At 36.6% G+C, this 72,089-nt stretch overlaps 1 protein-coding gene across 1 annotated transcript; it reads left to right on the top strand.

Annotated features, from left to right (window-relative positions):
* Positions 1 to 11,762: 11,762 nt before the first annotated feature.
* Positions 11,763 to 71,452, top strand: LOC129359604 (VPS10 domain-containing receptor SorCS1-like). The gene is made up of 27 exons (XM_055029347.1): positions 11,763 to 12,503; positions 31,205 to 31,272; positions 32,085 to 32,184; positions 32,396 to 32,554; positions 34,866 to 34,939; positions 37,849 to 37,913; positions 38,691 to 38,809; positions 39,136 to 39,225; positions 39,812 to 39,991; positions 41,289 to 41,435; positions 43,843 to 43,945; positions 44,249 to 44,325; positions 45,221 to 45,312; positions 45,451 to 45,558; positions 45,704 to 45,821; positions 47,526 to 47,659; positions 49,608 to 49,721; positions 51,777 to 51,948; positions 55,405 to 55,591; positions 56,033 to 56,166; positions 56,240 to 56,363; positions 58,680 to 58,792; positions 59,480 to 59,614; positions 63,450 to 63,549; positions 65,772 to 65,880; positions 66,910 to 67,064; positions 69,474 to 71,452. The coding sequence occupies exons 1-27, from the start codon at positions 11,880 to 11,882 to the stop codon at positions 69,530 to 69,532; spliced, it is 3,660 nt and encodes a 1,219-aa protein (XP_054885322.1). The 5' UTR covers positions 11,763 to 11,879; the 3' UTR covers positions 69,533 to 71,452.
* Positions 71,453 to 72,089: the final 637 nt, after the last annotated feature.

Genomic DNA, 72,089 nt, shown 5'->3' with positions numbered 1-72,089 from the left:
ATGCCCTCATTAGTGGTTAGTACTGATGTGTATCCTTTAGTTTCTATCTGTATATTAAACAACAAAAATGACCTTCTCTTTTTCTCATATGTGTCGCCCCTTGACTAATTAAATAAGGAAATGAGCACTGGACGACACCTGCTTTGGAGGGGGGAAAACATGAGAACACCACGTTCCTTCCAAGGCTAAGTCGCAAAAAGCAGAATGTCAACCCAATTTAGAAGAACACTTCAGTCTTTTTGAGAAATGGGAGAATTGAAAACTGAATGTTACACCAAACAGTTAGGTGCCAAAGTTGTGCTGGTCAGTTAAACATGATGGTGCAGCCAAAACTGTACACAATTACAATCACTCAGACATTAGGGATGAAAGTCGCAAAGGGCACTGGAGGATCTCAGGAAAAATAGCGTTCAAAAGATATAGCGAGGAATAAAACTGTACCTAACTTTGTGGAAACCTTTTACATATGTGTCTTGGGGACGGCAATGGGACATTTTGGAAAAAAAAACTGACTGTGATTAGTGTCGGGATGACATCTCAATGTCAGTGTGGCACCTGCCAATCAAATAGACGGATCTTTACTGCTGAGTGAAACAGTGAAAGTTTGAACCCTGGCTGAAGCGAATTTTTAAAACTTAAATTTTTATTTGACAAATTTGATGAAAAAAAAAAAAGAAGTTTCAGTGGTAGCAAAGCCAGCAAAAAAACAAAAAACAAAAACATTAAATAAAACTGCAGTGAAAGGTTGCTAGTTTGATTCCTTTTAGAAGGGGAAGAGGGGTTGAAGAATTAAAATGCTTTTCACCGACGTCCTGCTTAATTTCAAAATCTAAATAGGCTGATACACTGCATCATAGAAACCAGGTATGGCCATGTATTCTATAAAAACAGAAAAAACGTTTTTCTCCTCGTTACTGATTTGTTTTTTACTAGAATCAGTGATTCAGTGTCAATTTATGTGGCTTGCATTCAGTGAAAGTAATGTTTGTGCAGGTGTAATGAGGCAATCGTCAAAAGAGAAAATGGAACCCCAAAATGTTGACTCTGGCGCTTGTGGGACTGTAGCACTACCTACGCTTCAGTTAACAGCCTGTTATAGCATCTTAGCACTAAAGACTAAATACAGAGCTGAATAACAGGCTAAGATCTTTTTTTGGCCTTTTAGGTCTGTAAGAATATAAAACAAACAAACAAAAAAAAACATTTTATTTCCAGGCCAAAAACATGGCTGTTTTGTCAGTAAAGTCCCTCTGAATTCTTATTGTTGTCCTGCATAACTTCTCTTTGCTTTTCTTTGTGCAGAGACGTCTAAAACCTGGACTGGATTATTGCACACTGATGACGAAACTTTCAGGAAACAGTTTCTGGGGGGAAAATAATAACTTATTTGAGAAGTTAAAGTGAGTATATTGATTCTTAGTTTTCATGTATTTATTTATTTATTTAATCAAATCTAAAATGATATCTACAAATCAAACTGCGCCTCTAACATTTTGTCTTGGCGACATCAGACAACATTATTATAAGAGGTTATGTGATGAAGCACAAAACAATTTGTTTTTATTATTATTATTTGCTCAATTTATCACAGTGAGTTTGATTTCAGGACCCCCACCATTGGAGACAGCAAGAATAGATACATTTATTATTAATAACTACAAGTGTGTGTCTCATGGTTATGGTTCTACTGCTGGAGGCCAATCAAGATATGAGCTGCTATTTCTACTGTGAACAAAATTGCTTGATTTTTTTTTCTTTTTTAGTCTAAGACTGAGGGTTTGTTATGCCCTTCAAGAAATGTGTCCTAATGATCTTCCAGCTCACCTCTAATATTGAAATAACCATGTGGGGGTGTGTTTTAAGAGTCTGCTTTTAATGATCTTTTGAGTGAAAAGGAGAAGAAACGAGACAACAAAACATTTTCAAGGGGGGGGTTTATTCAGCAGGGTGCCCCAACTTCAATCATTATTGCATCGAGCTTAAGTGGACATGAGAGACTTCTTTGGGTTTTAATTAACGTGAAAGAAAATCTGGAAATCTTTGGACCTGCTGCCGCAACATTTTTGAAATTCTCTCAGATCTCGGGTGCTGCTGAGCCGTGGTGTCCTCACCCACAGGTTCAGACTTCTTTCACTTTTCCCACTTTCACTGCTTCATTCGGCCACCAGGACGCTTCCTTCTTAAATCGGATTTGTTCATCTAATTTAGAAACAAACAATTCAGTCATCATTCCCAATAATTAATAATGAATATAGTCATATTATTTGGAGTCTTGTGCAAATTTCCCATCCCAAAATGACTTCACCTCAAGTCAAGAAACATCTACTCAGAAGTGACTTCTTCCAGGCTTTTATCTGGGGCACCACATTAAAATTACATTTTGTTTAAGCTTGTGCGGTGAAATCTTAAGCCTGGCACTTCTCTCTGAAATACTGTACATCTCCATGACTTCAGAAAACTTTGGATTCAAAGTATTGATTTCTGAAAAACTAATCTCAATAATTTTAAAATTTGGCTAGACACCAGATGGTGAAGTGAAACATAATCAAAAAAGCTTTTGCTCAAACCAAAAATCTCTGGGATGACCTCTGCCAAATCAATACACATGGGCACGAATTACAGCTTTCATGAATTTCTGCATCACCTTATTACTTCCAGGTTTTCTTTCTCCTCTATTGCATCCTTGGAACCATATTCACAGTCAGTTCAGACAGCCCAAAAATACAATGGGGTCTGTGTGCGCTGTATTGCTTGGTCCAAAATAGCTCTAAGCTGAGCTGGAAAGTCAGTTGGTGTAGCTGGCAAACGTGAACGTCAACATACTTTCAATATCCAAGATACAGTGAATAATAAACACATTCAATATGAGACAGTCACCGTTATATTAGATCTTGGGTTCTACATTATTTTGTATTCTCATCACATTATGTCCTGTGTAACCTCTAATACTTCTTGAAAATATAAAGAAAGACTTAAAGGTGCCTTGCAAAAGTTTTTACACCCCACAAAGTTTTTATATATACATACATATTGGCATGTTACACCTATAAATTTCAATGTATTTATTAAGTAGAACATACTTTAAAAAGTTAAGAATGTATGATTTAATTTTCTTTCATTTATTTCTTCTAAACAAATAGACATCTGAAATGTGTAGCTTTTTTTGTATTCATCTCCCTTTACTTAGATTCTTCTAGAAGAAATCAAACAACTTTCAAATTTCACTTAGATAATAAATTAACATAAAAACAATTGTTCTCAGAAGGTTTGTTAGATAACATTACTGAGCAAACAACATCTTGACGGTCCAGAAACACAAGCACACAAATGAGGAGTAAAATTCAAAGCAGTGTGAGATTTTAAAATAATGACTGATCTTCAAACATATCGTGGAGCATTGGTTTATCTATCACTGGACACTAAGAATGCAACATCAAACCTACCAGCTTTTCTTGCAAGCCAGGAATGTAGAGCAATAGTCAGACAACTTGCCTCTAGGCCCATGGTTACTCTGGAGGAACTGCAGACATCCACAGCTCAGGTGGAAGAACCTGTTGACAGGACAACTGACATTATCCACTCCACAAATACAAAATTAATAGGAGTGTAGTAACAAGAAGTTTGCTTTTTAAAGACAGTTATGCAATCTATTGTTTGTGGTTTATCTTAAGCCATGTCAGAGAAAGAGCAAACATGTGGATGTGGGTTTTGTGGTCAGATAAGATATAAAGTGAACTTTCTGGCCTACATTTAAAACAATATGTGAAAACCAGCTCTCCTCTGAGCACATTGTGAACTCTAATAAAATATGGTTCTGGCAGAACTGTGTTCAGGGATTGCTTTTTTTTTTTTTTTTTCTTCAGCGGGGACAGGGAAACTGGTGAAACCTGATGCAAGTATAAAGTAAGTAAAGTTTATTTACAGACACACAGCTTTATACAACCTAGATTACATCTCAGTTGCACATAGCATGAGAACAAGTAGAAAGAGGCACAATCCACACGAAGCTGGACAGAGCTCAGCAGACGATAAACATAAAGCCCAATGATCAAGTTCAAAGGATTCTCCTTTGTAAGGATTGCTTCATCAAAGTCTAGATACATTTTGGAGTTTCATGTTCCTCATGTTCAAGCAATGAAGTATATTATATTCTACTCTATTCAACCTAAGTAAGGAAAAATATGCTGGCACAGATCATTCTGAGAAATCCTCCAGAGTAAATGGCATAAACTTTTCAATTCCACACTTCATCCCTGTCTTGGGATTGCTCATTATAATGAGCTGACTCCTTCCCCTCAGCCTCTAATCTCAAGCAATCTTGATCATTTTATGCCACAAAGCAGCTCTAATAACTGAGTTCAAATGAAGACGAAAATTAAAACAAACAACAATGAATAATCTCAGTCATGTTAGCCTTGCAAAACAATATGAAACTTGAAAAGTGTTCTCTCTACTTAAACCTGCAAGCTGCATAGAGCAATAAGAAAAAAAAATGTGTGACATCTCCCAGAATCTGAAGGTCATACCAATGCTCCAATATGCAGCCTTGATTTTTGAACTTTTGCATTCATGTTGTACTGCTGCTGCTATTTGGCTTGAAGTGGAAAATTTATATTCACTAAATTCTTAGCCAAATAATAAAATTAGATATCTTGAAAACGAATCACAACTGACACCTCAAATTAAACTACAATAGGTTTCACATAAGTTGCCTAAATTATTGTTAGTGCACAATTGACCAAAGCATACTTTAGTTTGATATGATCACATGCTGTGTTTCTGTGCATTTCAATAGATTTGTTCTGCATTTTCCTTGACTGACAATACAAGCAAACTTATCACACCTATAGTGTGAGCATCTGATGGGTTAAAGTATGCAGCTTTTATATACAGTCACAGCAGCCAACCTGCTTCTTGTATTGCAGTTCACTATATATCTCTGTAATTTAATTGAAATCATTATTTGAAAGGGCAGATTTCTTGCTGAAGCCTCAGAGGTGTGTTCAGCTTTAATTAATATAGCTGTCTCAGGTGTCTGTTATCAACTCAAGCTACATGCTGTTGCAGCTGCAACACCCTCTTACATCTGAGGAGCTGTATATACTACATTGGCACAGATGCTCTGCGTATTTCTTCATCTCATTTAGAAAAAAAAAATGAGTAGATGTTAGGAGTCACTTTAAGGAGAAAAGGGAGGTGACTTTCATGCCAGCTGCAGATATTTTTGTTTTCATTCACTCTATGTTAGCCAGCTTTGACGACAGATTTTAGGAACAAAACGGTTTGACAATGCACTGTGCATCACTAATGACCCTAACGTCTGCTCTTTCTCTCTCTTTTTTTGTCTTATCTGTTATAAAGATCAGAATAATTAAGGGTGCTATGAAAGCGAACCAGACATCAGACTTGAAGAGACTAATTTCAGAGATGGCCTTTACAGTGCTCTTTTCTACTTCTGCTGGATTCTATTTAATTAAAACACAGAGAAGTCTAACAACGTAGATAGCTGTCACCTTGCTCCTTTGTGTGCGTTTTCACACTGCATGCTCACAAGTTCCTATGATAGGAGAAGGAGCTCGGGGAGCATACACAGTTTGTATTCAGTCAGTGTGACAGGCGGCGAAGCAGCAGACTTGTCTGTCGAAAGACAATGATTCCACTCCGCCACCATGTTGCGCACACAAATGTGCTGTACATGACATCAATCCTGGAATATGTCAACATTTACAACAATCTTTGATGACTCTGAGCAAGACACAGACATCTTCTGTGATATTTATTTTAGGAGCTCCATGTTACAACATACTGCATAGGATTACTCACATTCCCTTTGTTTTTTTTTCTTTTTGGCTACATTTTTTTTACATGGACTGTGCTTTATAGTACTATATCTCTTAATAATTTTTACATTTTGTTTTCTTACAAAATGTAAAAACAAACTTTGGTGTTTATTGTTGTGGTGTGCAAATATATTCAGCCCTCTTATTGTGGAAGTCATATTGTCTGGAATTACACCTGCTTGCTTTTCGAGTATGTATCCATCATCTTTGGACATCTAGAGATTGAAGGCTTTATCCCTTCTTCTTTACAAAACGCACTGCAGAAATAAAAAAATCTCTAATTTAAGGTAAAATACAGGCACCTGTTATTTTTTTGTTTTTTTTACAGACTTGGTCAGATTGTAGGTATCAAATCTATAAACCACAATTCTCTAGTCTTGCAGAATCACCTCAATTGAATCTATGTCTGGACTTTGACTGAACCATTCCCAGGGTTGTTGTCCCTCTGAAAGACAGGGAATCTTTGTCTCGCCTTTTAGTTGCTTCTCTGATTAATATTCTCTTTGCTTGTTCTGTCAGTTTAGTTTGGACATATCTTGGTAGATATGTAGCTGTACCAACATGTTAAGATTAAATAGTTGTTTCAATTATCAATATTGTTTGATAATCTAACCTCGCTTTGAACTTTCATTAACCTGCCACGTCTGCTCCTTAGTTTTCATTAATATTCTCTAACAAACCTCTGAGGGCATCACTGAACAGCTGCATGCATACTGAGATCAAATTACATACAGGTGAACTTTGTTAACCACTAATATCGGGATTACTTCTGAAGGCAGTTGGCTGCACATAACTTTCTTTAGGAGTATCAAAATAAAAGGGGCTCACACCAGGCAGCGTGTGGCTGTAACAAGAGAAAATGGGACTCAAGGGATATTGCTAACACTCAACAGATAATGCTATCATCAAAAAGTGACTTTTCAATCCATTATGGCATTTATCTGTACTGCTATTTTTATATACCTGCACATTAACCACTGACATAAGTTACAGAGTCGACACCTTGGAGTAAATATTTTATAATTCATGAATACAAGATTCACTTCAGTTTGATGGAAAATGAACCAGTTTTAGACTTGATTTGGAGTGCAGGTAAGGAGGGAGTCTCACTGCAATCATTACGCTGTTTCCATCATCCTGGCTATTCTGAGGGTCTCTCACTTTGCTTCACAATAGCAGCTGCCAAAGTTCAATTCATGAAAGAAGAAGGCTTGCACTTCATTCCAGTTTGAAATGGAGCCAAGAACAAGATGAGCATCTGAAGAGGCTTAATTATTAAAACTTTCTACCGGATATTGCTAAGTCATCAAAGACGGTTTTTGTGAAGAGTTTGCCCAAAACATGTCCCAAGATGTAACTGTAGTTGGGTCCCAAGATGTAAACTAAATAGAAGAAGAATATTTTGGAAATATTTCATTGTTATCTTTCTGTCCTAAATGATAAACAGACTGAATAGCTGAAGAACAATCTCTCAAACATCAGTCTCTCCTTCTTCTAACGTTCTATCAGATCTGTGGAAGTGGACCAAACGCTAAAATCTCCCTTAAAAGCAGTGCTTCACGCGATTGGGTTTCTGGAACATCTTACTCTGAAATATACAACCTTCCCACAGAGCTCGTATTTTCCTTTCCAGCTGTCAAATGATGCAACCGTGCATGCTGCTCCTAACAGACTCTTTCCTGTGCAACATTTTTCTTTTTAAAGAAATACCAATTTTTCTTCCATGTTCAAAACCTGGATTTGGAAAAAAAAAAAAAAAACAAATGTAGATGGCTTCTACAGTCATGGAAAAAAATAAAAATAAAAAATAAAAAAAACATTTTTATTGGTGATAAATAAAGTCATGGGAAAAACTAAGTAAGTCCTTGTTTACATTGGATTAAAGCGGGCAAAGTAGAAGCCAGTTGCTGGTATTCCTCTGCAATCAAATAATTGATAATTAAGTGAGACCATGCCTATAAAAAAAAGATGTGAAAGTTTATTGATATGGGTTGTAAACAAAAACAGAATATTTAATAGGACGTCCTCATTTTTTTTATATTTGATAGGATGCTTTAGTGTCCTTAGTTTCTTTAAGACTTTTCAAACCTCATGTCTTACTAAGGATTTCAATTTTTTTGTCTTTAAAGTTTCCCCTTTACTGTAACCATCTTATTAGAATGGCCTGAAAGCTTCTTTACTAGTCGAAGCACAGCACATCCGACATATTTTCACATCAAGGACATTTTCATGAAACATTTATTATGTCTCTCCAAACATATTTTGCCTTTCAGAGCACATGGAGGAAAGTCTCAAACACTAAAGCTATTTTAGTATCTTTCTAATTTTCCATAAAAATATGGTTTACATTCAAAACATAGATTCCTGCTTGTAAAAAAGAAAGAAACTTAGGTTTTGGAGTTGAAGATGCCACACTGCTCAGTTTTTAAGCTTGACATTAACTTTACGTCTATTTTTTTTTTTCTTTTTTGCCATTTTCTTTGTGAGCGTTATTGTTCCATTCACCTGAATATATTGTTTGTCCTTTTTTCTCTGTGGCAACGTAGTGAGGTTTATCAGGAGTGATGCTGACACAGCCACAAGGGAACTGCCTCATTATGCTTGAGTGGCAGGGGAAGTTCAAGGGTTTTGCACTGCTTGCTGTATCCTCCCCAAAAACTTGCACTTATTTGTTTCAACTCTCATGTGACAGTACCAATCAACGATTATACCAGGCAGAAGCAGACTGTTTCTGCAACCCATAAATTTGTGGAACTGGATCTGTCAATACATAAAGACTTCACAACAGCTCCTCTCAGAGAGGTTAAATCGTGGTGAACCAAAACATGTCTCATCTGACCTTTCACCTTCAAGAACTACTGTCAATATTACACCTTCAGTCTTGTAACAGGCAACTCATCTTGTAGCAGGTGAGTTGTCAGTTTGAAACCCCACTCTGTGAAATCTCCCACTCTTCTCAGTCTTGTGTCCTTGGGCAAGACATCCACCCTCCTTGTGGGTGGCAGCCTGGTTTCTATCAGACTGCCCCAGGGCAGCTGTGACTACAATGTAGCTCACCACCATCAGCGTATGAATGACTGACTGTAGTGTGAAGCAATTTGTTGTCCTCTGGACTCGACAAAGCGCTATGCAAGTACACACTATTTAGATCTTGTCAAAATGCCTGAAGTTTGAATATTTTTGTGAAGTGTTGAGTTAAAAAAAATGCCAGAATGCTTGTCAATATGTCAAAGCTTATCTCATATAAGTTACATTTTTCCTTACTCAGACAATAAGAAAGGAGTTAACTTTATGTGATGATGGTGCAAAATATAAACCTGACTTTTTCTTGATTAGAATGATTGGCTGTTATTAGCTTCAAATGAAAAAACAGCTCAGGTCATAATGTAGATATAATGACTGTTATTACAGTTTCCTGATGGTTTGAACTTTTATTAAAAATGTGCTTTTTTAAAAAAGTACCAAATTCCTTTATTTTTTATTTTTTTGTTGCCAGTATGAAGTGACTTTCTCCTCAGTTTGCCTCTGATTGATTGAACAGCCAGGTCTCCACCGGAACCTGGCAAGGAGTTCAGAAAGTCTTGGATTAAACCAGAAGCCACCAAGAAGCATTGCCCTGATCAATTTGCTTGGTTTGGCTGTGATGAATGTTCTTGTTTTCACTGATATCAAATTAACTGGCCCACAGCCAGCAGCCTTCTGAGGGACCTTCCTGCCAGAACAACATTCAGGGTTCTAGCACATTCTTCAGTCTTCAAATGAGGAACTTCTAAAAATAGAATCTGAAGAAATAAAGGAAGAGTGGAGAGAGAGAGAAGGAAGGAATCAAGGAAAGTTGCAGAGGTAGGACACAAGGAAGGAAAAAAGTCACAAAAGAAGGGATTTTTGTAGAGCAGAATTTTGTTTGAATCTTTGTACTTTAGATTGAAATGTATAAATATGTGTAAAATATTTAATAAAGCTGTTTCTTTTGCCTCATTAAATTATTATTTGTTGTTACTAATAACATATTTATATCTCAACTTGAAATACTTTATTGTTCCCGGGGGAGAATTCATTTGCAACAGAGTCTACAAAATCCACACATAACAAAAACACTCACACACCAGAGAGAATGGAAAAAACTCCTTTTTTTCCATCATCATAATTATAGAGTGAATCCAAATCCATGTTAGTCCAGAAATATACTTAGACACCTCTTTGCCTGTTTTATTAGAGAAAGAGACTTGAGGCTTCTGATTGATTATGTGACTGGTTAAGAGACAGATTTATTCATGTACATTAATCATGTTTAACAGCATGCTCACACTGAAAACTGCACTAACCACTGCATCCTTTTTTTAACTGTTACTTAATCATTTCAAAAACTAACAACTAGATTAAACATAATAACAGAGACTCGAAGTCGCATATATCAATCAAGTTGTCATAAAGCATAACCATAAAAAATAAGCAACCTGTCCACATGCATCCATGTGGATCTAAGCGAACAAATCAAGAGTAAGAATCTATGATGTGCGGTGGGAATCAGTCCCTGCCAAACCTCAGCAAGTGAAAAACACATTACAGAAGTTGTATGGATGTCTCACACCTGCATGGTCATTACTTTTGCCGAGGCGCTGATGTGCATTGTGATGGCCAGTTTTGCTTTTAGGTTTGCGTCACGGTCAAGAATTCAGCTTTTTTAGCCGTGATTGAAATTCTCAGGCAGCCATCAATCTGCATTATAGACTGATTTCCTCTTGTCTGGTGGGGGCTAACTAAAACAGATTGAGACAGCTCTAGCTCACTGCATCACTAATGGCTGGCAATGAAAGACGTCTCTGTGCGGTTGACCCGTATGTGGAACAGGATCACGTCGCAGCTCAGAGCGATGAAGAGAGCACAGCTCAATACAGGGGAGTCTCCTCGGCATCAGTCACCAGTCAACAGCATCCTCATCTTATTGACTAAATGTTGCCCAGAAATAGAATCTAATCACAGAGTTTGGACAGGCTCTAGTTCTCCTAATGGTTTACCATTAGCCATCTGGAACAAAGCCCAAAGTGTAAAATGAAATATAACAATACATTCCGAGGGTCTGTATTGCATGGCAAAAATGGGCTCTCAATTATTGCCACTGCACTGGCATATTTGCAGAGATCAGAAGAGCTTTGCAGCAAAAAAAAAAAAAGAAAAAGAAAAAAAAAAGAAAGCAAAGATTACTTGCTCACCCCTGCTTTGAATCCTCCTCATTATTTTCTGTCATACCAGTCTCTATTAACCTGTAAAGGCCACGGAAAGCAGAAGCTAAAATCTTGGTGGGGAAAGGCACTTTCTCCATTCAGCTGTTGTTGAATGGATGATACAAGGGAACAGTCTGTAAGTGAAACAATTACCCATGCATTTTTTTGTGTGTTGTTTTTGCAAGCAGGGCCAAAACAGAGTCATTACTTGCATGGCATAATTGACAGTGAACTCATGCAATCTTATTAATTGATTACCCAGACCTTTTGGTAATGGGAAATGCAAAGTCTCATTGTATCAGCAGTCTCTCTGCCCCCTGCCTCTTACTTTCCAGCACAAGAGGGAGCAGATGGAGACCCAGTAATGATTCTAGACTTCGCTCACCCCCCAGTCCTCCAAACATCATCGAAGAACCTCTCAAGGAATTTTAATTTTATGCCATCAAATAACCTATATAGTGTAGTAACATGCAGCACAGTGCATTTCAAAAACAGCTCAGGCCCAGGGGGGGTATATAGCTTAATTAAGATAACAAGTTTATTTCTTAAAGCAGGCAAAGATGAGGATGCGGGAGTGTGCCCCCACGCCTCTCATGCAGGATTCAGCCTCCAGCTCCTCCTCTGATGCATCGTTTGCATCAGTACTTGGGAACCCTTGTCCGCGCGTTGCTGCACCTCCCCACAGTGCGTTCGCAGACTCCTCTTTACCAGGTGATGACAGGAGGGGGAGAGAAAGAGAGAGAGAGAAAAAAAGAATCGCTCCTGATTAAAACAGAATTATTCTCAAAAACTCTAAAGTCGGGATCAATGCACGATGGAGACGCGTCTCGGTTGCTGCTTTTTTATCTTTTTTCTCTCTGAGTGGATTTGTCTGTTGTCATTAACTTCAGTGCTGGGCGGAACAAAGGCGGAGGTAAGGTGCATTCGCCAGTGCCAGCAGCCGCTTGTGGTGGCGGTACCCCGGGAAAGAGGGCCCCCGGACCGGGCGGATTCCGACGCAGCTCCCGGTGAAGAATTCGTCGGATTTGTTGAGGAGTCGTTCAGCGCCAGCGGAGAGGAAAAAGACGGCGCTGCGGAATCAGTCGCGAGTGAAGAAAGTTCATTCAAACTACAGCCGCGGCCGGGGGAGAATGAGACAAGTGGTCCGCAGGGAGACGGGGACCATCAGAAACTTTCCCACCCTCCTCCGAGCGCCTCTGGCCCCTTTCCTAATAACGCGAGTGAAGAGAGAGATAACAGCTTCAACTCGACCGGGGACACGGTCGCTTGGAGAGTGCGAAGGAGCGCAGAGACCCGGTCAGGTTTCCGGGACGAGGGTGTGGAGGATGCTTCGTTTTCGGACCAGGAGGAGTTCGAGCTCTCAAGTTCAACATTTGCCCTGGCCGGGGACACAGCTCACAACCAGGCGATGGTGCGCTGGTCCGGACAAAACAGCAGCGTAAGTATAGCCTACTTTGTGGCGCTCCACATTTTACGCACGGCTGTCTTTTGACGCAGTGTGGTCAGCGCTCACTCACGCATCTGTGGCATGCTTGGCGAAATTTGAGGCTTTTGTCCTGCGCTGTAGTCACGGGAAAGAGGTGAAAAACGAAGAATGCTGACAGATCGCAGAGTTTGGTGGCTGATTTTCATGTGTGCCTGTGCCCGCCTTCCAGCTCCCCTGTCTCGCACGCAGATCACTCACGAACACAACTTATCACGGCTGTTGCTGCATAGTTGTTGGAATATGTAGAGAAATGTATCATCTAAGATTTCCAAAATGATCTTGTTTATAAGTTAAAAAAATATACTATTTCCAAAAGAAGAGGGATGCGTCTTTTGATAGTGATTCCATCTGGTCCTCTCGATAAAGCTTATTCTGTTTCCCTTTGTTTTTTATTCCATGAGTGTTTATCAAAACAAATACTTAATACATTAATGTGTGAAAGTAATTATAAATGTATCTCTGTTTTTAGCCTAAATTGAAACTTTCATCTACCTTGCACAAAAGAATCAAATAAATAAATAAATACATAAAAAAACAAATACAAAAAAAAAAAAAAAAAAAAAAATTATAGGCCTGCACAAACTTGAATCTAAATTAGGTGTGTGCATAAAAGACCATGAGCATTCACAGTTGGGCATCGTTAGCATGTAGAGTTGGAATGCACAGCACCTAAGATAACGGCATATGCAATGATGCCTCCAAGCAATAAAGCAAGCAAACAAGTAACTGGGACATTAGATATATTATAGTTTCAATCACTAATGTGACCAGATATTTTGTGCAGCTCTAACAAAAAATGTCATAATAATAATGACAATAACAAAGATGTGATCTTTCAATGCAGACTTTCAGTACTTCACAGTTTGAATAGAAATGGGGAATGGTGGCTTTTTCTTGAATGATCTCCTGCTCCCCACACAGCTCTCACCGCACCTCAGAGTCTTACACAAAACCACACAAACCTATTTCACCCCGACAAGTAAGACGCTTTTTATATTATGACCTATTTATTAAGACAAAAATAATTATGAGCCCTGGGCTCATAATAATAGAACAACGCCCCAAGATGCCAGGGGCGGTGACAGGAATCTTGGGCCCCCTGACAAAAAATTTAATTGCTCCCCCTCATCCACGCAGCTGCTGTTGCAATTTTTTGCTCCTATCTGACCTGTCAAAAGCGTCACAATTATAAAGGCAACGGGCTTGCTTTCTTTGGTCCAATACAAATAACTAGCAAAACATTTATTGCTCATACATTTTACATACTACAGTCCACATACAGTATGCAAGTAAGCTTATATTTTTTCTATTAGTTTCAGATTACTGAAATGTCTCTCCCCATGAGCAACAATAGTCATAGGTTATAATATACATAAAGCAATCCAGACTTCTCAGAAAATGGTATGTAGTTGGATTTTATTCAAGCTGCAGTATATAACTTAAATTAAAAAAAAAAAGGTTTTCTCCAGATTTGTTAAAGATGTCACCATGTCATGACAGATTATTATGAGATAGATAATTTGTGAAAACAATCAATCTCCTCCCCCTGCTCCCTGAGTTATAGGCTAAATCTCTCTGTTTTCTTTTTTGTTTTTTTTTTGAAAACCTGACTTTTTTTATTTTTCTCAGCAGCACAGAAACTGCCACAGTAATTCTTGTTTTCTACTGACTGCGGCTGAGCACCGTCACCGTTAAAGCCCAATCAGGAACAAACCATTTCATGCAGATCCAGGAGGCTTTAGGGGAAGTATGGATGTGTGTTTTTTGGTCTAGGAGGGATAACATTTGATTTTCACTGCTAAAAACAATTTTCGAAAATACAATATGAGTAATTTTGTAATTGACAGAGCCCCAATTTTTTAAATTTATTTTTATTTTTTTTTATTTATATGAACAAAAAAATAATAAATACATTGTGGAGGGCCTCCTGTTGGTCTGGGGTCCTTAAAATTGTCATCACTCCCCCCCATACAGCGCCCCTGCCTGGGCTAATAAGTTATTTAGTTTTTTTAGATAAGATCAAATGCACATTTAAGAATATATACTCTATCTGATGATGCATCACTGAAAGCCAAAATTCATATTCCTATTTTATTAGCCACTCTCCAAATATGGCCAAGTTTTTTTAACCTCCCAATCAATTTGTTTCTACCAAGAAGAAATGCAAAACATATTCAGCGGCACTACCAGATAATTTAGTTTTGTCCAAAGAAGTTGTCTCACTGGATTAGCCTGGTAATAGGTTATTGACTATGCTATTTGACAATTGTGCTATTCTTGCCTTGTCAAATAGGATAGTCAAAAATGGTCATATGGTTTAAACATTTGAAACTATAATTTGGACACAAATAAAAATATATGTATATAGCTCCAAATGCTTACAGAGTTTGCCTGCCTTTGGTATCTACACAGCTTGCAATTTCCACTTGATGACTTCTGTTGTCTTAAAGCTCAACAAACCCTGAGAGGAGAAGATGAGTCTATGGAAGCACTTAAAACAACAGGGAATATTCCTTGTAACAAGCTCTGTCTCCATTTAGACCCTCATGTCCAAGCAAGGAATGTCAACATCTATTTGGAGCTCAGTGGTTTAACTAAAACCACAGCTTGCTACATGGATGCTTTTTAGTCAAGAGGTATGATCTGAATTATTTGTAAACCCTCAACTGAATTGAGATTGCTATGAGACCAGTGGGTGTCTCGTCTGATTGACTAAGGATGAAAGAATGAGCTAAGTTGGTTTCATGTCTGAGATAAGTTGATAGTCATTTGGGTTGTTATTTAAGTTATGCTATGTAACGTTAAAATACAAAACTGCTGTCTGGAAACAAATATTAAAATTAGGTCAGAGGCAGAAGATATCTAAGACTTTTGGCTGTTGGAAGTTTTAAAGAGATAAAAGCATCTAAGGCAGTGAATTCAGGAGTAGCAAGACATGCACACATTTAAATCATTAGCATAACTGTTTATCTCAGATCCATGTCCTTATTTTTGATTTCTCAAAAAAAATATTAAGATTACATTGTATTGCCCTTTGTGCCATTAGAATGTAGAATGTTAATCAGAAAAAAAACTTTTTAATGAAGAGCCGAGAGGAAGGAAAGTGTGTGATTCAAAAGGGCACACAAATGAGGGACAGTCAGGTTTAAGTAGAATTTGTAGCAAAGTCAATTCAAGAGTTTAGTTGAGATGAACTGCAACTGCAATCAAAGGTTCAAGAGCCACTACACTCACAGACAAGTCCAGGAAATGTGCTAATTGTTTTAGACACTTTCCAAAGCTTCCTACCTGGACTAAGGAGAAAAAGGACAGTTTTAGATTGTCCTTACCCAGTGGCCCAGTGTCTTCAGAAGAAAGCGAATTTTGCATTTCATTTGGTAATCAAGGTCCCACAGTGTTGAAGAAGAGATTAGAGGCAAAGAATCAGAGCCTTTAGAGGTCCAGTGCAAAACCTCCATGAGTAGTGATTTATTTAAGTGCCATGTGTTCTGCTGATTTTTGTCCACTGTGTTTTGCCAAGCCCGGAAATCAGCAAGTCTACCAGAAAGTGTTAGGGCACTTCCCTTCACTAATTAGCTTATCACATTTTTTAAATTAAATTATTTAAAAAAATGATGACGTTCTAGTTTAATAAGATGTACCTATAGTCCCGATAGTGAGTTCTAAGTCTGCTCCAGACTCTAGTCCTAAAGGGATTTCCAGAGTAAATCTCTTTAGGGAAGCACCAAAGAGGCTTTCTAGATATCAAAACTATCTCAACTGAATCTTTGACGCAGAGGACTCCACTCTGAGTTTCCCCCCATTTTATCTCTAGGGTTCACTTTGGAGGGAGATCATTCAACCATTTATCCAGGATATTCCGTTTTTTCAGTCACAATCCATGTAAGGCAATCCTTAGGTGTAAGGGTCGAATCATATACAAACCAGAAAATCAATAGTTATGCTTTCCCTTTCCATCTATAACTTGTGAGAATGTTGTCAAGATACTTGAAGTTCTTTGCTTGAGGCAGTGACTGATCCCAGTCCTGGAGGGAACAGTCTGCTTTGTTCGGTTGAGCTCTGAATTGCAGAGCTGAAAGTTATCAGGTCAAACTGCCTGTTGGCACATAATTTGATTTCCGCCTTATGAAATCAGTCTTTATTGATTTGAAACAGCAAAAAAAAAAAAACCAAAAAACAAATATCATCCAATAGTTTAATGACACATTTTCTCAGTCACTACACAAATTAAGCCCTTTTAAAAACATTTAAAATCTTCCAACTCAAGAATACAGAAAGCACAGAAGCACATTGTTTTTACTGATAGATAAATGTTTTTTTTTTTTTTTTTTTTATCTATATATTTCTCATTTTTTTCTCAAGGAGGGTGAAAATAAAAATGGGACTGATGTGTTCAAGGTCTTAGAAGACTGATGCCTCCCATCCAGCTCACACTGGGCAACATCAAGGACAGTTTGATTTACTCACCAGGCAAATATAATGGCAAACACATTCACACCGACATTCAGTTTAGACCTTTTGATTCCCCTTGTTAGTCTCAAAACCAAAGAAAAAACTACAACAGCTGAAAAAAAAAAAAAAAAAAAAAAACACTAAAGAAACTACGCCTTCTTTATTATGTGAGAAAATTCAACTGTGGAATAATTAAATTAGCTTAACCTACTTCCAAAATATGAAATTTAGCCAATAACTTAAGTTGAACCATTTGAAATTAGCAGATTTTGATATTTCAAAGTAAACTTCAGACCTTAACTTCAAAAGTGACAAACGTTGGACAATAAGGACGAAACCGAACAAGCTCTGCTGCACTTTAAAGACCTTTGGATTTGAAATCCCTTGAATGTGAGCCTTTATAGAATGTTTTGCCCTTGGATGATCATAGAGGTTCAGAGAATCTTTGATGAACAAAAGTTGATTGAAATTATGCATCTGCCACACACACACGCCCAATAGGAAAGTCGCTCAAGGCTGTAGCAGCATGAACACAACTCAAGACGCTTTATTAAGAATAAACATCCGCTGATCATCTAATTATTTTCCACTCTGGTTTTTTATTCAAATTATTAAAGCCTGTTGATGAATTGCTTCAACATGAAATGTTCCAGTTGGTTCAATGGCTGATACCTTGGTATTGAAATCTATTCATGGATAGGAACATGGCAGCTCCTCTATATTTTCCAAGGTTTTACCATTGGATTGCAAAACTGGAGGACTTTCAAATTGTGATGATAATTAAATAAATGAGAAAAACAAATATATGACAGAATGGCTGGAAAATAAGCCAGCAAGCCCTGAACAATAAATTCCTGACAAATATGATATAGAAAAGGGAGGGAAATAAATGATCAGAGCAATGTATCTCAAACTATTTAAACATAAGCTACTTTTCAAATGTTTGAGAAAACACTGTTTTGTGTTAGTTACAGTATATTACTAACTCATAGAGGTTAAAAATACACACAAAAACAGGCTTAACTGATAAGACTCTGCAAGGTTATTGCTGTGTGATTACTTATCTAATGTCTAAAAAAACTAGCTGAATATTACCAAAATGATCAACATTTCATCTAAATGTCATCTAACTTTGTAAGGAGAAAGTTGAGTGACAGAAAGAAGAGCTAAAATCTTATAACTAGATTCCAAGTCGAACATTTTCAACTTGTTGGTTATATAATCTTATTTTAATGTGAAATAAAATTCCTGTTTGCAACTTTTCTAATCAAGACTGATTGACACAAAGCAGGAGTTGGATATTAGAACTTGTCTTACAGGTGCATCTTAATAAATTACAATACAACTGAATATTTCTTGGATTAATTACACACAGAGAGATATATCACAAGCCTTTATTTCTGTTAATCTTGATGAACACAGCTGATAAAAACACAGAATTCAGTTTCTCAGAAAGTTTGAATATTACACAGGATTAATAAAAAATTATGTTAGCACAGAAACCAGGAGTCCTAAAAATGTGTCCATCTACTGTACAGTATAAGCGCTAAATATTTGATTGAGCCTCCTTTTGGATCAAATGCTGCAGCTGTGGAGTGCTGCATGGAGGAGGTCAGTCTTTGCCTCTGCTCCGGTGTTAAAGAACTACTGATTTCCATAATAACCGCAGCTCCACTAAATTGTTAAATCTAGGGAATGTCTTCTCTAATTTCCAGAGAAACTGGTTTTTGTGTTTTTATAAGTCGTATGCCAAAATCAAAACCGGTCATCAAATCGTCATGAAAATGAATCAGATAAAAATTAAATAAAATAAATGGTTTAAATATATGACTCAATATACACACACACACACATTGTATATGTAGGTTGTGAAATCCAGAATGACTCTGACAGAAAAACCCTGAAGTGTTCAGGGAACAGTATTACTGTCCAAATTAAATAAAAGTAATACTGGCAGGTGTTAAGGTGAGAACAGATTTGCTTATACTGTCAAGATTCTTAAAAATATACCAGCTCTTCACAATATTTTAATATTTGAATAATAACTGTATTAGAAACAACAGCAGAGAAACAACAACACTACAGTGCCATTATTCATTTAACAAAGGACAGAGCAAAGAAGCAGCAGGTTAGAAATTAAGTACATCCCTATTTTTCAGTAGGTTGCAGAATAACCTTCAGCTCTAAAAGTTATAATTGAACTTTTTTGACAAATGAAACTGCTACTGTGTTGTCCCTGCATATCAGTTATAGATACTGAAAAGCAAATTGTTTGCATTATTCTCTCCTCTGCTCCTGTTGTCATCTTCTATTCTACAGATTGTGTGAACAAGACTATCAGAAAATGAGCTTTCAGGACAATAAGCTGTTTATTTAGATGCATGTCAACACATGGCAGACATTGCTCTTTAAAAATTAAAAGTGTATTTTTTTTTTCTCAACAGACTCCTATCTCTTCCATCTTGAAGTATTTTAGGGCATATTGATAGCCCTAAATAAAAAATTTTGCTTCCAGTAAGTTATTTATTTTTATTGAATTATTGGATTTCGTTTTCCAAATTGATGCTCCTTTTACTTGATTTTTCTTACTTTTGAGGGAGACAAGTCTCATGTACATTTAGAAGCAAAAAAAGACCTTCACATCTAAATCTGCCAGAAGTTTGAAAAAAAAAAGTCTTTTTATTCTCTAGTATACTCAAGTTTGATTCTGGATTTTGACATGGCCTTTGCAAACCCTGTGATTATTCTCTTCTTGAGGCATTCTGTTGCTGAGTTACTGCTGTGTTTGGGGGGGATTCTCATGGTGAATGACCCAGTTTGGCCTGATTTTCAGCTGTCAAACAGAGAGACTCACATAAGACCCTGCCGTACCTCGGCGCACAGAAGAGTTCGGCTTGCATGGCGTCCAGGATGTGTGGCTGCAAAGCAAATACAAATTATCATCCCCCGACCACTGTGCGCGAAAGTTGTTGTTAGGTGTTTGTGCTGATTTGTGGTGATTGTTTTTTGTTTTGCTTTGTGTGTGTTACAGCACAACTCGGCTGTAACACATGCATTGGATTGACCATGCTGATCAATCCAAGTGGTAACTTTGTTCAGATGTAACTTTATTTGTCATGGCTGTGCTGCCATGCTGTTTTTAGTAGCCAGAAGTTTTCTCTTGGTGACCCTCAAAAGAAGCCATACTGTTGATTTTTTTTTTACACGTTTTAACTTTTACACATTATTTGACACTTTCAGATTCTCTCTGATATAAGTTTTGCTCTGTCTCTCAGATTTAGATAAATGTCCCTTTTTACATATCCTTCATATTTCCAAACTTTCTCTGATGTCATTTTTAACCCACTGAAACAGAAAAATTCAGTGTTCTTCTCTCAGTCACAGGAACCACAATGAAGCATGTTGCCTTCACCTATATTTTGCACTCACTGATCAGAGTAAGACAGTATTTTGTATTTTCTGAACCTCTGGTTACCTGCTGGTTTCTGGAGGTATTAGTAGGATCACGTCTACTAAGTACTATCAGGACGATTTCCTATTTATGTTTCTCGGTTTCTTACAGCGATGTAGGTGGTTGGACAGATTTAAATTTAACAATAAAGGTAGATTTCTGTAGCTGTTTTCTGCTGATGTGCATTTCACCCTGACATACATATATTCTGCATTAGGGTTGGAAAAACAGTCTAAACTATCACCATTCTAATTCCTCAGCATCTCATTGCCATTCACTTTCTTGGTCCTCCCGGACACGTGTAGCTTCCTTCATAAAGCGCGCTGACATGCTCAGACAACCGCCTGACGAGTGCTTTCAGCAGGAACCTTCACGGGTTCTTCTCTCTCCCAGGAGGCCGGGATGGACAGTTTTGGGAGGCAGTCAGGGTGGGGGGATGGGGTGTGTTTCATGTTGCACTGTTACAGGGAGTGAACATCTCACACATAAATATATTCATGAAAAACATAATGATGGGAATCGCGAGAAAGTCGCACTAAGAAAAGTTTTTGTTTTTTTTTTGACAAGTTTTGGGTCCATGTTGCTCCTTTCCGCCATGGACAAACACAGACTCTTAACACTCAACTCTGCACAGAAACCACTGGCTGTCTGAGTTCAGCTCTGTCAAGTCACCAAGCCTTCCCATGGCGAGCTTCTCTGACGCCTTCAGATCCTGCTGAGTGTGTTTTTTTAATATATAAACCAAGCTGTGCTTGCCTCCCAAGTTTCCTTTCTTCTTTGCCAAATGCAGCCCAATGGAGCAGAAATTCAGAATCCAAATCAGGTGAAGATTGTTTTTCCAGATAAGTATAGCACTAACTTGCATGAAGCATAATGAGATCTCACCTCTTCTTCTTTGTCCTGCGTTGTGTCATAGACACATCTTTTGTGTTTCATTTTTTTGTGTGGCAGCTTAAATCAGACTTATGCTGTGTGCTCAGCCTGTTTGCTTTGTGACTCACTGTAGTTTCATGATCGGCTTCAGAATAAAACATAAAGCCTCAGAATGGTTGCAGCAGCAGCAGCTGGTAAGGAAGAAATTAGCTGTTGGAGATGCTCTCTTAAAATAATATGTCATGAGATTTGTTTTGCTGAGATATTTTTTTTTCCCCTGTCTTCAGCTGAAGTGTTGTTTGCTCTGTGTTCGATCTATGAAACTCTCTCCCAGTTAGTTGCATTTCTTAGCCTTCTTCTGTTGTTTTTTTTTTTTTGGTTTTGATTTTTGTTTTGGCCATTGCTCACTTTACATCTCGTTTTGTGCTTCACAACACTTTCACCTAACAGTCACCACCTGCAACTCTTATTGAAATGAGCTACACCATCTGGCCCATGTAGGAAAACCTCATATTTAAAACCATGAGTTTGATTCAGTCATTCATGTTCTCTATTTCAGATAAATAATGATGCATTATTGGCAAACCTCAGACACAGTTGGTGAGCCTAATAGGACATATGGATGAAAACAAAAAAATCCATCCATGGCATATTTATCCCATCTGCTGCTTCACTTCATCAGAGGAATTGCACTTTATTAAGTAGTCCAAGAAGATTTTGGTTTGTCAACATGCATCTAATCTTTCACTATTTCCCTCAGTACTTCCACATTACACACCGAGTGCTGAAGATTTAAAAGAATTTTGAAAAAAAAAAAAAAACACAGAGCTTGTGGCCCAGCGGGTACAGCTTTATGCTCGGGTTAAAAGTGCCAGACCAACAGCTATCTAATAATTGCATGGATTGATCAGAGCCCCTCCTTGTTCACTCGGAGGCTTTTCAAGCTCAGTGAGCCGCTGTGTCCAAGCAGCTGAACTGGCTCGGGCTTTCAATTACGGTGAAAGAGCCAACGACGCGAGGGCACACGCCTAAAGAAGATGGAAGTCGTTTCAGAGGGTCTATCAACCGAGCTTCTACATGGACACGTTGCTCATGTCTCAGCATGAGGTGCCTAATAAATGCAGACACTTGCTGTTCAGCTTGAAAGCCACAGCTGTAACACAAAGTGTCTGAAGTGAGCCCGCTGAAAGTACTGCTAAGTTGTTCACACATCAGTAGAATTACACCACAAGTCACACTCAAGTTCAACTTTTTTATTAAAACTGCTTCCGTTCTCTGCCATGATTAACTCCTTCATCTGTGAATATTCAGGTTTTATGAGGGAGTAGGCAGTTTATGTTGTGCAAAGCGATATTGTGATGCTTCTTTTATAATTCATGTTTGCAGTGACCTGACGCACACAGTAGAGCCAACTACTCCGACTTCAAACAAGCTAACTTTAGAACAACAGCTGGCCTACGAGGAAATGCTGCCTTTGTTAATGAACTGATATAAATTGATGTGACAGACAAAAGCCTCTGCACATTTTAGGTCCTGCTCAGGTGGTATTTAAGTGCGGCAGCGTGCTGCTGTACCACTGGCTCCGGTGGCTGCTGAGAGATTACACAGGGCAACAAAGAGTGGGACTGAAGTAGACAGTCGTGCTGTTGTGAAAGGTGTTAAGTGATTCTGTTTATTGTGGTAATTTCATGAAGGCTATTCTACTCACATATGGGATTTCAACTCACTTGATTGTGTTTTTTTGTTGTTGTTTTAGTTTATAGAGGTGGAACTTCTGTTCTGTTTTGCTTTATTATTTTGGATTGAATTATGGTATTCCTTTAGTCATAATTGTAATATCTTAATGTTTTTGAATCGCATACAGTGTCTTGTAAAAATGATCACACCTCAAACTTCAGTGCATTTTATTTGATTTCTATGTGGACAGAACCACTCAAGGTGTTTGAAAAAATGTTGAAAGTGAAATATGTATATAATATATATTTTTTTTTATATTTGAGGGTTCATGAACACCTTAATCAAACCCAGTCCAGCGTAAATAAAAATTTTGACAGATTTTCATTTTTACTGGACGTGGAGATGGACATGGATATCCACGAAGGCTTCAGTGGTTTGTTAGCAAACATCAGTGATGAAACAACATCACTGAATCCAAAGGATGAAGTTGTGCAGTAGTTTAAAGCAGGGTTAGGGTATTAAGCAGTAATAAGTAAGCACTCTCAAGTCCCTTGCTCAAAGAAGGAAATACCATTCTAGCCTACCAAGACATGAACGTCCTCTGACAAGCAGGGAAACGCAGCCAAGAGAGGCTCATGATAACTGTTGAGACATTTTAGAAATCTCCAGCTCAGGTGGGAGTGGCTGTCAACAAGAGAGCTATTAGCTGTGCACTCTTCAAATGTACCTTGTACAGAAGTGGCAGGATGAAGGCCATTGCTGGAAATAACAAACAACAACAAAAAAAACCCACAAAACAAAAGAAGATCTCTTACAGATGAGGCTTTTTGCTTTATGACAAATGTTCTTGTAGAAAAAAAATTGCTATAAAAGTAAAATAACTCTGAGAGGCACCTTACAGAGGAAATAGAACATATTTTAAATACATTTAGCTTACATGGAAATTCAATTTGGCACTTTTGGTTAACATTGTTCCTATTTTAATTGTTGTATTATATATATGCATTTTGTACATTTTTCCTTTATTCACACTCTCTCATTTTCATTGTTAACATGCATAAGATGTCAGTACATCTGTCGCATCAATAAAGGTCCTGCATGATTCTAATAGGGATCCTGCAGGCATTTTAAATTTTTTAATGTCAGTAAGGAGGCATAATAAGACACATGAAAGATAATGCTCTGGTCAAATGATGACAACATGCACATTTTTACCGCTTGCTATAGATATGAGTGCACTATGCATTAAAACATGGTGTTGGCAGCATCATGCTTCAACTGGGGCAGGGGAGCTTGTCTGAGTTGATGGGAAGATTATTACAGCTGGGGCAATTGTGAAAAAAAAATGTGCAAAATACAGAAGACTAGAGAGCACAAGCACAATTAAGGGGATTAGATCTAAGTGAATTCATGCTTAAGAATAATTCTGTGAAAATACAGACCCACATTCACTAAAGAACATGATGTAAAAGTGGAAGGTATACACCCTATCCATGCAGACTGGGCTGGATGCCGTCTATTTCGCAAAGGTGAAATGGGTAAATGGGATACAGAAGTCTGTAGAAGTGGAATAAGGTCTTTTTTTTTTCAAATTGAAAACTACAAAACTTTTCTTCACTTCACAATTATGCTGTTATTCATCTTGGTCTGCTATTTGACATCTTTGCAAAATACATTCAAATTTGTATTTGTAATGTAAGAGAGCATGAAGCAGTTTGTTAGCTCAGCACATTCAGTTGATGTTGACAGCTTCCTAAAATTATTTTAATACGAATCTTTTTTCCACCGCACTGCTGCATTTGCGAGCTTGAATTTATCAAAGCTACGTCAAATTTTTATTACCATTATTATTGATATTCCAATCACTAACTCCTGTAACAATTGCTATTATGGAATCATCCATCTGTTTAATTGCTGTTGCTAAATGTGATGACAGTCTTATTGATGAGGCAACTTAATTCCAACAGCTGATGAGGCTGGATCAGCGGGCCGCTGAGAGTGGGAATGAATTTCCGTGAGTGCTCTCGTGTCAATGGTTTCTTTCTTCAGTAAAAAGAGTTTGCTTTGCATTGTCTGGGCACCTATATCCCGCTTAACAGCTTTATTTCACACCAGTAATCCTCTCACTCTAAGCCCTGAAAATCACCCATTAGACCTCCATTTGTTTAGATGTAATGATCAAATTCATCCCCGTCCATTTAGCTCCAAGGGTTGAGATTTACAAAGGATTAGAGTTGAGAAATCAATTCGCTTTCTCTTGTCTGGTAATCCAGTTTGGAGACATGTTTGTGCTGTTGTAGTCTAATGGGTGCGGCAGTACATGACACCTTTGTTGGAAATCAAAGGGAGGGGTCAGCTAAAATATGTAGGAAACAGCTTCTGTGTCGCTGCTACCAGGTCTTTTTTTTTCTAATCATTAAAACGAGATCCTTTGTCTGGTGATTTTAAATTGCAATCTAATGGTTTGCAGGTCATGCTGAACTTCAAGTAGTCAACGCCTGACAACTACAAAGTGACTATTGTATTGTTGTATTGATGTATTAACTACAGCCATAAAACGCCGCTCCTAAGAAAGAAAGCTTCTCCAGCCAGTAACTAGGCTTTATGTGTCCCACTGCAGCTGTTTGACTATTCCCAAATAAATGTCTATGATTAATTCCAGTATAGAAGAAGGGAAAAGTACGCGTTTTGTTCTACTTTTCCAACTCGTTCAAGTTGTTTTGTTGTAAATGACTCTGTCAGTGATGGTATGACCTTTGGAAGGTGTACAACTAGTTTACTGGTAGATCATAAATCTCTGCAGCCCAGTCTGGACATCAGACCAAAGTTGTACCAAGCTGTGCAGATAATTGCAAAAAAAAAAAAGAACTCCTTAAACCAATATCATATTTTTATAAAAGGTGGGAGCAGACTTGGACTAAAAACTAAGAACGTCCAGCTGTAAATGTTAATAAAATCATATTTGGTCATCCGATTTAATATTTACTATACATGAATAAGGTAAGACATGTCATGATGGGAACTGCAAGCTGTCCAGGGACCCATGAATAATCAGAAACATTGAAGACTGGGGGAATAAATAATAAATGAATGTCAATATTTCTAATAACTGTGTTTGCAAGAAGATAGAATAAAAGAGGAATAAAGGGGAATAAAAATGAATTAAACATTACTATTTAAGTAGAAAATCTTTGGGAAGATGTGGTTTTTGACTCAAGAAATCAAATACAAGCATCTATTTATTTTAGATGGCTTACCGAGCAAGTATACAGAAATCCATTCATTAAGAAGAAAGAATATTGTGCATATTTCTCTCCAGAATCAAAATGAGGTCATTCAGATTGAAGTTTAAGATTTTTGGCTTTGACTTAAGTGTTTTTAAATATATGCATTGTCAAGTAGTATTCTCTCATGCAGGGCCAGACAGAGGTATAATAAAACTTTTTTTTTCAGCTGCAGGACATCGGAGCAAAAAAAAAAAAAAAACATTGTTTACTTGATGGACCACTTTCTTTTTACATCAGTGTCACACCATACAGTCATAACGGCTGATAATTAGGAAGATACACAGAAGGACTTCCCCTGGAGGTCTAATGATGTGCAGGCTTTATGGCTGCAAACACGGGCATGATATCATTCTGGCAATTAATTTGTATAAATAACAGAACAAGTTTTTCCCCCTTAATGACTGTTGTGGGTTTATACTTTTAAAAATTACTCTTTTCTCGGAAGAGATAAACAAAAAAAGTTAAACATTCTCTTGTTTTTCTTTGATTTAATTTCAGTTGACGAAGAACAATTCATCTTTAAATCAGTAAACAAGACTTTAAAGATCAGTAGTTGCATGAAAACATGCTTGCTTTGATTAAAATTTAAATGTTTTCTTAAGAAATTACCCGCAATATTGCTTTAAAATTTTAATTTACAAAAAACTGATTAAAAAAATCTCAAACTCTACTGCTTATTATAGCAGTTGTTAAATACTTATAGCAGCATTTTCTGCTTGTAAGTTCCTCTGACATGAGTTCATTCTCAGTACCCGGGTCGGAGTGGGATTCATTTTCTGGGAGCTTCTTGCCTCAGAGTGGCCCACTTAAGTTGGCAGTCACTTTAAAAATTTAAAATAAAAAAAAATAAAAAAAATAAAAACCTTGAAAATATTGCCTGATTCAGAGTAAGCCAATAACTTATTTATTGACTTATTTACTTAAATTGATTCATTTTTGCTCAGTTTTTCTTTTAAAATATTTTTATACCCATTTATATGTGAACATTGTTTCTTTGCAGTTTCAAATTATGTTTTCTTAACAAACAATATCCTCAGCAGCTATTGCTTTGGAGCGAAGCAAATTGCTTGGCCTCTCTTGTTGGCCAGTTTCCTTTTATCTGTTTTTTCAAAGTTCAAACTTTATTCCTGTGGTTCCTGCTTGTTCTGACTCACCACCAACAGCCTTGATTATTTGGATACTTGTTTTTCTTTGATAAATGAAATTGTCTTTATTTGGGTCATGATAATGGTATCTTTAATTTCAGATAATACTAAACATAAATTGGACAAAAATGCAAAAATAAATGGAATACGTCAAATGACAAATAACTTTTACAGCAATGTACCACAATACTGGAAACTATACTAGATGCAACGAGTCGGGTCTGTCTTCTTTGTTTCATTCCAGTCATTGACTTAAATTAACACCAACCCTTATGGCCCATAAACCCAATGGGCCCACTGGGATTTTTCCTGCTTCTCCTGGTTAGCTTCTCGGAGACTACTCAGAATATGCACAGAACATTTTGACCTCAAATTGTAGACTCTCTGAGACTAAAGATCAAGTCATTTTGAGTTAATTTCATTTGATCAGAACTAATATAATGCTTTTAACAGCTGACCCGAATGTCTCCTTCATCCCTGTAATGCTTTCAGCAGTACAGGGACAAACCAAATTTGTCTCTTGGTTTTACTTGTGGAAAGTAAAACACACTCCTTATGCACAATAGTGACTTTACATTTGATGTGGCAATTGTTTTATAATCACTGTTCATTTTTTATACACATCTCAGGTTTATTTATTTTTTTCTATTTCAGATATTTTATGCGGATCTAAATCATGCCAAGATTTATCAACAAAATACTTATAGGGGACAATTCGGGGAGAATATGTCATTAATATTCTATATGAAATGAAGCTGCGTCTTTATGTGAGACTAAATATGCAGATTTTAAAGACACACTGCTTTCAAATAGGTTAGAAACAACAGAATGTGTCAATATCATATGCTAATTATATTGCTGGTGCTTCACAGTTGCCGACTGTATTGTAACAGAAATCTGTCAAGTCTGACCTGTTGCGGTCACATTAACAGATGCACAGCTGCATTGGGTTAATTTGGCATAACATATGATCAGCTTGTCAGAGGAATCAAACAAATTGCACAGTTGAATAAAAAAAAGAATAACATCACTCTGCAGAGCATCAAACGCCACGATTTATAATTAGCTTCAGAATCCAGTCTTTTTTTTTTCTGCTTCTGTAAAAAGCAAACAAACACTAACTCAGTTTAAAACAGTGATTGAACTCCACAGAATCATTCGCGCGGCTTCTGATTAAAGCAAAATCTTAAATTCCAACTACTCCCATCCAGCTTCGTAATAGTTTTACAGTAATCCAATGCAGCCTGTTTTTTTGGCAGAGCAGCATCTTGTTGCGAGGAAATTGTAAAAGGACTTGCACAGTTTGAGATGTTGATGTGACTTCTAATTTCTGAATTAGTTTTGTGAGAGCGATGAGTAAGAATGGCGTTAAAAAAATTTAATGAGTTTAAAACAAGTAAACTTATCACAGTCCAATGCAGACCAACTGACAGCCTGCTCTGGCTCAGAACAAATTATTTGGAGATGGGCCTTCACCCACAACGTTTATTAATATGTGACTACTTTGAAATTGATTGATTTTGCAATCATGTTTTAAAGAAGGGATATTTTTAAACATCCCTTCTTCCCCATCATTTTAGATCCATGCTTTGTGATTTTTTTTTCTTCATTTGACACCTTAGAACCGGTTCATTAAAAATAGAAATAACTTTTAAATATTCTTTTATGGTTTAAATGTATTACTCCGTAACAACTTTTAATCCGTGCAGAAAATTGACATCTACATTCAAAACTTCTGTCTTCTGTTCACATGCATCTAAAAGTTTTGTTAACAGTTTCATATAAATATCAATTTTGGGTCATTTTATTGAATCGTGGCACGTTTGGCTTTCCGTACTGACTTACTTAATTAGGCCACTGCATGTGTGATATGATTATATTTGACGTCTAAACACCATGGACAGAATCTTCCTCAAGAAGAACTGCTTTATATACAACTTTGCTTCGCCCAAATACAACATACAAAAACACAGTGCAGGTATTAATTTTTACCAGCCTCCAAACGTTACGTCTGAGTTTTCAGATAAGTCTGACTTTTCTCGGAACATTAAACCCGAGCACACAGATATGAGAGGCCAGTTGTTAGCCTAGTTAAAACCAGCTACTTTTAGAGCTGCATAGGAAGACAATAGCCAGGCTAGTTGTCTGTAGAAAAAAGTTTAAATAGAGATTTAAAGCAGATTATTTTGCTTTTCGTTGAACTCAGAAGTCGGAACTCAGACATGTGATTTACATCAGACTTCTGTGTGCATTACTGCCACCTACTGGTATGGCGTGTGGCTCAAAAAGTCATTTTTTTATTTTTCACCAATATTATCATATTCTGTTAATTAACTTTGTGTACCGCCAAATTCCCACCTCGCCCCCCCCAAAAACAACAATTAAAATATGAATACTTTCATTATTTGAATTTTCTTGCAGTATAAATTAATGGATTCTTTAATTTCTCCTGAATTCCTCCAACATTAATTTACTTTGTATCTCATATGTCCTCAATAAAATTGCATTTCCTATTTTCTTATTTCCTCCACAATATTGAGTTTCCAGCAATATCTTGCTGTATTCTGAATAATGAGTTGTAAAACATATACGTACAAATCTTAATAGTTTAAGACTTCTGTTTTTACTTCCTACTCTCATCTCTCTTACTTTCTTTTGAATTCTATACCGTTTTCTTTTGTTATCTTCCTCCCATTCTTTCTGCCACCTTTCCCTCACTTTTTGTTTTTGACATCAGCCTTGGAGTAAATGTTTAATTTAAATAGTTGGAATTTCAAAGTGGCAACAATCATAGACATTATTTGCTGTGCCCTTACAAGCATCATTTTAAGATTTACTCTAATTCAGCAAACACCACTGTTAATTTACCTAGTTTTGAGTTGCAGACGCTATCGATTTTAGATGCACTCTTGTAAAGTGAACATGTTTTCACCACAGCTTACAATTGTTTGTGAGAGGAGTGGCCATTTTGAAACATAACAGTAGGCCTTACAAGTTGTAATTGTGGGTCGTCAGAGTTATTCTGATGACCCAGAATGGGCATATGTCATTCCAGTGGGCATTCCAGTTAAATTTTTCCAACTGGGAAGTAAGAATTTTCCAGTTTTGAGCTCAACTGTAACCCAGCATTACTCTATACCTCCGAGGCGTGTCTCTCAGGTGACGGATGTGGTTCAGTTTCTTTATCATAACTGGTGGAGGCTGCCTCCACCAGAGCAAAAGAACAGATTGAAGCTATGTGTTTACCTGCCTGTAGAGCCCACAGAACATTTTATATTAAGCTGGAACGTCTTAATAAACTCAAAGTCAGAAGTTGCATCAGCAGACAAACCATTTCTGTGTTTGGGATTGGAGTTGTGGGGGGTTCTCCCCCACTGCGGCAAGGAGAATTGGGAAGATGAAATAAATAAGTGGTTTTATGTAACTTAAAATAATTAGGAATATGTCTTTTTTTTTTTTTTTTTTTAAATCACAGACAGTCCTGTATCAATCTTTAAATCAAACTAGACTTGGACAATTAACAAGATTTACCCCCAATCCTCTCTGTGCGTCTCCGCTTTAATTTCAGAGGTGTGTCCTAGTGAAGCATGATGGAGATTAACGCCAACCTGAGAAATATCTGAGGGACTAAATGTTGGCACTTTAACAGATCAACTGAAGCCTTTAAAGTAATGTCATGTCTGGAAAGGGCCTCTGTGGCACTTTACTGCTGCTGGTCCGCAATCATCACACACTCCTTCACAGTGACCCGTTTGATCTGTTTTGCAGGTGATACTCATGTTGACGAAATACTACGACTTCAACTCTGGCAGAGTAACAGAGAGTTCTTTGTGGAGGTAAGCTTTTCTGTTTATTTTCAACATCAATAATGTTTATATGTCAGAAGCAATTAATGGTGCAATTATAGCATTTGCAGCTTATTGGTATAGATTTGACACGAACCATATTTTTTGACATAAATGTTTGCACTCTGCTAAATGTTCAGTTGTGGTTAGATAACTGAATTATGGTAATGATTATACATTTTTGCTTATGTCACTCTTAATAATGACAATAATATTAATATTTCAACATAAAGTATGCTCTAAGTATTTTGGAAAAGTTTCAGTATCCCTGGAACTTTTTCATGTTTGCAACTACATTTTAATGTATTTTTTTTTACAAGTCACCTACATTTTAACTATAGAAAGAAAGGAAGAAAGAATGTATGGCAATTTAAAAGAATGACAAAAAAAATATAGGCTACAAAATAAAAATTTGACTCTATGACAAAAACACAACTATGCAAAAATAACATGCATGTTAAAAAAAAAATACAGCAATTAATATTTTCTTGTTTACAGTTTTTTTTTTTTTTAGCTTTCAAGCAAATTCATTTTTGGGTCCTGGACATTTTATACAACCAATATTGGAGTAAGAGGAAATTTGATATATTTTTCCCATTTATGACACATGGATTATATTTGTTCATTTTGAGCACAAAAAAGTCCCGTTTCGTTTAGCAAAATTGCCTCAGGATGTTTGTTGGCGTAATTTTCTACTTGCTTGATGTGCCTAACGATCCCATCAGCATCCTAACTATCAAAGCCCCTGTTGTCCTTTAGCCACTACTCAAACCTATTTACTTTGACCTATAATTCAATTACAGGTCAACCGATTATGGGACCACGTATGAAAAACTTAATGAGAAAGTGGGGACCAAGAGCATACTGAGCTACCTGTATGTGAGTCCAAACAACAAAAGGAAGGTGAGGTTCTGTCTGTGTCCTATGTCAAAATCCTGCCTGCGCTGAATAAATTTACAGACAGAGTATCTTTTGCACAACATTGCGATAATGCACAAGCAGGCTGCAAGCCTCTATCCAAGCTGTGGAGCAAACAAGCACATTTATTCCTTGTGGGAAAAAAAAATGTTGTCAAAGTAGGCTGCTGATTTCACCATCTCCTTTCTTGTCTCAGATCATGTTACTAACTGACCCAGAGGTGGAGAGCAGCCTGCTCATTAGCCTTGACGAGGGGGCGTCCTATCAGAAACACAGCTTAGGCTTTGATATTCTCAGCTTGCTTTTCCACCCGGAGCAAGAAGACTGGATTCTGGCTTACAGCCATGACCAAAAGGTAATGTGTAGGTGTCTACTCGTGTTTAGCGTGAACAAAGCAGAACGAAAACTGAAAATGTGAAAGAAGTGTCCTTGTGAGAACATGTCAGCTGAAGTGTTTGGGTTGCTTGCCTTGTACACTCCTTTTGTGGTTTTGTTTTAGAGCTTCATTTTTAGTGTAGTATCTGTAAGTAAAAAAAAAAAACAAAACATCTTTATTAAATAAAATAAAAGACATGTTGCTGTTTAGCTTTACTTGGGAGCAATTGTTCTGCTGAGACTTTTACACTGATACAGTACCTGGCAAAATTACTTACACTCAGTGATATTTTTTAAAATAAACACAGAGTTCAATTTATATCTGCATTTTATTTCAATATTATATAATACAGTCATACATAGTAGCAAATTTTTATGTTATATTTACACATAAAAATCTGAATGTGTCAAACGGAAGATTTTTAAGTCTTACTGGATTTTTACCAGTTCAACATATAAATTTGTTTTTATTTAAATCATTTCATTGTAGCTCCGGCTTTATATTTATGACCATTGTTTATTTTAAAAGTGAACCTTCCCCTGACTCAAATCTTAGGCTTCAACAGATTTTTATTTTTTTTTCATTGTATCTTGCTCCATTCATCTCCCCATTTACTAGGACTCCACTATAAATTGTATAAATGTTTTTGTTAGATTATCAGTCTGCAATATTCATAATACAACGGAATACAATGATTAAAACACTTTGCAGGTGTTATGATCCCACAGTTTGCATACAAGTGAAATATTTGTCCCAATCTGGGCATCTAATGCCATGATGACAATGCAAAATTAATAAGGGTTAAATAATGTATTAGAATCACAAATTAGTTACAAATAACTCAAATTCTGAAAGAAATTGGTTTCACTAGATTTTATTTGGAGGTGTCAAAGCAAATTTGGGTGAATACGATTGTAAAGCACAGTTTTCAGATTTAAATTAGTAAAAAGAATTACATATATATATATATATATATATATATATATATATATATATATATATATATAATATATATATATATATATTATATATATAAAACAACAGAGGAAAGTTATTGTGGTAGATGTAGCAATACCAAGTGATTGCAACATCAGGAAAAAGGAGCATGGAAAACTGGAGAAGAAGAACTGGAGAGGGCCTGGAAGGTGAAGAGCACAGTGGTGCCTGTGGTCATGTTGAAGGTACTTAATTACTTAATTGTGCTGTCAAATGGTACTACGCGCCTAGAAAAACACATAATACTGCCCTTTTAGACAAGGCTACAGCTGCTGAAACATCAGACCAGCTCCATCCTTAAACAAGCCATAAGGTCTGGCTGCAGATGTCTGAATGGTTCAGGGCAGAACAAGAGAAAATTTAACAAGGATGACATGCCCCCTCCAAAAATCCCTAGGCTCAACACGCATACACACATCTCTGAACGCAAATACACAGCATCCATTACCATGTGCAAGAACCCTGCTGTCTGCTCCACTCAGCAGCAGGGACATCAAACCCAGTCCTTCTCAGCTTGCTACCAGAAGACTTGATTTTCGGAGAGAGGAACAGACAAGGTCTGAGAAGTGAGATAAATGGTGGAGTAGGGAAGATGAAAAGCCTCACAAAGAGTGATCAGTGGGTCAAAATAAAGACGCTTAGGAGAAGCGTGCCTTCAGGCTATTCTGTATGTCTCTGTAAAGCTGTATCTCAATTGTTTTCTTTCTTTTATTCCCGCCAAAAGGAACTAAATGAACGTCAGCTTGGTTTCATTTTACATTTATTGATCGTCTGTCATGTTGTCTAAAAGTTGCAAGTTCTGAGATGGGTAAGAACGATGCTGCTGATCCCTCTAAAGCTCAGAGCTCAGGATGCATAGCACTCAATCGGTGAAGCAAGATGACACATCTTTAATGTTCTTGAGCACCAATAAAGCTGCTATATGGAGACGAACTGCAATGACAGTTAAAAGAGAGGTTTCACAGAGTTTTTAGATCACAATTCTGCTCAGATGCATTGTGAACGAATCTCGTGTCTTGGCGGGAGAACAAATAGTCTGTATTATCTAAAAGATTTTTCTGAAAACTTGGCACAGAAGCATGACTTCACTTTACCTAAAACAAATTGATTTTCCTCCTGCTACTGAATGTTATTCAAAATAACAGGATTTTGATTGCAAAAACTTCATAGAGTTGGCAGCTGCTCAATAATGCAATTGTAAATAAATTCAGAACTAATTCTGTTAGATATTTGGATGTGCTGATGCTGTATTTCATGTCATATTTATTTGTCAAAGGCATTCTCATTTTTTCAGCTCTATGTCTCCGTTGAGTTTGGGAAGAGATGGCAGCTTGTGCACGACAACGTCGTTCCCAACAGATTCTACTGGTGAGATCATCTGTCGGTCACATAACAGTGAAATAGTGTTGTTTTTGGAAAACTTCAGTGAAATTGTGAGCATCTCTGGTGCTTTTGTACACTGTTAGTGCTGGGGGAAAAAGATCAGTTCGCATAAATTTGTGGCAAAAAATGTACTGAATTATTTGAATTTAATCAAGGTAAAATATCTTCACAATATTTTCACATTTTCTCCAATTAGAAAATGATAAAATTACTATTTAAGATGAGTTATGCTTCACAGATGAATCATATGTATTACTTTTGAATGTATATGTTAGATCAATGTGTTATTTATAAAGATAACATTTTCAAGAGCACATGCAGTCTGTAATTTTTAACTGCAATGATTTTCAGGCTTCTCTGCTCCATGTATTTTAAAAGTTACTGTTGCATCGTCATTGTTAGAGATACAACATGGACTAAACATTTTGAAGCAAGCCATAACTTTAAATCGAAGGAAACCTTCAACCTAAATCAGACAGCTTTAATTTGGATTAACCAAATTGTTGCAGTCAATAAAAAAAGAATAGAATAGAATAGAATAGAATAGAATAGAATAGAATAGAATAGAATAGAATAGAATAGAATAGCTGGAGCTGGGACATTCACTCTCTACAAAAACTTTGCCACCTAAGAAAAGAAAAAGATAAAAAAATATTTCTATATTTCCTTAGATGTTTTCTGTGCTTGATGCAAATGATGCGGCCATTCCTAAGCAGACAAACACCTTTGTTGTTTAAGAAATTAAAAGCCACCGCATTGCATCGGCTGGGGTTAAATAATGTGTCATCTGGAAGACAGCTCTCAATACACATGCTCAGTTAAATGTGTTAAAGGTGGCACCTTTTCTTTGGCAAGACAGTATATATTTATACATAAAAACTGTAGGTGATTAATTTTAATTTCGACAGAACACGTCAAGTAGAGCATGCAGAAAAAGCACAAAAGCTTGTTTCGGCTCATCCAAAAATCAAACATTATTTACAAAATCCTGCTAACAAGCAGCTTGTTTCCGAAACATGCTGCATAGCCAACACACACTCAATATGAGACATTGTAGCGGCGTGTGTTAGTTATTGGAGAACACTGTAACATTGTGAGGCTTTATTTAAGAGTGCAGGCTGCTGTTCACTGATAGAATTGGATGAAGTATTTGACAGAAAGTCCATTAAAAGAGATGGAGCTGTGAGGCAATTACAGAGTGCTGAGGGAAGCAGGATGGGAGCTTTTTATATTATAGTTCAGACACAGTATGGAAAATGAGAGAAACCCATCTTCTGTCACAACAGCTGCTATTAATACAACAAGTGGTCACTTCTGCTGGTTGGTGCTTAACGGCTACGATGAAGAATCTGAAGTTCAAGGGGAATGAAATGGCTAAGTACATCTTACAAAAAAGAAAAAGAGCAGAGCAGGTCAACCGTCCTTCAAGTCACTGTCTAAAGATCAGGCCATTGTATTATGACTCCTCAGGGAACAATAAACAGCACTGCTGCATCTCCTATAAGACACTACGATGGAAAGGATCTTTGTTTGGTCATAACTTCTACACCGCTTCACTTTGTTTATGGATTTCTCACTGCAGCAAAGAGAAGATGATGAAGTGTTTTCTGCTATTGACAGTTTTAAAATCAAATTTATAAAAAGAGATACAGTCAATGTAGAGTACATAATTCACAAGCTGAGAACCTTGCCCAGATAAATTAGATACTTAAATATAAGCAAACATTTTTTACTGCACGTTTTTTTTTTTTTTGTTTTGCTCCTTTAGCTTCTCTAGGTTTTATTCTACGTCTCAAAGATACGTTGACAGAATCCTGTTTTCTGTAGCTCAGTAACACTCACTTTCAGAGGAGACTGCTGATTTGATGATGTGCACATAATAAGAATGATTTTGTCCTTTTGAGAAGTAAGAGTGTTTTTGTTTCAACGTGAACGGCTTCAGCTGGGCAACTTTATGAAATTACAAATAAATACACTCATTAGTATTCCGGCCCACTCTGCAGATGTTTCTGACAAAGTAGTACATGCTGTTCTGTGATCCACTGCAGATGGCAGCTCCTGTTTGACATAAACTCATGATGCTTGCACAGCTGATATGAGGCATTAATTCATAGTTTTCCTGTAAGTTATTTGACTTGCAGCTAATTTAAAAGCAACCTCGTTCCACTGAAAAATGTAGGTGGGCCATGATCTTGTTTTGTGAGGCACACTGTTTGTCCAGGAAACAATATACTCTCTACATAGCACAGACAACACTTTATTTAAGCAGGTTATTGACATTAATAACACTGCTTTGTATAGTGTATTGAGCCAAAAATTATGGAGATAAGTGATATTTTAAATAATAATAAATTTCCTTTTGAAGCTGTCCATGCCTGTTTAAACATAATTCAATTTATATCATTCAACATTTATCTGGTAGACCAAAATAACTAGTGAATAAATAAAATCGAAAGAGTGGGGAATGCATCTGAATTCATTTAGTTGATTAATGATGGTGTTAAAATGGTGCAGTCTTTGCCTAGAATAAATATTGATTTGAAAATTTGTGCCAGAATTGAAGTTTACAAGTGAACTCCATCCAGTCTAAGTAAAAATGTTAATCTCTAGATGTGAATCGTTGGTAGATATTCTACATATTCTACAAAATATTCATTGACAGAGCTGAATATAAAGTTTTCTGATTTTATTTTTTAAAACAATTTATAAACCACATATAATCTTCCTCATAAAACCACATACAATCCTGTGTTGACTCAACAACATTTGTGATTACAATGTGTGAAGAAAATTGAATGAGCGGGAATACTTTTAAAACTCCCTGTAACTCACAATGAAGTTGATTTGTAGCCATGAATCCAATGATTCTCGCCATGTCTTTCACAATGTTTCAGGTCTAGACTGGGTTTGGACAAAGACCAAGGGATGATTCACCTCGAGATCACCATCTCAGATGGACGTGAGTCAAAAACAAGATATTTTACCTCATGCAATTTGAGGAATAAAACCTAAACTATAACCGTTCACTGATTTAATCAAAGACGAAAGAGGATGGAGGAATAGATGGTTTGGAAAGGTGGAGCTGCATTCAGGGGGGTCTCATTATCTGGAAAGTAAGATGCAACATGTGTGGGTTAGATTTGAGTTAGCTAATGACCAGGCCACCTTGTTGCTCCTTGAGTTGGTATGAGGAACAAGGACACCTTTTATTACAAATAGTAAATGGAATCAACATTAAGAGTGAGGTAGGTTTACTTCTATTTCTTAAAAGCAAATTTGAATTTCACAGATTTGAACAGTTTCATTGTTAAACATTTGCTTTCAGAATCTTTATTTGGAATTGTTTGGTGCAATTCTAGAAATTACAACTTAATATAAGCTTTTAGTAAATAACTAATAGTTTTTTTAAATGCAGCTAAATGACTTTGAAGAAGGAGTTACAGCAATAAGTATTGGCAATCAGAGAAAAAAAAATGTCCACACATAAGGGATGAACGAAATGTTTGGTGAGAGCAAACAGGCTGTTGTGTATTATCGTTTACAGAGATGGAACATTATTACCTCATATACGGTAATAAGACACCTTCAAGTCTAACAAAAAAAATAGTCTGTTGTTCATCCTCTATGTATTACATAGTATCATGGATAAAAATGGTGAGAAACCTTAATTTTAGACTACAGAGGGTTGTTTTTGCATTTCTTGCATTCTTAGCAATATTTTGTCGACTTCCCACAGGGTCGCAGTACATAACTTGCAAACTTCAGAACTGCTCAGACGGAAACAAGGGCAAACCTTTCCCTGGATTTATAATCCCAAACTCCCTGGTGGTGCAGGATGAATACGTTTTCATCCAGGTGGGTTTTTACTGCAAGGTCTGGCTTCATTAAAAGACGATTAAAAGCTGTAAAATCAGTGCGTTCAGCCGCATCTTAATGTACAGTCGTGTTTTTCATTAACTAAAAGGTGTCATTATGCTGGCAAGGGAAAGGATGAAAATAAAATCACTGCCTTTTATTACTGCAACTACACCTCACTACAACTCTCAGCATCACAATTAGAGACTAACGCGAGGTTTTTATGGTGGAATTCATTTTTTTTTAAAACAGAAGCTTTCAGTAATCAATGTATTTTAATGTTTATTGTCATTACCTAAAATGTTTTGGGTGTATTTCTCTTGAAGGTGTCAGTCAGTGGCCAGGCTGTCCATTATGTGTCATATAAAAGACATGCCTTTTACCCAATGAAGCTTCCCAAATACACCCTCCCTAAGGTAATATTGCATCTAATATTTTCTTATAATTCTTCACATTGTTAATTTCCAGACATGCCTTTAGCTACCCACAATCATGATATGTAATCTTAAAATCCATACAACAGATGTTGGCTGGAAACATAAATCAAGTAAGCATCTTTCAGAATGCTAAAGAAACATTTTATTTTTATTTTACACAAATCTGGATTTTCTGCACAAACACAGCTGGGTGGATTAGTGGTTTGGCACTCGGGGTCAGAATAATCGGGCAACATCAATGCTTTAAGAGTTGTGGCAGTAAAGGGTCAAAGTGCCCTGTAAATTGTGAAAATGTCCTTGAGAAGCGCACATATTGCCTTACATGTCTCACTCTATCTTAAAATTTCAGTAAAGCTAAATGAACTCAATCTTCATTTCTGGTGCACAGCGTTAATCGCCCTCGGTCTAATTGCTGGGGAGTGATTTAAGAATTAACAAATTACTACTTCCCCTGTGTGACCACTGTTTGCTCATTCCCAGACTTTTATTTTTTCAGTTACATAAAATTTGTGCTATCCATTTAAACAAAATCTCAAACCTTTCCTTGTTATTCCCTCATATTTAGGACCTGCAGATAATCAGCACAGACGAAAACCAGGTGGTGGCAGCGATTCAGGACTGGCATCAGAATGAGTCGTACAACCTCTACATGTCTGACTACAGGGGACTGTTCTTCACTCTGATGCTGGAGGATGTTGTTAGCACCGGTGGTCCAGAGGACAATGTTATGATAGACCTCTATGAGGTAAGCAGTTACTACGCTGTGAGGCTGCTGCTGTTGTCTGACTGCTGGGTTTTGAGCCTGACATAAGCTGAAGTTAGTTTATGCTTCCTGCAACTTTTATCATCATGTTATATTATAATCATTGTCAGGCCTCATTTAGGTTCCTAGGTAAAAGACTTCTAATTTCTCTTACAGCGCTGTTTATAATTTAGCCCATAAGCTACATATTCTTGAAAACTGTTTGGAAAATGTTAGCAAGGACTTGTGTTCTTGCAGATGTGAATTTCATATTGTTATAAATATATTTGACCTACTTATCAAAAACAAAAACAAAACAAAAAAACACATGCATATGCTTCAAATGCTTTTTTAAAAGATGTTCTGTTTTAAGAGTAAGAGAGTGTCTTAGCACTGTCAATCAAGATTGTGTATGTGCTGCTTGCACCCTCCCTCGCACTTGGTGTGTAAACTGAAGATTACAGGTTTGCTGCAGCTGTGCTCACCATGGCGAAACAAACTAACATCACAGGAAAATTCTTTATCCATTGTCTTCGGAAGCCATGCTTACAGAGAGAAAAGGGAGGGTGTGAGCAGCGCATACCCTAGTGTGATTGACACATCTAAGACCTTCCACAAGGAGGAGACAGAGGAATTAATTTCTCCACAGATTATCTGTCTCATATTATACCCTCAAAATATGGTGACAGTTTTAGCAAATATGTAAAAAAACATATTTTGATAAAAGTGATCTACCTCAGCTTTAACACAAGCTTTAACTTGTGCCAGGAACATAAATCTGTGTTGACAGAACTACTATGAACTTGCAGGGATTCCACATGAATGCATCAGTGCACATTATCCTCATCGTCATCCAACAGTGAAAGTATCATGTAGCTACAAACACACACCTCAGATATCCCTCAGTAGTTGCTGAGACGACCTTGCCACACATGGTTGGTTATGAAACAGTGTTTTTATTCTCTTACAAAGATTTGGCAAAACCTAAGGAGAAATGTGGACACAGTTGATGTCTGCTATATGTTAAATCTGCATCTTTGCACACAGGCTGAAAAAAGAAGACATATCCCACGGCTCTGCCATATGTTGTTTTGATTTTACACAGCCATACAGATGGTCCAAAATAGTGCTCCATGTCAGAAAAGCTATCACTCCCAGACATCTCTCTCTCTCTTGCAAAATGAGGCCCTCAGCTTTACTTAAGTTTGAATATTTTAAAGCTTTTTCTTAGTTTTTTTTTTCCCATTCCTTCTTTTGTGTTATTTTTCTCCATTCCGCTTCATGCCTCTCGTACACGCAGGTTGCCGGGATTAAAGGAGTTTTCCTGTCAAATAAAGTTGTTGAGAACCAAGTGAAAACTTATATCACGTACAACAAGGGCAGAGACTGGCGTCTTCTTCAGGCTCCAACAACCGATCTCCAGGGAAACAAGGTCTATTGTGAGCAAGTAAGTGGGCCACTGACAGGAGGTAGATATACTTATTTGGATTTCCATTATCTGCTCTCAGAAGCTTCACACTGTATCATGCTGTATTCTGACAACGCTAAAGACAGTGAATATAACAAGATTGTTAACACCACTCAAAAGTAATTGGTTAATTTTAACTGCCGTTTCTTCTGACTGGACATCTTATTGAGATGTCTGAGTGACCCACTCAATGTCTCAACTAGAATCTGAGTCTTTGACTTAAGCTAAAAATTAGGGCATTGGTAAATAGGCCTTCCAAACTCAGAGAACTGGAGCTCATCAACAATGTAAAACCTCCAAAATACAAGTGAATAAATATAAAAACTTACTTAATAATTTGCTAAATATACTTATTAAAACCTTGAATATAAAAAATTGATTGAGCATATGACAAACCTCTAAATAATTTCAATTAAAACTATTAATTTGCATAACAACCTTCTTGTGTTTAGTTTATTACAGGTTATTAACAATTTATGTTAATAACCTAAATTCATTTATTCATGTACATTTAGATTATTTCAGAGAAAGAAAATCTTTATTTGGAGTAAACATACCCAACACTATCACTAATTAATTGTTAAAATAAACAATTATTTACATATAAACTATTCTTTGAACTTTGTCAGAAACTTGATGTGGAACAAAACAGCAAAATAAGGCAAAGGCTAAGCTGGCAGCCATTAATCATCTGCTCCTCTCAAAGTTTTGCCTCCTGCCATCAGGGAGGAGTTATACTTTTCCTAACCAGGCCAAGTCGAATGGATACTTGAGATCGTTTGTCCTAACACCTGACGGTTTTGCTAACAAACTTGTCTGTGCTCAATTTCTCAAAGGAAAACGCATGACAAGTATGTTTTTAGATATTGTGGACATGTATTTATGGGTTTATTTTTCCTGCACAAGTTTTCTTTCGTGAAGTGTGTTCGAGCTGCCTGTTTTTGTGAAACCAAACATCCCCTGTGGGGTTTTCAAGAATATTCTTCACAGGTCATAAAGACTACTGTGTATATTTGTGGTGGCATGAGAAATGATTTGTTGTCCACAGATTTATTCAGTTTTTTTTTTTTTTTTGCTATTTGCCACACTTCAGTTTTTCAGGTCATGTAAAAATCATTATCAAGCAAATCTGAATTACTATTGAAAGCTGTTTTCAAATGACAATTATACTTGTTGAAGTAAAAAATGCAACCACAAATTACATGGCATTATGCTAAACACAAAAAATATTTCTGCCACAACTGGAAGAAACATTGCAACAACTGCCATTGAGCATTTGTGACATCTTTTACATCGATGTGGAGTGATTTTGTCCCACAGTTCTTTGCAGAATTGTTTTAATTAAGATACATTTCTGCACAAGCAGCAGGAGTGTGTCTTGGGTTGTATCACAGCCTCTCAATTGGATTTAAGTCTGGATTTTGACTTTGCTTCAAAACCATTGTTCTGCTGCATTCACAAAGTGAACTTGAGCTCAAGGCCATGAACTGATAAGTGAACTTTCTCCCATAGGATCTTAAGGTAAATGGAAAATTTCATGACTATCAGGTTCTGAAGTTGCAAAAGTTGCCTCTGGCTATATTTGACTGTAGGTGTGCTCTTTTCAGAAATATTGGTTAGTTTTATAGAAGATTTGAGGGGACACACACCCACACATTTTGTCTCGTCAATCCACAGAATATGTTCTGCGAAAAGCTTGGGTAACTTCAAGATGTTTTTGATGAAAGCGAAGAGAGCCTTTGTGTCATTTTTGATTTGCAAGGACTTTTTAAATGTGCCCAGTTCTTCTTTTTTCTTCAATTATGAATATGCATATTTACAAGAGCAAATGAAGTCTACAGTGCCGTGGATGTTACTCTGGTTTCTGGACTACTGAATTAGTAATTGATAAACTCTTAGAGTTAAATCCATTCTTGTGTTCTTTTCTCTACTTCTTATTGTTTTTTTTTTAGATAATTGTTCAATATAAGGTAAAAATTGTATTACGATGTTCCACTGTAATGGCAGCAATTCAGGGCCCTAAATGCAAATATCAGACATGCTTTTTGGATTTTGGAGGTGGATACTACCAGAGTCCTAAAGCAGGACTTTTGTAGCCCTTTCGAGACTGATAGTCATTTCTAGACTGTAAATGACTTCCATTCTCATCTGTTCTTGAAAACCATAACAAATCTATACAGATACTTTGGATACATGACATGGATGATTAATTGACATCACAGACTATACTTTTTTTTTTTTGTAAAACATTTGACATCACAATATTTCCAACGAAATCTTCTTTTAACATTTTAGAATTGAACAAATGTTAAAATATTTGCAATGGAATCAGCTTTTCTTTTTGCACATGCTTAACTCCAACAAATTAATCTCCTCTGTTCGACAGCCATACTGCTCTTTGCATCTTCACCTTCATGTCTCAGAGAACCCTTACGCCTCAGGAAACATTGTCAGCAAAGACACGGCTCCAGGGGTTATAATAGCATCAGGTGAGATTTGATTTGCACAGGAATCTGCAAATGCATATTTGTGTTTACTCTCTGTCATAATGCTGGTCTTTGATCATATTCTCTCTGGCACTTGCAGTCAGATCTGTATTTTAGCTCCGTTCTCATGCACTTTCCTCCCATGACAACACTTTAGGTGATAGCTGTCTTTCCCATACATCTGTTGTGTTCTTATCTCAACAAGCAGAATGACAGCACTTTGCAACACAAAAATTGTTTTGGTGATATCTTTGAAATAATTTGGAGTATAAATAAGTTGTATTTTTTATGCCTTTGTTTATTTAGGTGTGGTTGGTCCAGAATTAAGCAATGTGAATGTCAGTATCTTCATCACATCTGATGCTGGAAATACCTGGAGAGAGGTACAATGTGGTTTGGGGGGCTTTGGGTGTGACACATTTCTAAAATTCCTTTATGCCTCAAATGTCAATATAGCAAGTGACCGTGAAGCTCCCTTAACACTCTATATGATACCGATGGAGTTTATTTGTCCTGTCAAAGTCTTGACCTAAAACTAATATAGAATCTGGGAATAAGTCTTCTTAGATACTCCCCATCCAATTGGACTGAGATTGAGCTACTTTTTATTGGTTTTTTTTTAGATAATTGTTCAATTTTTATAAGGGGTATTTTCCACTGTAATGGCAGCAATTCAGGGCCCTAAATGCAAATATCAGATATGCTTTTTGGATTTTTAATTTCAGGTCCGGTTACTGGTTGTGTTTTTCCTCCTTCAATCATTTTACCTTTTCACCTCCACTGAGAGCTTCTGTAGTCATAATGAGTTGGGCTCAGTATATTTTTTAATTAAAAGTAACCTATCTCTAGGTGAATCTGAATAAAGAACAAACAAAGACAATATCGCTCAGACATTTATATACAAGCTATTTTTTTTCTTTTTTTACCCCCTTTTCAGCTTTTGGTGCTGAAGTCACATCTGCATAGAAATAGAGAGGCGAGGTTTTACAGCCAGCCTTGTGCAATCCTGATCTCTTGAAACAAATAAAACAAAGGGCGCGTACATATTTTTGCCACTGGCGTAAGAACCCAGAAATCAGCAAAGATACCAATATTTGTATGACATTTTTCACACGACAGAAACTCTTGTGAAAACAGCAGCTTTGTGTTGTGTTTGTTTGCCATTTAGGTGAGAGGATGCATCCATTATTTTGTTTGAACTGCTGTATACCTTTCCAGAGTCTTGAACAATTTTCTCTGATGTGTAAAAGCAAAGGTGGCTGTGTGTGTATTGTGCAGGTTTTTCAGGAAGAGTACAGCGTGTTTTTCCTGAATCAAGGAGGATCTCTAGTGGCCATCCGACATACACCTCTGCCAATTAGACACATTTGGTATGACTTTCCAAGGACGTTCCACGTCTTTTTAGAGAGCATACTCAATCTTTAAAACAAGGAGTGAGATTGCTTTTCTTGCAAAGCCTTTTCTGACTGAATTATACTCCATTTGTGGTGGGTCTCTCTTCCCCTCAGGCTGAGTTTTGATGAGGGCAGAAACTGGGACAAATATAGCTTCACCTCCTCTCCACTCTATGTTGATGGGGTGCTGGGGGAGCCTGGAGAGGACATCCTCATAATGACGTAAGATGTGGAAGGATTATGAGAAGATTATGTGTTTTCAATATGCTAATTAATGCAGAGGCTAATTATTTATTGCCCTGATGTCTTGGAAAACTCTGTCCCATATACTGAATGCTATGACCTGTTTTTCTGACTTGTTTTCCAGGATATTTGGTCATTTCAGCCATCGATCTGAATGGCAACTTCTCAAGATTGACTTCAGGCCTATATTTGAAAAACGGTGCACATCTGAGGACTACGTGACATGGCAGTTACACAATGAGGTAGGAAGGGCTTTTTAATAGATATCTTCACTTTGCTCTGATATGTACAACAACATTTGATAGAAGCCAAGAGACAGTAAACCTTTGATGAAAATTTGTATATCATATATACTGGCAGAAGTTGCTAGAGATGAGTTACACAGGAGTTTCTAAGACTGGCTCTGTTGCTCAGACTTTCTCACATAGTAAAATATCTGTAGAGGAATCTATTTAAATAAAACATTTGATGAGATTTTCTAATGATTTTTTTTTCCAAAATTGCTCGAAGGTTCTTTATTATTTAACATTGAAAAAAAGCACATCTGACATTTTTCTCACACATCTCTGGAAGTTTATGTGAGGAGGAGGAAGAGGAGAAGGAGGAGGGTTCGCTGGCAGCTGAGAATATGTGCTAATGGGAAACAACTTTTCTCACCTCCTGTTTTCATATTAAAAAAAATCAAAATTTAGATTTTAGTTGAGCATGTTCACTATTGAAATGTTCAATTATTAAGGTGCTGGAGATAAGCCATATTGGTTACACGTTATTCACTGTTTATATTAGTAATAAACCAAATAAGGCAGACAAATGAGAATGAGCATTCCTCAGCTCAAAAGGAGAATATTTAGATTGATTAAGTTTCTAGTTTTACTTACATATTCTCAAAAGAGTACTCACAAAAGACTCTGCGAAGATTACAAACTATGCAGAATCAGTTCTCCATTTTGTACCCCAATTTTGCTTCAACTTACCTCCCATGTATTTACCGAAACCAATAGATGAATTAAATGTATTGATAAATATTCTTAAAAGTGCTTTAAATCTCCCATTTGTATATAATGGTGTTTTATTTTGTAAATAATAATTTTGCACCCTATTTCTATTACTTGTGGTTTTTTTCCTTGCTAGTCCTTTCAGCTTTAATAACAAATTAAATTTAATAACATATGGAGGATAGAAAGTGACACATGGTCAACATAAAACATTTGGTGTGTGTCAGTAGTTTTTCTGCACCAGTATCTGAGATTAGCTTAGCAAAATACCCTCGAAACTGCAGGTTTAAAACCACCTCAGCTTGGCTAATTTTGCTAACGTGGTTCTTGTTAAATATTGACAGATGGAGCCCTAACAACACAACGTAACAGGTTGGGTTGTTAGGGCTGCACAGGATTGCACATCTGTTGGCTTGCAGCAAGAAAGTTTTTCTGCATTTTCTTCTTGAGAAAACATGGGTAATAAGGGTTTGTGTATTGAGTTTTGACCCACCATATTTTTTGCAACCCCAGAAAATATAATGCTGCTAAGCATTAAACAGTCCCTCATGGCCAGATATTGCAGTCACATGCTTTCAGGATGTTTAATTTTGCACAGATCTTCAAAATCCACAAGAAATCCTTCCTAGTTTATGACTGAGTTAAAACAACCCAACATCTTTCTCAACAAGATAAACCCAACATTTGAGTGAAATATATAACCCAGCTAGTTTTTGTCTATTTTTGCTAAGTTAATAATTTCAGCCAGAGAATCAGACTATTCTCCATGTATGATGCAAATCGTTAGACTTTCTACTGCCTATGTCAGAGTACTACAAAATGCAAGCTTCAAAAAGATCAGCCAGTGATTAATCTTAAACAATCACTCTGATTTATCTACACAATGGAGAATAAGATTCTATAAAACAAAGGGGAGAAGAAGATATTTTTATGATGCATTATTTATCACAGGGGGAAGTGTGCATCATGGGAATGAAGAGAATCTTCCAAAAACTGAGAGCAAACGTTCGATGTGTCAAGGCCAGAGATCAGTATATTTCTCAGATGTCAGACTCCTGCGCATGCACAGAGGCAGATTTTGAGTGGTGAGTTACCCCTTTGCAGCTACACTCTTTTCACTTCATTAAGTCAAATTCTCAACACTTCATAAGTCTCCGGAGGCAGAATGTGTGAAGCTAAAACAGACACAAGAAGAACAGAGTTTAGGACATGTCACAATTCAGAAAGTTTTTTAAAGTAAAACACAAAGATGGATGGATGGATGGATGGATGGATGGATGGATGGATGGATGGATGGATGGATGGATGGATGGATGGATGGATGGATGGATGGATGGATGGATGGATGGATGGATGGATGGATGGATGGATGGATGGATGGATGGATGGATGGATGGATGGATGGATAGATAGATAGATATAGATAGATAGATAGATAGATATAGATAGATAGATAGATAGATAGATAGATAGATAGATAGATAGATAGATAGATAGATAGATAGATAGATAGATAGATAGATAGATAGATAGATAGATAGATAGATAGATAGATAGATAGATATAAGATATAGATAGATAGATAGATAGATAGATAGATAGATAGATAGATAGATAGATAGATAGATAGATAGATAGATAGATAGATAGATAGATAGATAGATAGATAGATAGATAGATAGATAGATAGATAGATAGATAGATAGATAGATAGATAGATAGATAGATAGATAGATAGATAGATAGATAGATAGATAGATAGATAGATAGATAGATAGATAGATAGATAGATAGATAGATAGATAGATAGATAGATAGATAGATAGATAGATAGATAGATAGATAGATAGATAGATAGATAGATAGATAGATAGATAGATAGATAGATAGATAGATAGATAGATAGATAGATAGATAGATAGATAGATAGATAGATAGATAGATAGATAGATAGATAGATAGATAGATAGATAGATAGATAGATAGATAGATAGATAGATAGATAGATAGATAGATAGATAGATAGATAGATAGATAGATAGATAGATAGATAGATAGATAGATAGATAGATAGATAGATAGATAGATAGATAGATAGATAGATAGATAGATAGATAGATAGATAGATAGATAGATAGATAGATAGATAGATAGATAGATAGATAGATAGATAGATAGATAGATAGATAGATAGATAGATAGATAGATAGATAGATAGATAGATAGATAGATAGATAGATAGATAGATAGATAGATAGATAGATAGATAGATAGATAGATATAGATAGATAGATAGATAGATAGATAGATAGATAGATAGATAGATAGATAGATAGATAGATAGATAGATAGATAGATAGATAGATAGATAGATAGATAGATAGATAGATAGATAGATAGATAGATAGATAGATAGATAGATAGATAGATAGATAGATAGATAGATAGATAGATAGATAGATAGATAGATAGATAGATAGATAGATAGATAGATAGATAGATAGATAGATAGATAGATGACTCTTTAATCTGACATTATTTTTCAGGAGTAATTTGGTTTCCTGGAGAGTTACCCAGACTGAAGATGACCTACTTTTCTCTCAATATCTAACAAGTACTGTTACATTTCCCATACACTACTTCAGTCAGCTCCACGCTTTCTTTTATCTTTATGTCTGTAAGTAACATTCAGCATTTTAAGCTTAATAACAATTTATTACTGAAAGCTTCTCTGCTCCTCTGGTTGTGATTCCCTCATGAAAGAAACATGAAAGATCTGTAAGACATTATTGGATATAATTATAATTTTTGTAAACACAAACAATGATTTCTCTGCTTGTGACTTGTGATTCATAAAACATCAAACCTCAACCAGCTGTTGTTGTGTGGGAACTTTTCACACATCAATCACTTTTCTCTTGCTTTGAAATTATTGATTTCATCATCACTAAATATTTCTGCTTGAACTTTAACAGAAATATTAAGTAGCCCAGATAATGCCCCAGTGTGCCTTTTTCTCTCAATTTAAAACAGTGACTATGGGTTTGAGAGGCAAGTCGATGGGAGCTGCACTTCAGCTTTTTGGTTCGTTCCTTCAGCATCAACTCGAGACTGTATTACGGGGGACAGCTTCTTCAACACGACAGGGTACGTTTAGTTCAGATATGCTGACATGAACCAGAAGGCACAAGCTGTGAAAATGCAGCTTTGAAAAAGTGTGGAAGAAAAGTAGAAAATTGTTCAAATGGTTGGTTGCACACTGTGTACTTTGGATCAAATATTTCAAAGCTGATGCAAAGCATACAATGACCAAAGTTACAAAAGTGAAGGAATGGTGAAGGAATAAATGAAAACATTAGAATAATAATAATAAGATTTACAACCAGTGAGGTAGATTTTCATGTACTGCTGTTGCTATTAACAAAAAACACTTTTAAAATGCATGGAACAGCTGTATTTGTATTTTTAGTACTTTTGTAAACTAAATCATTGCTGGTCAAATTGCCATTCCTTCTTGTTATTTATCCATTACATGGATGGCAATGGTCTACAATAAGATCTAATATCATATCTTCACCATGGCTAGATATAGAAAGGATGTGAGCCTCACATTCTTTCTAAATGTGGGGTCACATTTAGCCTGAAGTGAACTCTGGCATGGTTTGAATGCATATGTGAATGACCATCAGACTAGAAACCTGTCCAAGAGCAGGAATCAGACTTTAGTGCAGGACATTCTGGTTTGAAAGAACCAAAACAAACCTGTGTATCCAGCACCAGTAGAAGAAATATATCTTTGTCTTTTACAAAAAAAACAAACAAGAAGTCCTACAACCACTAAAATCTGACGCTGTTCCATTTTTATCTGGATTTTGTCAAGAGGGAAGTTTTGCTCATGTCTTCACAACATGACATATAGTCCCAGATCTATGAGTTTAGAGGTACTTCTACTGCATTTGGTTGACAAGATTCCTTTCTTGTACAATGAGGTTTAAGTGGAAAATGTGAGTGTAATTTAATGTTCCAGTCTTTGGGAAAGACTTTCTGAAGTAATTTCCACCCCATGTGGGTATATCAGCTCCTGATAAGTGACAGTTCGCCTGAGGGACTGAAGAGCTCAGGTGTCAAGTTTGAGATTCTGTCCTTACTCCTGCACTAAATATTCTTCCTGCTTTCTTTTGTCAGTTGAATATGCGCTAACGTGAGTACCCAGGTGTCTGGTTGCTTGAAGGAATAATTTAAGCAACCAGAGGACAAGATATTCTTCAGAAATACTTCTGTTGAATTGTTATTAGCAGTGAATGACTCTCTCAGACTCTTTATTTTGTATGGATACAGATGAACTTTTCTCAGAAGCTGGGATGACAGGCGCCATATGTAAATTGTATCAACGCTGTTTCAGAAACATTGAGACCACACCCATGCTTTCAATTGATCATCCCAGAAAAACAGTATAGTTGCTTAACATGTTGCAATAAGCTGCAGCGAAGTGTTGTTCGCTGTAGTACCTGGTAATGAGAAAGGTCCTGAGATGGATGGGTTCTCTCTTACTGCAGGTACTTAAACAAAAGGAGTGCACATGGAGCTTTCCACACATTCAATGATAATTTTATATTTATTTACTATAAAGTGAATTGTTTCTGTAATCAGCAATTCAATTTTCATTGGTCTCAGATGAAAGTGAAAGAAGAATTTGGCTGGCTGAAGAATCTACATGTACAGTGACTTTAAAACTGTGCTAGTGACCACATTAGAAATCTTGACTTATAAGATATAAAAATTAAGTTGTACGTACTATTCTGGGTTTTTTTTATTGCCGACTACATTCTCAAGCTACAATGGGAAATAGCTACTTACTACTCAGATACAAAACTGATGTATTCTTTGTGATTTAATTGCAAAGAGATTTACTACTTATAACTTCTAAATAGTACCCCAAACTTGATACGTTTTTCACACCAGACCTTGTTCTTTCTGGATTGTATTGTATATCACCATTCATAAATGTAAAATAAACAACAACAAAAATTAATGAAACTAAATGCCATGCACTCGAACTGAATTTCTGCATGAAAGTGAAGGCATTTCCATTGTAAATTTTCAGTTTTTCATAGCCTATTCCATGTTTTTACAATTTTGGTTTATTTGTCTGTTTTTCACTCAAAGCATGGAAAAGTGTTTATGTTGTTAATTTCATTCCAGATATCGCAAGGCTTTGTCGAACAACTGCACTGAGGGAAGTCTGTTGAAGTACAGCCCGAGGCAACAAAAGTGTCCCAGCCAGGCTCCCAGGGGCCTCCAGCTCTTCACCAGCGAGGGAACATTTGTAGCAATGCTGGGAAGGAATGTTACTTTCTTGGTCTTTCTGGAAGAGGTGATGATTTCATTAGAAAACAAAAACAAAACAAAATAGATGTTTGCTGTCTAACAGTAAACATAGAATAGATTAGAAAGTGCAAGATGATTGAAAAACGTGTTATACTGAATTCAATAAACTTAGACTGTAGAAATGAAGACAAGCATAGACCCAATTCAAATTTACATGAAATAATCATTCCATAAATGCAGCTGAAACAAGTTTACGTTTACCGAAAAGAAAGACATCTTCTCACGGTCTGAAGTTTATTCAGACCAGTTTTCTCTTGATTTAACTTAGTTAGAATAACTAAAATTATTTATTTTTTACTGAACATCAATGTGATGAGAGAAACTCTGTCACAGATTAACTTATTGTCTTCAAAGTCAGAAGTTTATATTAATGATTGGAGACTCATCTGTGGATGTATTTCAAGACCTCACCTGTAACACACTGTTCTCTTGATTAACATGATGGTAAGCTGTTTCTTCAAAAGAAGAATAAAAAAGCTAGATTACAATTTTAAAATGCACACAGGAACAAAGACTTTAATTTTGGAGACATGTCCAGTGAAATTAATGGATTAAAGTTCAACTGTTTGGCCTTAATGACCAGCATTAAATTTAGATGAAAAACAGAGACAATTTCCCTACACTGACTGTAAAGTGCGGGTTGACAGTATCATGTTGTGAAATTGCTCGGCTGTAGACAATGGTACACTTCATAAATTAGATGGCAACATGAGGTAGAACAATCTGTGGAAATATTGAAGCAATATCTAAAGATATCAACCTGGAAGTTAAAGATCTGACTTAGTTACATCAAAGGTCATCAAACTTTTGAAGGTCAAACTATTGGGCATCCAAACATGATGGATACCCAAAATTAAGTCATCCAGTTGAAAGGCAACTCATACCAAATAATTAGGAAATGTATGTACAATTCTGATTTTTATGTTTTCTCTCAATGTTGTGGTATTTAACAAATAAAAATAATTTAGGTAATTCAACCTGACCTAAAACTACTTAAATAATGGTACATGTGTCATTTTATTCACTGCATGCAAACCTCTGGTTTCAACAGTACATAGATCTGAAACAAAGCCACCTGTTTTTACTGCACATTAACTCACCTTTCATCACTCACCTTTACAGTGGTTCATCAGTTACAATAATATGCAATTCAATCTTTAAAAATGCAATTTCAGCTTAATAATAACTAATTGATTTTAACATACTTTATCTTTCACTGTGTATTCGCAAGTTGGCATGTTGGAAAAAACAACAATAGTTGCAAGTGTCTCACAAACGCTCTCCCACTGTGTTGTAGGAGCGTATCATTGTTGATTAATAGAGATACTGTATATCTCAACCCTGAGAATTTCATTCATGAGATGAGACTTTAAATCCTGCGTAAGATCAAATATTTAAAACAGCTAATAACAGAGGCAGTGATGCAAACTAAGATTTTTCTCTCTCTCTCTTCTTTGGAGTTAAGAATCTTGGATCACAAGTAACTGGAGAATTTTAGTGATGAATTAGTGAATGAAAGGATTCTGGAGTCTGGTCTTGTTGCATTATTTTTGGCCAGAGGCGGGTATAATTTCCCACTGTGCTCCCATTTCAGATCACAGGGGGAGTGTATTTAAATGATTCACACACTGTGATTTTTGTTTTAAGACCTGCGGTAAGCAATTCACTGCTGACTGTGTGCCAATTTTTACAAAAGAAAAAAAAAAAAGACGGTCTTAAATTTTACACTTGATGTGAGCGTGAGAGATGCTGGAAAGAAGAGGCGCTGCAGGGAGCAGGGAGTGTGTGATGGGAGAGGAGAGCACTGCTCCACTCGTTAAACGCCTGGGGGATAATGTTCATACATGGATAGTGAAGACGTGTTATTAATTTAAAAGAGAAAATTAGAGTTAAGCAACGTAACATTACCAACTACAATGGACTAAATGAAGTTTGTAATAATGCATTTTTTTTATTCCCTTCCAACTATATTTTCAGTCACAGAATTTTTGGTTGAAGGAAAAAGGGAGCCAGGGCTAGACTTGGTGACTTTCTTACATTTTTCTATATTATCAGCACAAATCTCAGTGCACATAATTCACATTCTATAGTGTGACAAAGTAGTAAATTAATTTGAAGTGGATGAGAAAAGGAACTTTTTTCTTTCCTATTTTTTTAAATATCTAGCTGGCTTTAGAAAATCACTTGATTAATAAACAAATCCCAGTGTACACAGTTCTCCTTGGCATAAGTTAATAAACAGCACCTAAGTTAAAAGACAATTATCATAGCGAGAGCATCAAACCACTTCTCAATTTTTGAGCACTGTTCAAGCCACCTTTAAAAATGGAAAGGGGATGACATAAACCTTCCCAGGCAACTCTAATGAAGGCAGAGGGAACTTTAATGGAAAAAAACAACCACAATGCCCATTTTAATTCTGGAGAAAAGTCATGTTTTGCTGTTTGTTCAAGCTGTATTGAAGACACATGAAGGACGTTTTGCAGTCAACTGAGAAAAGAACTAAACTTTTTTTTTCCTTCATGCAACATAATATGTGTAGCAGAAAAGTAACACTGCCCATCACCATAAACACACAATTCGAAGATGTTTGAAACGTCATGCTGGGGTGGATTCTGGGGGAAATGGTTTATATCTGCCCTTATTCAAGTGTCAGAATGGCTAAGACAATGTCAACAGCTAATTTCAATTACAAATCTGATGCAAGAGTTGAAAATTTCTGTTTACAGATACACTGAGTCTAATCAATTTAGCAAACAACTAAATAGTTTAAACTTATTAAATCTACCAGCTAGTAAATTTGCAGTAAAAGGTGGTTCTGAAAGGCTTTTATTCAAAAGTCCTGAACACAAATCAGACCATAAATCTTGTGTTTCCTTTGAAAATGGAAACACAAGAAACATGTTTCTACTGTGTCACGCTTAGACACTACTCTGTTAGTTTTTATGAAACAGATCAGCAAAGTTTATTACCGTAACTGGGTAAAATGTGAAAAAAAACTGAAAGACCATGAATATGTTTGCAAGGGATTGTAACAGACAACATAACAATAAGCCTTCCAGCTACAAAGCTTTTCTCCTTAGGGTATGAAGGTAAACATTTCTGGTTGCAATTACCTAAACTCAACATTCACTATTTACCATGACATTTCAGGGGACTGTTTTACAAGACTGCTTTTGCAATTTGTTTTTACCACACGTCAAAATACACCTAAAGGGGTATTACTCACGTGCTGCATGTTTTTATTTAATGTGGTGTGAATCAAAGATGCTGTCACAAGGCTATAGCCCTGGCGTATCAAATAAATATGCATTGACGTGATTTACAAGACCTTGTTCTTGTAGCTTTTATTGAAAGTGCTCCTGTTATGAATCAGTGACTACAAGGGGTAAGGATGAATAACAGCATCTTTTTCTTTCTTTCTTTTTTTTTTTTTTTGAAGGGTCTTAGCTCAATGACAAGTATAACAGTGGACTTTGGTGATGGAACTGCCATATCTTACGTTAACATCAGCTCCATCGATGATGGGGTCAAGCACATCTACAATAAAGTTGGAATCTATCAAGTTTCAGCCACAGCAAGTAACCATCTCGGCTTTGACAGGGTCTTCCTCTACCTCCACGTGTCTTGTAAGTCATTTTCTGCACATTGTACTGGGCCATACCTTCCCTTTATTATAGTTCTTTCAAGGATATAAGTATAGTCTTCTTTCATTACTTTAATCCAACCTCCTGTGTAGCAGAAAAATGTACTGCTGTGTCCATTTCCTTACTTCTACAGAGCCCCACGGATCAATTTCAAACAAACTTACTGTTGTGGTTTTTAGTATTGACAATTTTATGGCTGGAAAAGCAAAAAATTCCCCATGTGCACAAATGAAACGACTTCTGGGGTGCAAGCAGCTTTAACGCTGTCCACCAGTGGGTTTAGTGTGTTCCACTTGGTCTCTGCTGTGCCAGATATTACAAACATTTCATTTGTTGAAGCTTAGACGCACCGGGGAGGCATTAAATTTAGCCCTGTTTTAATAAAAAGTGTAACTTCACACTCTGTGTGTTTTCTCTCTAAAGGTCACCTCGAGCAGGTGCAACTTTCAGCTCCTTTGGTGGTCATTAAGGACAAAGCAGTGAATTTCACAACAACACTTCGCCCAAGTAGTGTGGGAACTGTCACATATTTCTGGTGGTTTGACAATAAGACAGAGGTAAGCCATATCCAGGCAATTTTGCCTTAAAAGCATGACAGAGAATTACATATTATGTCCCGTTGTCTTGCAGCCAGTTGTGACCCTTGATGGAGCAATCACCTTCACTTTCTCCAAAGAGGGAAGTCACATCGTTACTGTTCAGGCTTTGGCTGGTAATATTGTCCACCAGGACCAAATCAGAGTGGCAGTTTATGGTAATAAAATTTATTATTTCTGTTTGTTTAAGCTAGAAAGATTTTTTAAGAGTACACATTATCCTTAAAATCCCTCTTGAAAAGAGACATGGTGTTTTAAGTTTAAAGCTCCATATTTTGCTAACCATATCATGGATTTGAATCTGTACCAGGTTAAGTTTTCAACCAAAGTTGTTGTTTTTTTTTCAATCTGCCTCCTTGCAACATATCATCTACGTGTGAAAATTTCAAAGATGCTTTCACGGTTTAAAATAATTCCAAATATTTCACTAATTTGTCTGCAGTAAGGGAATGTAATTGGATGACTCTAGTAAATAATATCTACAACCAGGAGGTCACTTAGGAGTTGTTTTGGTTTGGTCTGAGGCCAAAATCTGTCATGTTTTACAAGAGTCAACGGGTTCAGTCAGGAATCACACAATCAATAGAAATAGTATTACTGAGTTTTCAGAGAATAATATGCTGTCATGTTCAATAAATCAGAATATTTTTGAAAAGTGAAAATAAAAACTAGCATCAATTAATTATACACATGCTAATATTATGTGATGTTAATTGTGAATTTCTGCTGACAGCTAATGTTTAACAAAGATTTGGAAAAAAAATTGGGGTAAAGAAAACGTTTAAGACTTTTTAAAGGTGTGAAGTGCACAATTCAGAGACTGAGATCCAGACAAAAGTCAGGGAGCAAAAACAATCTTTAATACATTTGCAGACGGATAGCAAGAAATACACTGCATTAGGCACAAATTAGGATCCGCTCTGAGGAACCCAGAGTTGCATAGTTACTTTATTCATCTCTCTTTACTACCGAGGCGGAGACTCAATCTTCGAAGACCAAACAAAAGAAACAAAGGAAAACATACGAAACCTTGTATGCTCATTCACTGTAATGTCTATGGGAGGTGAAAACTAAACACTCTATCTCCATGCAGGGAAGGCCACGGGAAAAACAGCAAGTTCCCAAATAACTGTCTGGGGAAGTTCAACAACCCTGGAAACTTACTTCAGTAGACACATCTTGTTTCATTAGTTTGTACACTGTTTCCAGCTGCACAGAAAAACACCTTGACTGTGATTCAAAAAACATTACATTTATATGATACATAAAGGAACACTATTTAATACGAATAAAACTTCTTCACAAAGGTTTTTGAAAAAATGTATACTTCTAATCTGACAAATAAGCATTATTGGAGTGCAAAGTCTCAATTATTTAATATGTTTGTGCAGATGAATTAAATCATGCATAAGGTTTGGCCAATTTTATCAATGTGTATCTTCATAATTAATGAAAACACAGTGAAAATTAATTCAAAGGCTATGTACATGTGACGAAGACTCCTTTTAGTTTTCTGACAGGTAATTCAGAGGTACTTTAACAACAGGAAAACTCATGGAACTGCTCAGCCCAGAGAACCAAAAAGACAGTTATTCAATAAGTCAATATGTAGTTAACAAACAGAAACATATAGTTTTACATTAGTTTTAACACATATTAAGAATTGGATTATACTGATCAGACATAAACTTTTTTTTAGAAACAACCTCTAACTGAAGCCTGGAGTAATGATTAAAATTACGAATGAAATGATTCAACGTATGACGAGAAGTTCACAGCCTTGTTGCCTGTGTGTTACTGTCGCCCCCTAGCGGTGAATTCAAATTCTGATGTTTTGTAAATAATATTTTGTGAAAGTTTAGTTAGGATAAAAGTACAAAATCTCTCTCTCTCTCTCTCTTTCTCTCTACACACACACACACACACACACATATATATATATATATATATATATATATATATATATATATATATATATATATATAATATATATATATATATATATACTTTTTTTAAAGTTAAATCTAACTCTGAATCCAAATTTGAAAATAATATTTTGGGTATTTTATGGTATATTTACTTTCATTCAGAATCATTACAGATTCAAAGAATATATATTCCTCCAGGTTTAATTAGTTTTGAACTATTTCCCAAAATGAAAACTGAAATTCTTTGTTGAAGCTTACTGTACTTTCAGTATAGTAAGTCTCTACAGAGCAACAGTTAATTTTCCTTCCAGTCAATAGTGTGACTTCAGCATCCTTAATCATTGTAACCCCTCGTTGTATTCTCTACCCGTATTTAATAAACTAGAGTTTACATATTGATATTGTTGCATGCAGAAGGCTCAACAGCAGATTTTCAAACAAAATAGTGGCAGGTCACTGACTCCAAATAATCTTTAGGATGGAAAAATATCCCTTTCTTCTTTTCACTGCTGAATCAGAGTTAAAGCTTTTTTTCTTATATTTTAGATTATTTCAGGTCACATCCTTTGGTTTTTTCCTCTAATCTGGATGAGATGAACCCAGGGGTATCGGAGTGGCGAGAAGACATTGGCAGAGTTGTGAAGACCTGCATAGTTCAGGTAGGTCACAAAGACAATACTGTATTGCTCTTTGATGTTTCTGCCTCAAGAGAGAGTCCATCTTATTCTTACATTGAAAAAATGTTAGTATTTGTCTAGTAACATGCCAAAAATACTTTAAATTTCAAATCCCAGTAGTAGTAGTGCAATTGTTATGTTTACAACTGTAAAAGTTTTTAATTATCAGTTTACTGCAAAGAAAACTCGTCCGGTGCAGCAGAAATAAAAACCCCAAGTAAAATTAACCTAAGTGCCGTTAAATTGTGACTGGTTTTCTCTTTAAGACATAGCATAGCAGGTTATGTAAAAGACCTGGATACTCTGTTCTATATATATCCAGCAGTAGCCCTCAGTATGAAACATTCACTTTGACCTTCTGTCCTGTCAGATTTTACCACGCTCTACACCAGGAAACTGACAGTAGACCTCTGGTTATGGCATAAATGCACTAAAAGCCCCGGCCTTTACCAAAAACTGTCAGAATGAGCTTCCATGTTCCACTTGATCCAGGGATTAGACCTTGACAGTATTAAGGCAAATGATACATAAAGGAGAACGCAGAAAGCCTTTTCTCTGTAATGCAGAGAATGCTCATAACTCCGGTAATATCTTTGTGTCCGAAGCACAGACTTCCACTTCATTTGGAAGTTAGAGCTCACTGGCAATGTTTTGTTGATATTTTTAAAGGTCACAGGGATTAATGAGGACCAACTCCTGGTCAAGCTGTTCCCAGGTTTACCAACTACAGCTGAGGTCTTCATTGTACCAGAAAGGAGGTCAAGAGACAGAGGCATGAATGAAAAGTGGGCACATCTGGATCAGGTACTGTCTCAACAAATTATTCAGAAGCTTAGGGTAAATATTAATATGATCCTCATGGCTCTCAAAAACAGACATATAGCTTTCCATTACCTTGCTGAATATCTCAAGTAGGCTTGAGCTCAATGTTACGAACTGATGGTGGGATATTATTAGTAACAACAAGTCCTTCAGTTCTTTTAACAAGAACTCAACCTCAGATCATCACATTATCTGTGATCACATTTAACAGTTGATATGAAGTTATTATTCTTAAAAAAAAACTGCTGGTTACGATTATGCATTTTTATAGCTGTTTTACATTAGCTGTAAAACAGCTAATGTTTTACATTACCTGTAACAGGAAACCTTCCAAAAAGTTCCTTTTTGTTTCAATGGAGTATATAATATTTTCCAAAAATGATGGGAATCATTCTGAAGTCTTTTGGGAATTTTTTTGCCTCAGAAATCTCTCATGCATGCCAGATTTGTCCATCTCCTTTTGTATTGTTGCGTCATGATAACATACCTTACGAGAGGCAATTGAATTGAATTGTAGGCCTGCAGTTCAGGTGTTGTTCTGGGTTATTTTGTGACCTTCTGGGTGAGTTTGAGTAATTTTGGTAGAATGGCCTCTCCTGGGAAAGTTCACCACTCAATTTGTGGCGAATGGCTCTCATTGTAGTTTGATGGAATTCCAATGCCTTAGAAATGTCCGTAATCTTTTCCGGACTAATTTAGATCTGTTCCGTCTCTGCTCTTGAATTTCATTACAATATGATGTATTATTTCTAAGATCTTTTCATTTGCTTTATGTTGCCTTTCAAGTTCTATTTAAGTACTTTTTTGGCTTCAATATGATTTCATAAGGCCGGCTGCTTACTTTTTTGTACGTCAGGCTGGGTTCTTTTGAATAGCTTTTTTTCTCTTCAAATGAAAATAGCATTTGGAAACTGATTTTTGTATTCACCTGGGTTATATTTATTTTGATGAATTCCAGTTGTCCCTTAAATATTTAGATACCCACATATGGATACATAACATATTATAATGCATGTGCCACAAACATTTTAGTATCAGATGATACATTGTGATATAAAATATATTTTTCAACTTTTTAATTATTATTATTGTGAATGTGTTAGAAATTAGAAGGCTCTGTACTGCAAAATTAATTTCAGGAAGTCATCAAAAATACATTAGTTTGTTTTTACATTTGCAGTACATTTTGTTGTCACTCAATTGTCACTAAAACATTCACCTACCAAGAACTGTCAACATCCTCCACCTCCACACTTATCTTCTGACACTGGGACATTCTTCTGGTTCTGTGAAACAGGACTTCTGGATCGGATTTGTTCTGCAGTACATAGATGACATTTGATCAGATGTGAGTTGAAAAGCAGGCCAGCACCCTTGGCGCATTGTTATATTCTTTGTGACATTCTTGGAGCAGGCTTTTCAGTGTGGTGCCATGCTCTGTCCTGCGGTGGAAGAAGATTTTGTCAGGGATTCCTGCCACAATAACTTTTTCCTTTTACCACAGTGGGTTATATGTGTCATAATAATATTAGCACAAATTCAACCACACATGTTTGCCAGAAGATTGCTCTGCAATGACATGATGTTCATTTCATTTACATTTAGGTAGTTTTATTGCTGTGGCTAATGGCAGGTATGTAAGTAGCACTTCTCTCTGATCTGGTGTCAGGAGCAAAAACTTGCTTTCACAGATATATAACTGTGAAACTCCGGTTCTAAACATATACAAGAAATAATAATAATAGTAATAATAATATTGATAATATTTAATCATCTAGGAAGAAGAATATGAAGAATACAAAGAATAGTAATAAGAATCCTAATGTAACCCTAAATTGAATGTAGTTCAGCCTGCCTTTCACAAAATGTATGTATTGTTGAAGCTGCTATACAGCCATGATGAATGCACACATTTTCTCCGTCACATAATCACAATTTTTAGTGAATCTTGAGCTGTAACATCTGGTACCTTTAGCCAGACATACGTAAGGTTAACTTTGACAAGTACAAATGCAGGCGTGATACTCATTGTGATTGATCACCTGAAGCAACCAAGCAGCTTAAGGTCCCGGCAATTGTGTTTTCTATATCAGAGTGAAATAAATAGATGCCAAGGTATATCATGCCTCAGAAAAAGAACAGCTGTAATGAGGACTGGACATTTTTTTGCAGTAATTGGGCTAAAACATGCAAACAGTCTCTGGTGTGGTCCATTAAGTGTTCACACAGAGAGAAAGAAGAATGTGTTTTCGACAGGCTCATTGTTCTCTGCAAGCAGGAACATCCATCTGATCTCAGAAAGCCACTGAGCCTGGTTCTTATATTCCTAATGTTTCTGGGTTTATAATCAGTCATGCTGCACAAAATCAATTAATTCGGGTTTATTTTTTCTGACAGCTGTCGTACAAAATATATTTTGCTTGTGCATATTTTGCTCTAAAGCGAGAAATAATTCACCGTTTAATCAATCTTACATGTATGCCATTCCTGCCTAAAAGCAAATACTTTAAGTTAACACTAGAGGGCAATGCCATTCTTTATATGAACACCTGCCTGTCAATTGACGCCCACAAAGCAGAATGTGTCATTCGACCCGCTCATGTGTTTTTCAGCTTTAAATTCGCAGGAGCCCTTAAATGATATTATGAGAAAACATTATTCAGAGCTATCGCACTTTTTGTATTTGTTAAAATGTTCAAATGGCAAAAGAAGACAATTTGAAATTGATTATTGCTTTAATGGTTCATTTAAAAGTATCAAACATGAAACAAAAATAATAAAGCGGTATTTTTTTAAGTGCGGTGCAGGAAGCTCATTTATTCATTGGGAGTAAACATGATTTTGCTGGCTCACAGTCAGTCTTGAACTAAGTTAATAGGTATTTAATTACATTGATGCATCATATAATTGGCACCATCGAGAAGGGAGACAAACTGGGGCAGGCTGCTGGGATTGGGAATTAAAGAGATGTATTTATCTAAAGCCTGTCTGATTACCTGGCAGAACCTCACAGACAATAGGGTAATAAATCTTCAGTTCACTGTTCTCTCATCTCCAGTGAATGACTTTCAGTGTGGAGACATTAAGTGAGCAGTGCCCACACACGCACACATGTGCGTGGCAAAGTGTATGCGTGGCCCGGGCTTATTAAAATGTGTAATAGATTTACTGACCCTGATATGCCACTAGAACAAAAAGTAATTATTCATGCTGTGTAGAGCAGTCTAATTTTAACCAGTGGAAAGATTTGAGAAAGAGTGAGATGGAATTAGTGAGGCATGGCTAAGGACTCAAATATGCATTGGGAAGGCATTTTGCTCCCCTGCTAAATGACTGTTTCATCAAGGTGTGAAAAGCTGAGGAACTTTTGACACTTAAGGGAGAAGAAATTAAAACAGCTATTTTATGATATCAGTACATAGTTTGATTTCCTATAACACCGCCTCGTTGAACTTTTAAATGGGTAATTCTTATCCTCTTTAGAATACTTACGCTGATGAAGGTATAGAGGAAATATTCCCAGTGTGGGAGACGTAGCAGAAAGATTAATATTTCTTTAAATGTCACAGCTGCGCTCCAAGCAGGACGCCCTTTTGCCTGAAAGTCCTTAAAGCCTGTTGGGTTTCAGTGTGGTAGGTCCGGTTTTACATGTGTCATTTAAAGATTTGCCCCTCTTTAGAAGGAAACAGAAATTCCTATCCATAATTCATGCTCTTGGTGGAAATGACTGCGGGTGAAATATTGATGAATGTGGATTATTGGTGGACGGCTGCAGCTAACGCAGTCCTCTCTGCTCCTATTTCACTCCTCCTTGTAGCTTTCTCAGGTTCTGCTGAGTGCTCTAAACCAGGATCTCATCGAGTTTACAATCAAACCTGGACTGCAGGTGAATGTGTATGCCACACGGCTGTCTCCAGGTAAGTGTGTCCCTGTATTCCCCGCCTAACCCACCTGCTCCCCTTTTTCGTCATTTCTTTTTTTCTCCAAAGAGCCAAGAGATTAGAAAGTTCTGAGCCAATAGTTATTGTAGCTTACTAAAGGTCTTTTAAAGTGTGTGTTTGGACTGCTGTTTCACTCATTTCAAGTCCAGTCCATTCACCTGACCATGACAGCATATTGGGCGGACCGCATTTGATTAAATGAAATGGACAAGTGGCAGTCAAAAGAGCTGTCAAGCTATTTTCTGTAGGTGAATTGAATTTGAAAGGCATGTCTTTGAGAAACGGGAAAGAAATCCAGTTAAGATAATGGTTTCGGTAGATTTGCTACTGTATACCAAAGCTTTTGCTAGTTCTTTTAAAAATAGCTCTGGTAATCACATTGATGGTCGTGAAACAATTCTCAATGTATTTAACGTTTTGTATTTTTATGGATTCAGTTAAATAATTGAAAAAGTGTATCTTTACTGAAAAAGGATCCACTTCAAAGTGGATGTTTTTTTCTAAATGAGCAACAAACTACGACCAAACTAGACGAGCTATGATGCTCTTTCTCTATTTCTGGAGCAACTAGCTAGCTCGCTAAAGGACTGGCAGCTTTCACTCTTTGAGAGTGAGACTGAAGGGTTTTTTTTTTCTATTTTTCACTCTCTCCTTCTCCGATAAATCTCAATCCAATGAAGTGTGTTTGCAACCAAAAAAAATTACATGTGCGGTTCTCTCTGATGTCAGAAGCAATCTTTGCTTGGTGCCTTATGTACTACTGCCTCAGTACCACACTGTGATTTTGTTGACCCGCTTCTGCTCTGGATGATACAGCTGCATAATTGAGTTTGATCTTATGATTTGAATAAAAACACCATCTTTCTCTTTTTAAATGTTTATTTTCTCTACATCAGTCTCTGATGTTTAAAGTGTTGCATAGATCTTAGTTTCATTAGATCCAAACACATCAATTTGATTTTGTGTTATATAGATGAATATCTTGTTGCTTTCTCAAAACATCTCCAGGATTTCTGTTTTTTCTTTGCTTCAATCAGCAGGTCACTTTGGTAGCATTTGAATATTCCAGTTACAATGTATCTTAGAACTGTCATTGGTTAACAGTGTTCAGATGACTATAGTGTTGGATGGGTTTCCAGCCAACTGAACATGTTGGGCTGTAAAAAATATGCTTTGGTCAAGTTGTTAAAATTGTAGCTCCTTTTTCACTGTATTTGGTTATTAGAAAGTATTAATAGTAAATTCTAACAAAATAATTGTAAATTTGTGTCTGAAAAGTTTGAAAAACAACTTGGACAATGCCTTGTTCTTCGCCTCATTTGATTAGTTAATCTATTTTGAAATGTCTAGAATATGTGACATTATCATTAATAATCATGTGTTTATCAACTGTACAGTATTTGACTATTTTTAACATGAATTTCAACAAAGATTGAGATTTGGGATGTTTTTCGAGTTTTTTTTGGATGGCAGGGTTTTATGTTGAGTTTGTGCTGAAAACTGTCTACCAGTTCTGGAAACCCTACCCTTATATCCAAGAAGCTTAAAGCATTAGCAAGAAAATAAAGATATTCTCTTTAAAAATAGCAAAAGTCACCTATGTAATGTACAATGAACCACAAATGATCAACTATGCATTTTGTTCAGCCGTTGAAGTTTCTTCATCTCACTTTTTCAAAGACAAATCCCACCTGAACTCCCATTTGAATTAATAAGCCGAGAGATGGATCAAAGTGCACTGGTGTCTCAACTTAACAATGGCAAACCGAACAAGCTTTTGTGTGAAACAAAGCTGAACAAAGTAGTTAATAGTAACTGTAAGACTTTACATTGGTCAGCTGTAATGATGTTGTTGAGTTTTGTTCAGCTGAAGCAAACTGGCTGACAGTCAAGTAGTTTAAAAGATAGATTGGTAAGTGAACTGAATTTATATAGTGCTTTTCCAATCAAACACTCAAAGTGTTTTACACTAGTGACCCATTGACCTGTCCGCACCATCATATGTACACATCCGGAGAAGGACAGGTGCCTTGCCCAGGGCCACATCAACATCTAACAAGAATGTAGATGTTTTAATGGATGATAAAAGGGTTTAACAATGTGCCATTTTAGGACCTGAGAATTGGCTTCAGAGTTCTTATCAATGTCCTATAATTAAAGTTCATATCACTAATCTTCTCACTCATTCTCTTTTAAAGCTCCTCTTGTGGACGGCAGTGACAGTGGGCACAGTGGCACTGCAGTCATCATGCTGGTGTCAGTGGTGCTGATGGGATTGGCTATCTTTGTGATATATAAATTTAAAAGGTACTGTATAAAAGGTGCAGCGCATTCACTATGGATTTCTTTGGAAGAGAGATGAATGCAAAATTCATTCAACAAGGTTTCAAAAAAATAGAAAAAAAGCTGGTATACAATCGAATATTTAGCCTCTTTAATGTTTGCGCAGCATTGTCCAGATGTCCATTGACTGTAAAAGTGCTCCTCCACCCCTGAACTCTCTGAAACTTTCCACATGTATTCAGACTCCATATACCTCCAAGTTATGGACATCCATGGCACAATAATAGCTAGAGAAATAAGACAATTCCCTTCTGTCTCAATCTGCCGAATATTACAGGGAATGACAGTCTAATCAATTCTCCCAGAGTGCTGAATGGGTGTCAGAGTCCTGCAGTTATCAATATTCATCTATCTGACAATGTGAGGGTTGACCTTTCGGAAATGCTAAACACAGCCATTCAAGGTGAGGCATACTCTGCAGAATGGCAGGAAAGGTTGAGGAGTTAAGACCTGAGACAACGTATATTATACAGTGTGGGACATACAGTAAATAGTATCCTCTACTGCAAGAAATCCCATGTCATTCATGGGGGATTGGTCTGCTTCCTCTAAGATATTGCTTATTAAAAAGTGAAACATTATTTGACTTCAACTTTCTGGATTGTAATTGCTACATTATAAAATCAACTTTGAATTTCTTGAGCTCCCCCCGAATGTCACAGCGCCAGCTGCAGCACAAGCTCATGAGGGAGAAATCTGAAATTAGAAATGCAAGAAGTTAGTTTTAGGCAGAACTGGGGATGCATCAGAGGGGATGAAAAATTGATTGAAAACTGAGGTGAACAATATAAAAGAGAGAGAGCGTAGCCCAGTGGAATGCAAAACGCCCTAGTTTCCAGCTATCAAACAATCCTCCACCATCTTTAACTGTTAAAAATAGTGTGTGACACATTATGCCCAGTGAAAGCATTAGTGGAAGTAAAAGTGATGGCAGATTTCCATTAATGCAGCTCTGCTTTACTCTAAACTTCTCCCACTCTGCACGACCTGCAGAAAGATCCCAGGCATGAACACATACGCCACAGAGAAGCCTGACAAAGAACAAGAGGTCATCCCTGCGGTGACCTCCATAGCTGTCCCAAACCCTGAGGGGGATGAGCTGACCTCACTGGACCATGTGGATATACAACTGGACTCAAAAAGCAGAGGTATCAATGCTTCTATGTCCTATTTTTGGATTTTTGTTTTTTCACTCACGTTGTAGTGGCGCATCCTTCACCAATTCCACTGAGACTGTAATGTGGGTGTATTCAGAATTAAAATTGCATGAATATCTGCTTGTAATGACAAGGGTAAATGGATATTCCTTTGAGGAAATTTTCTTTTTATCACCAGGCATTAACTTTTTTTTTCTCTGTACTTTTCACATGCATATTTTTTCATGCCAATCTAAATTGATGGCTTGACATATTTAGTGGTGTGATTATTTTTATTGTGCAAACTGATTCATATATTAATGTTAAATATTTAGATATTTAATTTTTTGTTCAAATCTTACATTTTCTGGCTAATTGGACGATGGTACCTTTGCGTTACTAATTATTATACAGCCATTTATAGAACCCAGCTTTAATTTGAATCGAGTTAATTGCATGCTATGTAATTAATTAATCGAATGATACATTTAATTCATAATCGTTTAAAAAAAGGCCTTAAAACTCTTAGCAGTTCCAGAGATCTTAATTTACAGAATTATTGATGTTTTTATAGCCTTACCTGTCTGACACTTGTCCACACTGAGGTTATGTTAAGCCTTTTTGACAATAAAGAACCACTGCACAAAGAGTTAATCGTATAGCAATTTGCACAATGCATCAATCTGATAATTACCAACAGTAGATGAGATGTAAAACTCATATATCACGTAGACTGATTACGTTCATAGGTGTATGTTTCAAGCATTTAACAACCCAATTATAAAAAAACTTCCTAATACTGAAATATTAGTTTATCTGAAACTCTTGAAGGACATTCAGCCAGAAAACTGTCACATTCATTGTGCCTTAGCACAATTTGAAACAACACAAGTGTTGTACCTGAGTGAAGGAGAAAGTGTACTGGGCTGCTAAAGTTCTCTTTCATATAAAGTAGAGCGGAAAGAGGAAATTAAATTTTACATTTCATTTGGAAACCAATCTCCCGGACTCTGGGCCTAGATTGGAAAGGCACAGGATCCAAGTTCCTCGAGGTCCATTATTATATTCCCACAGTCAATGATGATTTAAGGAGCAATGCCATCTGCTGGTGCAGGTCTGCTGTGTTCTATAAAGGCCAAAGCTGTTCTCCCTCCTGCTGCCAAACTTTGTGGAGATACCGCTTTCATTTTCCAGCAAGACTTGGCACATGACCACACTGAAAAAGTACCAATACCTGGTTAATGACCATGCAGTGCTTGATTGGCCAGCAAACTCTTCTGACCTAAATCTAGTTTAAAAAAAAAAATCTATGGAGTATTGTTGATAAACACCAGAGCCAACCACATAGACAACCTGAAGGCCACAATTAAAGCAACCTGGACTTCCTGAACACCGCTAGAGCCAGAGGGACATTATTTACGCAACACCCAGAAATATTATCGTGACTTCTGCTAAAGGAGCCCTGATTAAATCTTGTATAAATATCCTGTAATGTACATGGACACTCGGCAGCCCAACATTTCAGCTTATGAATCATTTTCTCTATGACTGATCTTATGCCTCACTCAAATTTTCCAACCAACAGAATTTGGGGTTTTATTAGTTATAAGTGATAATTGACGTAGTAAAAAGTAAAAGTTGCTCTTAGTGTAAAAACATATTTATAATAAATGAGCTTCATTAAAGTAATTTTGAGCAAAATTACTCTAATGAATAACATCTTCATTATATGTATTTAAAAAAGTGATTCACTTGTATGCAATAGAAATTAGGTTGCTTGGAATGAACTCTTTAGTCAAACTGCACTAAATACAGTTTTTCTTTTATTTTTTTTTTATCTTTGAGCATCTCTGAATGAAGTCAAGCTTTATTGGCTGATTCTTAAAACCTACACAACATTGCAGTGTCTTATTTTTTATAACCCTTTATAACAGTAGAGGAATGTGGCCACAAGCTGAAGCTCGCTGTCGGCAATGAGGGATTCACTTAATTTAAGTGCTGATGCTTTGCTTTACGTCCCTCCCCTTCACCCACTGGGTTGTCATACGAGTTGGCAAGATGCAGCTTTTATTATGTGCTGTATATTTATGCTTTTGCCATCCTTAGTTTGTCACACAGAGGTATTAGTATACACAGGTAAGTGAAGCACAATCAAGCGCCAGCCTAAAGTGATGAGCACGTCCAGGTGAATTATTTGATTCAATAAAATAATTAGTGCATCAGGAATGCAGCGCAGTGGTGAAAGCATTTTCATCAAGCGGTATCTATGAGGTTCCAGCTGATTTACCCCTTCCCTTCCCACACCTACAGTAAACAATCTGCCTATCCAAGATGAATGTGTTTGCCGGCAAAAACACACTCTTATGCAAATACCGACATAAAATCTCTCTGCTGTCTCTTCCCTTTCTTCTGCCTTGCCAGGCTACCTGCCATCTCACACAGACATCAAGCTCTCTGATGAAGCGCCCCATGTGTTTTAATGTTGGAAGTCTATGACCGACTCGAAAGCAATACATCTTCTTTGGCAGTTACTTCCAGCAAGCTAGGAAGCTGCGGTCACAATGAATGGTCTCGAGTCTTTTGCTACCCATGCATGGATGGACCAGTTCACACTGTGCTGCCTAAATCCCTCCAAGGAGACTGTACAGATTTATACTTGCCTCTTGAAAAGGAACAGTTTTTGACTGAAATACTTGTATTTTTGCAAGGACATTGATCTTTTTATGTAAATACTGTACATCCATAATGGAAGAAGCGAAAGTTATTTGTCTCAGCTGGTTATAGCTGCAACTGCTCAAATATGAAAACATCAAACAGTGGTATGACAGCAGAGTGTAATATATATATATATATAGAATTTTCTATACATATATAGAAAATCTTTCATTTTTTTCTGATTACCGGACATGAGTTTGTGAAGTTTACTTTATTTTTTTTTTTTGCACGGACTTATCAGAGTAAGACAGTGAGGGAACCAGATTCATTAAGCTCTCTGTAATCAGTAAATCTTATCACCAGATTCTCATCCAATGAAAACTCGCAATATCCAGGAGATGATGGAGGGCTCCCAGCCCCGGATCTGTGTATTCCATCAAGCCTGTCTCTCCGCAGCTCACAATGTTATATATGTCATAGCGGAGAGAAAAACAAAAAAACAAAAACACAACAGAAGATTGTAGCAGATAGGTACGCACAGAAGATGACATTCTCTGAAATCCCTGTTGTTTAGGAGACACAAATAAGTCATTTTAGAAACAATGAAACATCATGGATCTGAAACAAACTGAACTAAAATATTCAAATGATTTTACCCCCAAAAGAAATGCTTCATTCAATTCTCACAGTCACACCTAGTGTAAATTTCCTCTTCGTTGGTTTGTGTATTTCTTGTACTTTCTGGTTTGTACTGAGAGCAATATGTAAATGTATTGACTCGTTCCAAGTGTGGAATAATTACATGAACTAAGAAGAAGTTGTTTGTGTATAATTAGTAATAAGATCAAGGTTTATTTGCTTTAAAAAATTCCTTGGCACACTTACAAAATCTTTTCTTTGAACTGAGATTACTGTGAAGGTTGGTGGTGTCTTTTCAACATTTGCCCTACATTTTTTTTCTCTTCTTTTCTTGTTTAGTTTTGTTTTGCTTAAAGCCCTTTTTATTTATTCTGGACTGATTCTCCGCCATCTCCCAAGATTCCAGAAATGCAAAGGGGCCCGCAATGTGTTCTAGGTTTGCCCCCAAGGTCTCGGCGGACAAAAGGCTGCAGATTTGTTCATCTCCTGCGCTGCGAGGGACACTGAGATAGAGAAGACATATCTCCTGTCAACGCAGCTCAGCCCACGCACACGGCTTCGGTCAGCCGCTGTCTCTTTGGGATATGTACCGAGGTCCTTCTTCATCAAACTTTCTTTTTAAGTGTTGTCAGCATCATATGTCAGTAAGACAAATTGACTGGAGGCTTCTCCATACTTCTTCCTAGCAATCCCCTGATTGAGCCAGAAGCATAAATAAACTCAAGCTCAGAAGAACTCTTCGTGCAGCTGTTCAAAGATCTTTCTTTTTTTTTTTTAAAGTTATTATGTGAAATTAATCATCTTTCAGTCCTGGTTATTAAGCTGTGAATACAACCGTGAACAGATTTGCATGATGTTTTTGTTTCCTTTTGATCTGCTTAAAATATGTCTAACCTTGGAAAAAATGTATTTCAGTAATTTGTTGTTTTGTTTTTTTCTCTTTTCCAGAGGCTAGACAACTCATACATTACAAGTGAAGTGATTATTCAGTGGGTTGTTAGTGTTTTTTTGTTTGATCTTGCAGAGGTAACCATGGTTGCAGAATAAAGAAGAGACACAACAGCACTGCAGTGTGGCTGGTTGCTGAATTAAACAGAAACACTGTTTATGTTAGTGTGTAAAGTTATAAATGTTCACTGCTGTTAGTCACTGTTTATATGTCAGGGTCCATGGTGTATATATTGTTTTATTTTCTCATGTTACAACAACAAATTGCAATGTATATAATGGGATTTTTTGAAATAGGCCAACACAAAGTAGTTCATAATTCTGAAGAGGAAGAAAAACAAAATTTCTTACAAATAGAAAAAAAGCATGGCATGCATTATATTTAGCCTCATTTCCTCTGATACCCCTAAAGCAAATCCAGAACACCTATTTGTTTTTGGAAGTCACCAAATACAGATAGTAGATTCCATCTCTGTGTAAATTACAAAGCTATTCTATAAAGACGTTTAAGGGATGGTTCAGTTAGAAAACAATATCCTGACTTCTGAACACCTCATGGAGGACTGACCAATGATCCAAAAACTGATGAAGCATGACACAACTGCAATCTGACCCAAAACATTACTGTCCACATAAACTGAAAAACAGGTGACGAGAGGATTAAGCAGCCAGTCGGGCTTTTACATCCCGCTGCACTATGCTGCTTTTGGGGGATTTTTCTCTGGTTCTCTTCAGTCACTCAACTGAAGAGAACTGGTTGAGCGACTGAATGCTTTTTCCTCAGCAGATGGAATC

The sequence above is a fragment of the Poeciliopsis prolifica genome, unplaced genomic scaffold (genome assembly GCF_027474105.1).
Source record: "Poeciliopsis prolifica strain line A6 unplaced genomic scaffold, Auburn_PproV2 SCAFFOLD005, whole genome shotgun sequence".
NCBI classification, from domain to species: domain Eukaryota; kingdom Metazoa; phylum Chordata; class Actinopteri; order Cyprinodontiformes; family Poeciliidae; genus Poeciliopsis; species Poeciliopsis prolifica.
This window is presented reverse-complemented; position numbering and strand designations above follow the sequence as displayed.

Coding starts and splice junctions, on each gene's coding strand:
- LOC129359604 (XM_055029347.1), top strand. CDS start 11,880: ATGGAGACGCGTCTCGGTTGCTGCTTTTTTATCTTTTTTCTCTCTGAG. Junction 47,660..49,607: donor ACAGAGGCAGATTTTGAGTG/GTGAGTTACCCC, acceptor AATTTAAAACAG/TGACTATGGGTTTGAGAGGC. Junction 51,949..55,404: donor TCTTGGTCTTTCTGGAAGAG/GTGATGATTTCA, acceptor TTTTTTTTGAAG/GGTCTTAGCTCAATGACAAG.